At 39.4% G+C, this 52,356-nt stretch overlaps 1 protein-coding gene across 2 annotated transcripts; it reads left to right on the plus strand.

Annotated features, from left to right (window-relative positions):
* Window positions 1-3,896: 3,896 nt before the first annotated feature.
* CLTRN (collectrin, amino acid transport regulator) lies at window positions 3,897-29,897 on the plus strand. Of its 2 annotated transcripts, none has more exons than XM_087813548.1 (6): window positions 3,897-4,196; window positions 5,031-5,089; window positions 9,471-9,556; window positions 18,860-18,973; window positions 23,716-23,910; window positions 29,100-29,897. In XM_087813548.1, exons 1-6 carry the CDS (start codon window positions 4,133-4,135, stop codon window positions 29,254-29,256), a joined length of 675 nt encoding a protein of 224 aa, XP_087669674.1. In that variant the 5' UTR covers window positions 3,897-4,132; the 3' UTR covers window positions 29,257-29,897. The 2 variants fall into 2 exon arrangements, with proteins under 2 accessions (XP_087669674.1, XP_016058454.1); XM_016202968.2 differs by lacking the exon at window positions 3,897-4,196 and adding an exon at window positions 4,648-4,726.
* Window positions 29,898-52,356: the final 22,459 nt, after the last annotated feature.

Here is a 52,356-nt window from a genome sequence, read left to right on the forward strand (position 1 = left end):
TGATTTTACACACACACATTTGGTTCCCCTTTATCTCCTGTTCTTCCTTTGTGAGTTATTTCCATTAACTCAAATACAAGAAGAAAAAAGTTACCATATAAAGGCCTAAATGATGTTTCTAAAGTTTGTAGGATATTTGGCATCTAATCACTAGATGCCAGTAGCACCTCTCCCCCATTTGTGACAACCAAAAATGTCTCCAGACATTCCCAAAATGTCTTTTGTAAGAAAAGAAAAAAAAAATTCAATGCCCCGCCCCCATTGACAACCACTGAGTTAAATAAAATATAGTATTTTTCACAGTAGACAAAATACTTTATCTTCCCATGCATCTTAACACTGAAAATTTGAAGAGAGTAAAATAATTTTTTACCTCCCAATCATACTGAAAATTTTAGACTAATTACTAGAATTATCTTGATATTGTTTATTTTATAGTATATCAATTTCATTTCAGTTTAAGTGATGAAGAATTACATTTATTCAACATTCTACAACTTCTGGAAAATGAATGAGTGGAGCCATTAGTTTAAAAAGTACAAGGTTTTTATCTTATAAAAAATTACATGTTCAGCTATTAAAGGCTTGAATTCTTTTAGTGTGTCCCAGCTAGATACATTTCTCAAAACTCAATAAAAATGTACAAAGTAAAATTATATTTGAAATGGTTTCACAGTTTCATAGTTTTAGGTGTTATGGGTTTATGAATACCTGTACTGTATGTGATGATGAAACAATAATGAGGGTGAAAATTTAAAAACAACATTGGTTCTTCCTACCTCTTCTTTTATTGAAAGTAAATGGAGCATGCATATCCCCACATGCTTTTACAGCTCTGATGATCTTTAAAAGGCATCTAACATGAATGAAAGAACAACCCACATGTTTTCACATGATCTCATATTTAATTTACCCTCCAGAGCAGTAGATTAATAATTATGTGCCAAGAAACTGCTTTTCAATACCATTGTGGAGTATGAAAAAAACATGGAAAAATCAATTTCTTTTTCCTATCTCAGGAGACTGGGTGTGTTTCCTATTTATTGCTCATAGCAACAGTAATCTCAGCCTTTTATTTATGTTCTCTAAACTTGAAACATTGGAAGTCAATAGCAACATATTCAGAATGATTGAAACTGCTTTATTTGTCATCATTACCACTGCTACTAATAAGTAGCAGTATTAGGCTCCAATATGTGGAATTGCTAAAGTGAGTATTGTATGAAGCAAGTTTGATATGAATTCTCTGGATGTTTAATACTTAAAATTGTGCATGAAAATAAAGACTAAATAGATACAAGATTTCGAAAAGTATAAGAAAGTAAGGACAGTATGTTAACAGGCAAGAACAACAGTATCTAGTTCTGTGTTCCACCTGTTTTATTGAGCTATCAAGCTCTTTATTAAATCATTTTTAGCATGTTCTATGTGATCCATACCTTCTAAGAGTCTTCGTATTTTAAGTCGATGTCTTTATAGTTTCTATTCCTTTTCTATTCACCTGACAGGACCTATAAAAGTTGATATTTTTAATCTTTTCATTTTGGGCTGCTGTTTTTATTGCAATTGTCAAATACTTTTCTAAGCAAATACTGGAATATAGAAAAATTAAAACTGTAATTATAGACTTTTTAGAATAGAAGGATGATCACTCTACATCTATACTTCTTACGTCATGTGCCAGGAAAATAACTCCAAGGAAAATTAATAGCCACAGATATTTTCATTATTAACTGAGAAAGATTAAAAAGAAATAAGCCTATTAACCAGCTCAAAAGTTATAAAAAGAACAAGAGAGCCAGTATAAGGACAACATGGGTAAGGACTTAATGAATGTAAACAAGATTGATAAATCACAAAGCAGAAAGAAAAGAACTGAAAATTAAATTCAAGATCTTGTTCTTTGATTAAACAACAACAAAACTGGATAAACTTGTGGCAAGATAATGGAAAAATGAGAAAAAATATATACACACCAGAAAAATAAAAGGGATATAAGTAATGAATGTAGATATTTTATGGAAAATGTTATGTAAAGTTCTTGAAAATGCTGGAAAATCTTAATGAAATGAATGATTTTCTTGGAAATTGTCACTGGCCAAAATAGACTCAGAAAGAAATATGAGACCTACAATAAATGGCAATACAGGAAATGAAACTTTTGAAAGAACTCTTCTTCCAAAATAGGTATGGTCCACATTCCTCAACTCTGAATTTTGTATTTTTTCTTCATTTTAAGTATTTGTAAACATAGACAATGTTAGAAATCTTTCTATAACATTTTCAAGATGGTAATATAAGAGCAGGGAAAAATAAACTTCAAGAATCAGCACTTAAAAAGGAACCTACATGATATTCTTCTATGAAAATAGGTTTAAAAATCCAAGGAAAAAATCAGCAATTAAGTCTAGAAGTATGTTAAAAATCACTAAAATGAGTATATCTAAGGTAACAAGGTAAATAAATTTATTAATATAATACACCAAATGGTAAAAACTCTAGGATCATATTAAGAGATGCTGAAAAGACAGTTAATAAAATTAAACATCAATTATTGATAAAAGAAAATTTTAGTAAACTAGAGAAATAAAAGAGGACTTTTATCTTATGACACATCAAATGTAATGTGATTCACCAGATCCTATGGAAAAGCAGCAATCCCATTCAAGTGAGGAAGATGGCAAGCTCCCTGTTATTCCCATTACATTACCCTGTTCTGTTTGTGCTGCTACAGTAAGACAAAAACAGCGACATCACACAAGAAGATCCAAGGCTAAGGAAGGCGTGTTTCAACTATTAAGATATATTAACATTGGTCATCCGTGCTAGTGGCATTATGGGTGTTTTGTACTTTTCTGTTTGGCATTTCTATATTTTCTGTACAGAACTTGTGTTGCTCTTTCTGTTTTTAAAATGAGACAACATTGAGACAAATCATAACTCAAAAGGGAAGAGATTTCCTTCTCCTTTCAAATGAATGGCTCAGACTACAATTTAGCATTTTACTGTCTTCAATCCTAGTCACATAGATGATTAAGTAAAAGCAAAAGAGAGTCATTTGATTCTTTTATGATGTTGAAGGCTAAAGGAAAGCTGAATCAGATATGCCCCTAAGGTGGCTTTGTTCCTTGATGCCAGTTATCAGCTTGTTACAGTCTCTATCTATTGCTTTACCTTCCCATTATGACTTTATCTTGTCTAATATTTACCAAGATAACTTCATCTAGTCTGACCTTTTTTGTAGGGGTTAGTTATGTGAGCTCCTCCTTTGAGGAAATTTCCATTTTACCGAATAGTGAATTTCTAGAATGACTGGGCTAACTTTTGGCTGCCTCTCCCTCTAGTACAACTTCTCCTGCGTCTCTGCCCTTGCAACCAAGGCGAAAGAGGGGTGAAAAGGCTTCCTCAGGTGGAGTTAGCGAACACAATGGCTCATTCATGATAAAATACCCCCTAACTAGGAGGGGAGATGATATGACTCTCAAAGTGTTGCCGACCGGTCGACTGGTCGTTGTTGACATTTTTCTCATTGTTGTTTTAAAAATGCAAATTCTCTAACGTCAGGGTCATCCAACCTAATTTTTCCATCATGGTTTTCAAGCAACAAGGTAGAATTTGGAACCAAATCTATGAAGAGGCAGCATGGTGGAGAGGAAAGCCCTGACACTAACCCATCGTGGGGCTTCTGTTGGCCTCTGTAGAGTGCCCACTAGGGAAGGATTCTTGTCCACTCTTTCTCTTACTCAGAGCACCTCTGAGGTTTTGCTACAATTTCAGTTACCAGTGATGACCCAAGATGCGGTGTGGTTCAGTGTGGTGGAGAGAGGGTTCAAATGATACCTACTCCACTCCTCCCATTGCCACCAATGCCTTGAACACCAGAGCCTTGATTTCCTCATTGTAAGAAAACATAACAGCACCGGTGAGGTGCTCATTGGAGGATTAGGGAAAGAGCCTAGCAGACCTAGTTCATGGTAGGTAACTCTTAATTACTGCTCTGTAGCTTCACTGACCAGTGTACTCATGAGCCACACGTGGCTACTTAAATTAATCAAAAATTATTTCACAGCAGCACCAGCCCCATTTCAAGTGCTCAACAGCCATCCATGTCTACTGGCTACCATATTGTACAATGCAGCCAGAGAATATTCCTGTCACCACAGAATGCTCCACTGGACAGCGCTGCTCTCTGTCAGGTAAGGCCATATTTGCAAGGCCTTTGTTCACCAGAGATAGAAAGGAGTGATATCAGCTTCCCAAACTAAGATAGCTTATCCGTCAACCAGATACTTTAGGCCTGAAAAGATGGAAAGTTTGTGCCAAGGGAAACCTCCAAAGACTCAATTCTTTCCACCCTGCACTTAACCAGACAACAAAGGGGCTGGGGAGGATTCTGAGTTTGAGTCAGCAAGGGAAACATTCTTTCAAGGTAGAGTTTGCAAAAGACAACTAAAACCTAAACAGGTTTTCGTAAATAACTGACAGGAGATGGACTGCTTCTATCAAAGTATTAATCCAAGTGATGGGGGTTAATCATTAAACCCTCTAGCTGGTGGCTTGTTTGTTTCTCTGATATTCTAATCCGGGTCACAGAATGGCTAAGGCAGCTTTAAGTGGAGGGTGGATTATTTTTCCCTTGGTTTGTCTTGTGTTTTCCTCTCTGAAAGAATGTTGTGGCTGCTCTTTTTTCTGGTGACTGCTATTCATGCTGAGCTCTGTCAACCAGGTATGTAGCCTTGAAACTTAAAAATAGATTAATCGTTTTTCAGTGTTTGATAAGTCTTTGACTGGAAGACCTTTATTTTTCAAAATCTATAAACGTGGTGTGGCTTGAAAGTTGAGCTGTGATTTGTTTTATGAAGGAACAATTTAAACCATTTAAGGTGATTACCATTAAACTTTAAGGAATTTGGGGGGCAGGTTAATTGCAGTTCCGTTTTCTGTTGATTTGATTTGCATGAAATATTAGGATTTATTAGGCTCAGTTTGTGCAGATTTTATCTTATGCTTCTCTTTTTTCTTTCTGGCAGATGCAGAAAATGCTTTTAAAGTGAGACTTAGTATCAGAACAGCTCTGGGAGATAAAGCAGTAAGTGGAGAACCTGCATGTTCATTTTAAATTTTGTTTGCGGAGAACATTGTGCTTTTTCTGATAATGAGCCTCTCTGCACAGTTATCTTAAAGTGGTATATATTGCTTCTAAAAACCTCAAATCTGATCCCTTCTTAAAGTCAAAATATTATAGTAAAATAGAAATTGTTAATAAAATGATTTTGCCTGAGATACTTTACAGTTTATGCTAGAAAATATGTGAAGTTTTGTATTACACAAAACAATTTTGCACCCTTTACATTTCAGCCCAGCATAGTGGCACAAAGGGGCCTGAGTCAGGCAGTTAGGTCTGGGTTGGGCTCTGTGCTTCACTATTGTGGTCATTTGAATTTTGTTAGCCTCAGTTTTGTAGTCATTGAAAAGAGGTCATATTACACCCACATAAGATCTTTCATAGCACATAATTTTCAAATTCTAACATGAAGTTTCTTTAATTCTTAAATATCAAAATAACATGAAATATATACTTATAAAATTGAAATTAAATGAATACCCATGGAGCTCATGTGGTTATAGGACTAGTAAAGAGTGTCAAATTAAAAGATAGTATTTTGTAATTCTAGTTCCAGTTTTCCAGCATGGTCTGTGAAAATTTCCCCCAATAGAAGGTGATATTAAGATGCCTTAGGCTAGAAAGAGTAAAGGAGCTCTAAAGAAACTCAGAGGTATTCTTTTGGGAGGCAACGTTTGATTTTATTCACTCAATGAGTAATAATTGTTACAGCAGCCAACATTTATTGAGAACCTAGTTTACTTTCTAGCTGGGCCCCTTCTAAGCACTTTGCTCACATCAGCTGTTTTAGCCCTCACAACAATCCTTTGAGGAAGGTAGCACAGGTATTCCTCTTCTCATCAGATAGATGAGAAGTGCAAAGAAATTAAGTGACCTGCTCAAGATCTCAAGTCAGCAAGTGGCAGAGGTAAAACTTGAACCCAGACAGTCTGGCTGCAGAATCCACTCTCTCTGCCAGTGTGTAGGGTTGGTTGGTTATCCCAGGATCCTTTGAGCACAGGCACCATACTGGATTCTGGGGATGCAGAGCAGCTAAAATCGGGCTTTTCCCTGCCCTTGTGGAGCTTATCGTAGTGGGAGAACTAGTTGTCCATTAAATAGTCAGTGAACCAAATGCAAATGTGCAGTCTGGACAAGTATTACAGGAAGGAGAAGTACAGGGGTCTTTGGCCTTGTCAGGGGCCTCAGTACCTGGCATTTGCTGTGAGGTCTGAAGCATGACTAGAAGTGAACTAAGGGATAACAGAAAAAGGGCAGATGGAACAGCATGTACAAAGGCTTATTACACAAAGGAACTTGGTGAGAGTGAGAGGCAGAAGGAAGACTGAGGTGTCTGGAACTGAGCAGTGAGGAGAAGCGTGACACGTGATGAGCTTAGAGAGAAAGGAGGGATCAGGCCAAGGAATATGTGAACCGTGTTAGGGAGTTTTGATACTATCTTTAAAGCAAATGGGGGTTTTATGGAAGAGATGTCATGACAGAATTGGTGTTTGAATGTTTAACCACAGTGTGGAAGACAGATTGGAGGGGACTACAGTAGAAAGGTGGCACCAGTTAGGAGGTGATTGGAATAGCATAGGTGAAAGGTGATGTTTGCCTGAAATACAGTGTGTTGCCCTGGCCGGTTTTGCTCAGTGGTTAGAGCATCGGCCTGCAGACTGAAGGGTCCTGGGTTCAGTTGCAGCCAAGGGCACGTATCTTGGTTGCAGGCTCAATTCCCAGCCCTGGTCGGGGCTTGTGTGCGAGGTTACCAATCGATGTGTCTCTCTCACGTTGAAGTTTCTCTCTCTCTCCCTCTCCCTCCCTCCCTTTCTCTCTCTTTCCCCTTTCTCCCTCCCTCCCTCCCTTTCTCTCTCTCTCCCTTTCTCTCTCCCTTTCTCCCTCTCTCCTCCCTCTCCTCCCTCTCTCTCTTTCTCTCTCTCTCTCTCCCCCCCCTCCCCTTTTCTCTCTCTCTCTCCCCTCCTTCCACTTTCCCTGAAAAGCAGTGGAAAAAATGTCCTCAGGTAAAGATTAAAAACAAACAAACAAACAAAAAAGAAATACAGCGTGTTGGCAGAGAGAGTAGTGAAGGGATTTGAGAGTCACGGGGGTGGTATGACAAGGAAGGGAGAAGGAGTCAAGCATGAAGTTCTTGTTTCTAATTATGCAGGTGGATGAGTTATCTGGATGAGTGATGTCCTGTTTATGAGTCAGGCAACCAGGTAAAGACAAGAACAGGCTTTAATTTTGGACCTGTTGCATTTGCGCTATTGACAAATAGGCAAGGTCAGAGCTGGCTTGAGATATACATTCCTGAGTCATTTGCTCTAAGGTGATAATGGAAAGCTGGAGTAAATGACAGTGTAGAGGGGAAAAGTACAGAGTGCCAAGAGAAGAGAGAGCTTTGAGTTTCTCTAAAACTTGAAGCCCTTGTAGAAGACGGTGACACTGCAAAGGGGGCAGGGGGCAGCAGGAAAACCAGGAAACTTGTATTCCAATAGGGAAGAGACTGCTTCAAGATGAAGGGAGTTTTCAAGAGCGGCAAATGCTGTTGAGAGGCCAAACAAGGTGAGACCAAGCAATGTGGAGGTCACCGGTAACTTCAGAGAGAGCTGTATTTTTAGAGTGGTGGAACTGGAGGGCAGATAATGAAGGGGATTAAGAAGAAGTGGGTGGTGAACATATAATGACAGAAGTATGGACAACGCCTTCGAGAATTTTGACTGTGAAGGACCAGAGAGAGACAGAAGTAGGTGGAAGAAGGAAGATGGAGTAAAGTGATATGATTTTGCTATTGTTTTCATGGGAAAGACTTGAGTGTGGTTAAAAGTCAGTGGACAGGCTCAAGTCAGCATTGAACAACAGGAGGGGAGAAACTGGTATTGTTTAGATCCTTAGAAGGGTAGAAGGGAAATATTCCTAATAGAGGTGGGTGGAACAGCCATTGACAGTAGAAATACCACATCTGGCCTTTCAGGAAGGGATGTGGATAGGATGTGTGTCTATGGAGGAAGTTTTGTGGTTGGTGACAGGAGGATGGGGGAGTTTAAATTGATGACTTGAGATGTATCTATAAATTATGAAACAAGAGCAAGAGATCTTGAAAGCACTGAGATTTGTGAGGACTGAAGAGGGCTTGGAATAGTCATTGTGAACCATGAGAGAGAGAAAACTGATGGAGAAAATTGATGGAGAAACCCAAGGCAATTTGGGAGTAGGTCACCATGAATTTAGAGTAACCAACACACCCTGTTTTGTGACTTTCTCCAGTAATACTTGATTACTCACCTATAGTGTGAGGTCGGCCAAATTAGTTTACTAGTGCTGCTGTAACAAAGGACCACAGACTGGGTCACTTAAATAATAGCAGTTTCTCACTTCTGGAAGCTAGAAATCCAAGACAGGGTGTCATCAGGGTTGGTTCCTTCTGAGTTCCATCAAAGAAGGATTTGTTCCAGGCCTCTCTCCTTGACTTATAGATGGTTGTCTTCTCCTTGTATCTTCACATGTCTTCCTTCAGTGTGTGTCTGTATCCAAATTTCCTCTTCTTGTAAGTACACTAGTCGTATTGAATTAGGGCCCACCTTATTGATCTCATTTTAACCTAATCGCCTTCATAAAGACACTGTCTCCAAATATGATTACATTCTGAGGTACAGTGGTACCTTGGTTTTCAAACTTCTCTGTTAACGAACATTTCATTTTATGAACGCCGTAAACCAAGAAGGAAATGCTTCATTTTTTGAACATGCCCCGAAAGTTGAACATGCCACACTGCTTTCACTGAGGGCAACATCCTGAGGCCTAGCTGTAGGCTGTTGATTCCTTGGTTTTCGAATGTTTCAGAACTTGAACAGTCTTCTGGAATGGATTCCATTAGGAAACCGAGGTACCACTGTACTGGGATAGGACTTAAAAAATTAATTTTTTTTTTGTGGGAGCCCAATTCAGCCCATAACATGCACATACACTCAAGTTTCCAGCTAAGAAAATAAAAATAAAATTTGTACTGATGTTAATAAAGGAAAGGAAGCTGAGGAGGAATCAGGTTCCGAGGGGAGGGAGGAAAGGAACTGAATGCATTCATCCAGGATGAAATGTCCAAATGTCCTATTTATTGACCAGCTACTAACACTGCAGATTCTGAAGAAGATAATGCAATGGGAAACATACCACACTTGGAATGATAGACTGTCCATGAAACTCTATCTTGAACATTATGGTGACATGATCTATCATAATTTCCAATCTTCAGGGTGATAGAGGAGAGAGAGAGAGACCCCACTGTGGCCACAATGAGAACCCAATGCAGCATTTTTTACCCCATGCCTCTTCACTTTTCAATTTCTGTTTTACTTCTCTTCAGTATGCCTGGGATACAAATGAAGAATATCTCTTCAAAGCAATGGTCGCTTTCTCCATGAGAAAAGTTCCCAACAGAGAAACAACAGAGTAAGTAAACAGTGAAAAATCTTAACTGATAACTCACAGTATTATTTGAGATAGTGCAATAGTTCAAAGCTTGATCTCAAAAATAATTTATTAATATCATTTAAAGGGATCCACATTTTTGCTTAACATTTAAAAAAACTTGTAATCTAGCTCAGCTTACAGTTTATGACATGTTTTAATAATGCTTTTCATTCAATGGGCACTATGAAGACAAATATTAAAACATCATAGTCATATGTCATAAGCTTTCTAGATTTCTATTGTATACATATTTCTCTTGCTGATGAATAGATAGATAGGATAGATAAGAACTCTCACTGTATTAGTCAGGTCGGGCTGCTGTAACAAAATACCACAGACTGGGTGGCTTTAACAACAGAAGTTTATCACTCACAGTTCTGAAGGCTGGAAAGTCCAAATTCAAGGTGCTACCAAGGTAGGTTTCATTCTGAGGGCTCTTTTTTTGCCTTACAGGTGCCACCATGTCATTGTGTGCTCATGTGACCTCTTTATCATTAAGGGGGAAGTGGAAGGGGAAAGAGTGAGCTCTCTGATATCTCTTCTTATGAGGACACTAATCCTATATTAGCAGGACTCCACCTTATCACCTAATTTAGCCATAATTACCTCCTATAGGCCCTGTCTCCAAATACAGTCACATTTGGGGTTAGTGCTTCAAGATATGAATTTGGAGGGAGGGGACCAAATAAGTCCGTAGTGCTCATTTTGAAAATAACTTAAATATGTATAGGTTTGTTCCACTGTTGGTATCTATCATAGCACCTTGTTTATTTTCTTAAAAGCTTTAGTAGAATTTTAATAGTTTTACATTTTTATCTGTTCTTCCAGAGGAATTTTCTCTAGTTATGATATTTCCTACCATCTCTGTGATTAAGGTAACACTCCTGGTTTCTCTCTATTCTGTCCCTCATTCTTCCCCTTGAGAAATAAAATGACTGATCTGATTGGTGAGCTGGAAGGAGAAATTGGGCATGGGTTCCCTTCTCTTTCAGAGCCTTCCTGCCCTCAGACTGCAGTCATTTTTCTGTGCTGCTCCCTACACCAAGTACAGAATCTGCCCTGCATGGGCAGGTACATACACCTGGAACTCTGTGTGTGCTGGTTACAGTTGAGGACTGTTTAGATTGGGAGGTGTTCAGTATCTTGCATACTACCCCAGTGTGTGGCGATACCTGCCTCAGTTCAGTTCTACATGGGACACTGTAGAGGAATTGCTCTCATTTCAGGATTTTTTTTAATTAGGAAGGAAATCTATCTGCTGATTAAAGTCATGTCCTCCAACCAGCCTTTTATTTTGGTCTCCTACCTGCTTCATTCTTTTGTCTTAAATTTTTAATGCTTCAGAAGCTGGCAAAGAGGATTGCTATTTATTGGTCTCCCTCAAACCCACACAATATATGATGCATGGGCTATGAACATAAGACTGTGAATATAAGGAATAAAGCAGAAGAGTGGACTTTGGGGGAGCAAAATAAATATATGATCTATATACTTGTGTGTATATACACACATATATATGCACATATATTTAAAAATAGGTAATATATTCACATGATTCAAAAAATTAAAAGAACGAGGTCTATAGTAAAACAAAATTATACCCTAAGTGAATTCTACTCCTATTTTATAGATTTTTAGAAAAAATATATTTGTTTTTATCTTATGCCTTTAAATTTTAGCATTCTTTCCACAACTATTTATAATAACTTTTTTCAATAAAAATTAGGTAATAGCGTTACAAAAAATTCAAAAGAAAAAAAGCTACTGGTCTTCTCACATGGTAACCCCTGAGCTTATCTCTTTATCTTCTAGTCCTTTTCGGTAGGCTTTAGATGTTGCTGTGCTCATTTTACTATTATTTCCTCGAAGGGCCTACATTTCACCTTGTAAATGACTATGTTAGATGAGATGTTTCCATTTCTTAGGAAAAGTTCATATAAACATTTCAGATTAATTTTGAGGAATTCGCCTTTGAAAAAACTTTTTTTTCAGAACCTGGGGCATTATAAGAGTATGGGAATATCTGACCTGGTTTAATTGCAAAAACATTTTCCTTGGAATTGGGTGTACAACATATATAAAGGGGTTTGTTGTCAAAATCAGTTGAAAAAAAATTAAAAAATGCAAAACTAGATCAGAGGTTAACCAACTTTTTTCTGCAAAGGTTCAGGCAGTATGAGTCCCAGCAGTACTGCTGTTGGGGCTGAATGAGGAGTCTGCCTAGTGAATCGGGATGTGTTTAAAATGCAGTTCACAGTGCTGGGTAGATTTCTACACGCGCTGGTACAAAGGAGGCTTCATCTTTACACAACAGGCTTCCTCTATGTGCAAGGGCCCTACGGAATGCTGGATGGGGTTGAAGACAGCTTTGCAGACAGGCAGCCATACCCAGTGCAGAGGGCGGTGGAAGCACCCTTGGCAACTGGGTCAGGTTTGAAATCTTTCAGAAATCTTTTGGTGCCAATGTGGGGGCAGAATAAATGCTGGAGGGTAGCTGCTATGGGATGAATTGTGTCCCCTCAAAATTCGTAAATTGAAATCCTAGCCCCCAGTATCTCGGATTGTGATTGTATTTAGAAATATGGCCAGAGTGCCACACACATGTCAGGAGAAGATGCACTGCAGAGGTGCCCGGACAGATGGGTCCCCAAAGGCCCCACAAGCACACTCTGAATGGAGAACATGAGGGCAACACCCACCAAGACAGAGGACAGTAACAGTGAGAAAGCCACAGAGAGCCTTGGCTAAGGAAAAAGAACTCTGCCTTTACTTTCTCTGACTCCCACCTCTCCCATTTCCCTTTTCCGTCCCTAAGTGAGCAACAATGGGGTGGGGATGAGGGGCCATATACAGGAGGACATGGAGCATTGAGAGTAAAAGAATGGAGCAGACCCTCAGGGCAGCACCACTGGAAGGAGAAGCTGTGTGTCAGAGGCAGGAAGACAGTTTTGATCTGAGTTTTGATCAGACTGCCCTGAACTCTTTAATCTCTAGAAGTGACAGGAAAGCTGCACACCTGCTCCAAAGGCCGTCAAGGAGTGGGGAATCCAGAGCTGACAGAGCACCGCAAGGCAATGGTGTGAGGAAAATGGACCTCTTTCTTTGTTGTGGTCTATTGAGGCCAGCCTATTGAACTGCATTGCTCTAGTTGGATCCACAGAACTAAATTAAGAATTGATAGTGTACTGTGCGTAGGCACTGATATTTGAATGATGGGTACAACCAGGTTCCACACAGCACAGGCCCGCTTACCCAAGAAGCTGCACCTGGCAGAAATTATAGGAGGATGGGCTACATATGATTCTTTTGGAATCGTTACTTACAAATCTTTATATCAAGTGATTTTCTTGCTATTTTTGTATCTTATTAAAAGCAGAATGGAAGATGGATAGAAAAATTTAAATGATAGAAAGTTCTGGTTTCATTATTATCAGGTCACTTGAAGTTTTGTTGGGACTTCGATTGAAGATGACAGCCAGATGTTTTCAAGATTTTCCAAGATTTAGGCCAGATTTACTAAAATAGCTTCACAGGACTTAGAAATGTTGAAAGTTACTTCTACGGAAAATATAATCTAAGTTTAAAATTTAGTCCATTTCCCGGATAAACTGGGAAATTTATCTGCCTAGTTTACTCAAATATTGGCTTTTAAGATAATCTATCATTTTTAGCAAGAGAAGTAGAACTCTAACTCAGGCATGACATTTTTCTCTCTGAGTTAAATGGTTTGGGGGACAAAATGGATATCCTCCTTTGCCTAGTTATTCAAGGATAAGTCTTATGATCTGAAAAACGAACAATGTGCTGTTGTATCCACAGTAAAGGGATTAACAACCTTGTACTTGTAAGAGAGCAGCCTGGCTCCTATTTAGTCCTTTTGATTTCCAGAAAAAAGAGCCCGATTCTTACCATCCCTTGGATGCAGTTGGCCCTGTCTGGTGCCAAGAATGAGAAATGACAGTGGAGCCAATTCTTAGAGAATCACCTGCCATCCTGGGCTCCCCACATTTGAGAAGGCAGTGGACACCTATACCTTTTGAGTGATTTGCTGAAACAAGCCACTTGTGTCTGGGTTAAAGTCATTTCTTGGTAAAAAGTATTGGTCAAAATGATTATTGAAGTAAATTTAAAGAATTCCATCAGACTCATCTATGTTTGTAATCTGAAAACATAGATTTTCTAATTAGCTGTGCTAACGGCATTTCAGTTTATTACATTAAAACAAACTTTAAGAAAACTTATTTAGCTCACTAAGTGCCGGTTGGTTATTAATTTTTCAGTGTGTGCAAACCTTAGAGGAACTTCAGTATGGTCCCATTTGGAAGAATGACCAGGGAAGAAGTCACCCTAGCTGTACACAATCTATAAGTGGAAGGAATTTGTGTCCTTTGGTTGCTAAGTTAACCACTAAAGTCTATAGTCAGTCTCCTGTTACTTCCATTTTTGCACCCACTTTCCTCACATTTACACTTCCTCTTGGCTACCCCTACCTACACTACCTTCAGGACTCTTCGTATACTAGAGTTACCTGTGTTACTATGTTGTCTGAATGTTCTGAGTGGGTAAATAAAGTTTTGTGGAAGTGTGATCTCCTTCCTTTCCTTTTCCGCTTTTAAATTTTTGCAGTCCTGATCCAATTTACGTTCTGTTTGTCCCTCCTAGAATAATGTACACACAGTGAGTAGAAACGAGAGTTCTCCATTCTATAATTCATTCATCCACCCATTCATTTCACAGTCACTGAGTGCCCACATGTCAGGAATACAGGACTCACAGTGCAGGGCAGATTTGGGCCTTGTCCTAGGGCCCAGGGCCCAGAGAAGTCCTGTGTGGCAGATGATAACATCTTTGATAGTCTCCTTGATTTCCCTCAGCTGATTGATTTTAAAGGGATGTTCTTTGCTTGGAGACAATGAAGTTCAAATCTGGGCAGGGATCAGAGACCCTCTGACAAAGACCGTGGACAAGACATAAGAAATTCAGAAGCCCTCTGCCCTCTCCACTGTCCTGGGTCTATTCTCGGACAGGGCGTGGAGTCCTGTGTGAAGATTCTGGCATCTCAGGACTTACTGGCTTCCACTTTGGCTTCTAATCTTCTGGTGGTCTCAGCACATTGTGACCTTGGTCTTCAAGCATCTTAGTACCTGCATCTGGCACTTAAGGGCAAGGTCATGGAATCTAAATGCCTTCGCAGTAGGAGCTCTTTTCCTAACCATCTCTAACAATATTGGCTCCTCAATGTTAGTTTTCAGTAAACATTTTAAGTAAATGAAGCATGCCTAACATCCAGGCTCTTAAACCAGAGGCCTGTCAATTGGGGCACGGCAGACACAGTCTTGGGTGAATGATGGAAATGCTACTTCTTAAGACAATAGTACAGTGGGATATGTCCTAATAAATACTTGATGCAATTGAATACACAACAGAACAAATTTTTAAAATTTTTATTCATGTATTCAGACCACCCTAATGCTGATGGGTGCCAGTGTCTTGCGTTTGTATGTAGCTCTTTTATATTTTCTCAGTAAATAGTGTATCTGCTATGTAGTTATCAGTGATGAAAATGAGAATTCTTAATTGATCGATTGTTTCCTTTTATGTCATATCTATAGTTGGTTATATAGTGCCCAGACAACTTTTTCAATTACTCCTTAGCTCTTACTAAAATATATCCATATATTAATTTATATGTATACCTATGTTTTAATTTGAAATGATTTTAAGAAAGAGCTGTACAGATACAGAGAGTTCCTGTCTAATGATGGTCTCAACCTGGGACAATTCTGTGTCTCCTCCTCATCCTAGGACATTTGGAAGTGTAAAAGGACACAGTTGGTTTTAAAACTGGAGTGGGAAAGGGGCTATGGAGAAAGAGAGATGGTATTGTAATGTAGTTGGTAGAGGCCAGGCATGATCAAGACTTCCTACAATGCCCAGGACAGCCCCAGCTCAAGGACTGGCCCCAAATGTCAGCGTGCTATGGCTGGGAAACCCTGCTCTAGACTCTTCACCCAGCTTCCCCGAATGTTATCATCTTACCTAACCAATGCGGTCATCAAAACTAAGAAATTAATGTTGGATCAATACTATTAACTCCAGACTTCACAATTTGATATTGTCTGATGGTTTCTCATGATTTACCAGAGCATAAGGATTTTTAGAGAAGAGAATCACAGAGGTAAAGTAGCTTTTTCCACATCTGGGGTACACCACGTCCACATCACATCACTGGTGATGTTGAACTTCATGCTTTGGATCAGGTGGCATCTGCCAAGTTGCCCTTTTCAACCTGTATATACTAGAAGCAAGTCTCTAAGCCCACTGAGTTGTGTCCCAATGGAAACATTAAATACAATTAAAGAACTTGAATTCAGAGTAAGGGAGAGTGTAGTTCCATGGTGAGGGGGGACAGAGGGATGCATTTGTGGCCACTGTTGTGCCACATGCATGGAGTGCATGCATTTCTCTTCCTGTTTTATTTTTCTTTTTGGCACTTCTTCCCACCTGGCAGTGTGCACATTTATTTACTTGGTTATCATCTGTCTCCACCCATTTAGAAAACAAGCTCCAAGGAAGAAGGGACTTTTTTTCTGGGTTACAGCATGTTCTCTGACTCTAAAGAAAAATTACCACAAAATTTATGTTTGAGCAGTATTTAAAGAGCCTTTAGATGGAAAGAAAAACACAGGCAAGGGTTCAAATGACCTCCTGCCTGGATCGTGGCCTCCTCTCTTATGCCAGCAGTATTTCTTTGTATTTGTTTAATTTATATAAATGGCATGTGCTACACATAACATTACACCTCCCACCTTTTCCATTCAAGTCTATTTTTGAGATTTATCCTATTATAAAAATAAATGTAGGGCTCTAGTTCAATAGCTTCCCACTGGTGGGTGATTTTGTCCTTCAGGGGATATTTGTCAATGCCTGGAGACATTCTTGGTTGTCACTACTGGAGGTGGCCTAATGACAGCTACTTGATAGAGGCCAGGGTTGCTGCTAAACATCCTGCAATGCACAGCACAGCTGCCCAACACAGAATTATCTGGCTCAATAGCCCAGTAGTTGAGAATCCCTGGGCTCTTTTTTTCCTTGAACCTGTGGACTAGTGTTCGCTTGATAGCACATACCAGATTTGCTTAATCTATTTCCCTACTGGTGGCCATCGGAGTTGTTCCAATTCTCAGCTCTGACAGAGTTCAGCAAACATCTTCCCTGATATCTCTTTCTCCCCCCCCCCCCCGCCTCTCCTTCCCACCATCTCCCTGCCCCCCCTCCAAGAAAATTGCTGGTAGCTGCACTCTATTCTAGGAAACACTTCCTGAATGGCTGGTCCCACAGACACCCACAGCACTGCCTGGGATTCCAGTTCTCTGCATCTTTACCAGTATTTGTTGCTATTTTTCTTTTTAATTTTTGCCAACCTGAAGAGCTTAAATGATTAGCTCATTAAAAAAACACACTTTACACTGTCTGATGATTAATAAGGGCAAAACCATGAATAATTCTTATGCTACAGCAGACTACAAAATTGGGGGAAATATTTTTGCCAAGGACACACCACTTCATTTTCATCTTTAAATCTTTGATGTGTGTTTTAAAATTGCACATTTTGGGAGACCAAGCTTGATTGTTTCTGCCGCTAGAGGTCACTGTCCCTCAGTGGTTCTCCACCAGTGTGAATTTTCTCTACACACACACACACACACACACACGCGCGCGCGCGCGCGCGCGCGCGCGCGCGCGCGCCTACCCCCAGGCCTCCACCCCCCCTGGAATATTTGCAATGACATGCCCACAATGTGGGTATGGTGCTGGCGCCTAGATGTTAGAGACCATAGACCGGGGATTCTGCTACAACCCTGCAGTGCAGAGGAGAGCACCCAACAAACAGCAAAGAATTATCTGACCCCAAATGATAACAGTGCTAAGGTGGAGAAACTGTGGTGTGCAAGATATCCTATTATATGAATCTTTGAAAGAAAGATTATGACAATCTCCATAACAATAATGATGCCTATAATTAACATTTAAGATAAGAACAAACTTTTAAGTATACAAACTGGGCAAAGAGTGGAGAAAGACACCTTCCTGATAAGTGTGTTCCTGGGAAAAGGCAGGAGGAGTGAGTGGGTGGGTGGAAGGCAAATATTTTATTGTAGCAGTGGTTCTACATGTGGGTGCTACCAGCTAAGGAAAGGGTGTCTGGGGCTTGGTAGACCTGACAGCTGGCATAGTGGGAGGTGACCTGATGGTGTCTATGAGTCATGCTAGGGAAGAGTAGGGCCCACCAGGGTAGAAGAACTGTGGGTTTGAGCCTTAGGAGTTGGTGGTGGCAGGGTCTTGACTAATGGGACACAAGGGTGACCACAGGCTTCCAGTTCTCCAGCTGAGGCTGTGACTGTGACTGTGTGGCCTGGGCTGGTGGTGTCCTTGCATGAATGAGGGTGGGTGACAGACAATAAGGGCTTAGGGGAGGTGGTGATGGTGTCCTCCTTTCAACCCTGTTGCACCGGGAGCAGAGTCCCAATTCTGGGTACAAGGGAAAGGATAACTCTGTTTCTCCATACGGGCTTGAAGGCAGATGGCCTATCTTCTAGGCTCGGCCTCCTCTTGGTATCCAGGGTCTCAAACCAGAGTGGTCCATCAAACTTACTTTTTCTTTCTTGCATTGGCTTAGAGGCCTCAGTACGGTCTCCTTGGCACAGAGTTGAGGGTGCTCTTGGGTGGGTGGATACATATATATGAGTAGAAGGAGGCACATTTCCAATTTACGGTTGGAAAGCAGGTAACTGCAAAACAGTTCAAAGGTTTATGGTAAACTGGTCGTAGTGCTTCAGTTTGGAGGTCTGTTACAGATCTAGTCCCAATACTGGAGTGGGAGAGGGACAGAAATAGTGGCCATCAGAGCAACTATTGGATCAAAAGTGGCAATGGATGTATCTGGATCTGAGAAGCTTCTGTGGTTCAGAGAGGCCAAGTGTTTAGGAGGCAGGAGTGCTGTCAGCTAACAGGTGATGGAGAATGAAGTGTTCCTAAAGCTCTCTACTAAGTAATTCTTCTTGATTTTATTTTTTTGGTAGATTCCTTATTTAAGGAATGGTCCTCAAGTATAATATTTTGAAACAAAAGAAATTTCCTATATAGTTTTATTCTTGCAAATGACTTTTCATTTATAGCTAAGATATCTCTTAAGATGGCAATAACACCAGAGTGGATGGTCTAATGAAATTTGGTATAATTTGCTTACAATGTTTTTCTTTTTCTTCCCATCATTTGCAGAATTTCCCATGTCCTACTTTGCAATGTAACCCAGCGGGTGTCATTCTGGTTTGTGGTTACAGATCCTACAAAAAACCACACACTTCCTGCTGATGAGATACAGTCAGCCATAAGGTAATCACTGCAAAATATGCCTTCTACCATTGCTGATTGTTGATTAATTCAACTCTTTTCATACATAGTAAAGAATTTTCTGTCTGCTTCACAATATTTATTTATTAATATGTCAAAGATTTTATGTTGTTAGTTTGTATTAGAGATTGTAGATCAGTGGTTCTCATCCGGGGTAATTTTGCCTCCAAGGACACATTTGGCAATGTTTCCAAACAGTTTTGCTTTCACAGTTGGGGTCAGGGGGAAAGTTGCCACCAGATAGGATTTGGGGATGATGCTAAAAAACAAACTGTGCCCAGGACAGCACCTCACAACAAAGAATTATTCGACCCCAAATATCAATCATGCTGTGGTTGAGAGACCTTGGTTTAAATATTAGCTGAGAATGTTTAGTACCGTCTTATTTTAGCCAGAACACCTTGTACAGCACTATTGTGTGATGGTTCATCACATGAATTCTGGAGGCCAAATGCTTAGGTTATTAATTCTGGTTTTACCTCTTGCTAATTTTTTGAATATAGACAAATTACTTTTCCTATTTTGCTTTCCTCTTATCATTTATAAAATGAGGATAATGATAGTACCCCTCTTTCAGAGTTGTCGATAAGATTAAATGTAATGTGTATTGAGGGACAAGTCATACCTCCGACTTTCATTTAAAAACCATAAAAATATTGAGATTTCTTGGGTCTCTAAAAACTTACCCTCCTTAGTCAGTGTACAGTCTTTACCTTTAAAAGATACATTTTAATGTTATTTTTAATTTTTCAATTACAGTTTACATTCAATATTATTTTGTATTTGTTTCAAGTGTGCAGCATTTCAGGTTAGACAATCATATAGTTTACAAAGGGTTCCCCCCTGTGTTTCCAGTACCCACCTAGCACCATACATAGTTATTACAGTATTATTGACTGTATTCCCTGTGATATACTTTACATCCCCATGATTATTCTGTAATTACCGATTTGTAAAAGATACCTTTTTTTAAAAAAAGGTTAAATTATGATTCATACAAATAAAAAATAAATGCTATCAAAGATTTTATCATTTCATTAATTAATGAACTAGTAAAATGTTAAAACTAGTTCAAAAGAGACTTCAAGAAAGCATGCATACATAGGAATCAAGGAATGGTGATGCTCATGTACAAGAAGATGCACTAGTCTATTTATCAGGTCATCAGTCATGTTCCACCAGACACAATTCACTTGATTTTCTGTGGACAGGAATAATTTACATTGTGTTAGTTTCATATACAATTTACAGATGTGCAAAATAACTCAAAGACAATAAAAGGTAGAAATTGTCCAGAAAGGTGTTCTTGCCAGATACTCAGTGATATTTCAAGATTTACAGCTTTTCCTGACAGTTCCCCACCTCCTGTCCTTGTGATCATAACAAACTTTCAAAAGTAAAATATAGTCTCTGCTTCAGAGAAGCAGAAGGATGCAATTTGTTTTTATTTCAGTTACTGTGCACTTTATGTGTCAAAACTTCAAATCCCACACATGATTGACGTTGGGCAAAGGTGTATTGAAAAAACAAACTATTTCCGGAAAAAGAATGAAAAAAGCAACACTCTTTAGAAAGGGTTTATAAATTACTGAAATGCATGTTATTCTCTTTACCAAGGCGAAATATCTAGTGAAAGAACTCATTTGCTTTCTGTAAAATATTAACATTTAAGATAATGAGCATATAATCAAATGCCAAAGGTTTTGTATGAACAATCATCTATTTCACTTCCTGAAGCAAAGTCATTGATAATCTATACCAATGGGAAATGACTGAATCTGCTTGAACAAGAAGGTTTGAACTAAATTGTTCCTGCGCTTTTGCTACTAAGAATACTGTTCAGACCCACCACTTAGGTGGTAAGAATTAGGAATGTTGTACTTTGTGCAAAAAGGGATTTTATTCAAGCCCTGTGATTTGGAAGGGCTGCAAGGAAAACAAAGGCACTGTGGTTAAACCAGGCTTCAGTTCATGTGAGGAGGAAGAGTGAATGTTTTGGGTGAAGGTCAAGGATGTAGATAAATATGTTCCCAACAAAATGTCTGTTTCAAATAGCAGGAGAAGGTATTAAGGGGGTGAGGATGGCTAATAGGATGGGAGTTCATGTCAGGGAATGGATAGGGCTCATCAGGATTGTATGAAAATAAAGGAAACAATACCAAGAGGGAAGGATAGAGTAAAAGGGAGGTGGCAGTACTTAGAGTGCAGGAAAGAAATGTCAAGGCTGAAGAATCTACATGGTGTGCAAAATAATACTAGTTCCATCTAATATTTGCATAACACTTTCCGATTCACAGGCGTGTTCTTGGCATCTGTGGCATTTAATACCAGAGCCAGTCATTTTGGAGTCATTATTATTATTCCTTGTTTATAAATGAGGAAATTAAGGCTCAGGGAGATTAATTGATTTGCTAAGGCCACCATACTAGGAAAATCAACAGCGAGGACTTGAACCCAGGCATGCTGCCACCATGTCCAGTGATTTTTTTTCCTGTCTCTATTAGAGTGTTTACACCTAAGGAATTAGGTGAGGGAATGACTGACCAGTTCTAAGATGTCTGTTTTAGCTGTGTTGTGAGGGCCTACCCTTATTCAAGGCCAGTCTTGGCTGAAAGACATTCTTGTTGATTCATACCTATTGGGGATTTCACTGGTGGACTGAGGTTTACTCTGTACTGAACCAGAACTTCTAATGAGCTTGAGAGGTGAAAGAATAGCAAAATGTTAATCAACCAGGCAGATAGAATGAGAATGCAGAGCAATTTTTCATTTTACTCTGAGTTAGGCCTTAGTAGTGGGGTTCATTCTTTTGTGGGAAGGTTTGTGTTCCCAGATTATCAATATTAGGTTGTAAAAGAAAGAAAACATTCTACAGTTTGGTAAAAATTACATTGAAATGATCCCCTGCTGTAGATGATTTGGTTGGGATTTTTCTTTATATTCATAAACACTCATGCCTCAACATAGGTTTTTATTTGCTAAAGGAGGTCTTTCCTGATAGCTTCGTGCAATCTGCAGAGATTCTCAAGCCATTACTGTCAAGTTCAATACCCGCGCTGTTCAGTACAGTAGTTACCATATGTGGCTATTGAGCACTTGAAATGTAGCCATTCCAAGATTAGATATACTATAAGTGTAAAGAACACACTGAATTTCAAATACTTCGTACAAAATAAAACGTGAACCAAGTCAATATTGATTGTATGTTGAAATTATATTTTCTTAGACATATTGGGCAAGATATATTATTAAAATTAATTTCACTTGTTTGTTTTTACTTTTTTTTAAAAAATGCAGCTCCTAGAAAATTTTAAGTCACACATGAGACACATTATATTTCTATTTTTCAGGGCTAGTCTAGAGGTAAATGAAGTCAGCTTGTTTAGTGTGAATTCAGTAAAGGCCATACACTATCTCCAAGAAATTGTCTCATCTAGCTTTCAAATTCCAGATAGAAATTAACTCTTTTTGAGTTCAGTCAAATAAGTCTTTGCCCTGATTGCTACCACCACTCAAAATGCAGATTTTCCCCAGGAAAAGTAGCACATTTACCTTTATGTTTTCTAGGCTTGGACTCCTAAAGCACCATTTACTTTAGTCATATGGAACTATTTGCAGTTTACTGAGAAAATCATACTATACCCCGTCTTCATTCCTGTGCTCACTACACACTGTTCTGAAGAACTCCTACTTGTTTTTCACAACACAGCTCAAAAGTTGCCTTCTCAGGAAAACAGCCCTGACTTCTCACTATGATGTACGTAGCCCTCTGCTGTGCTCCCCCACTATGCCCATATTTGCCTCTTTCATAGAACATTTTGCATTGCACTGTGATTGTAGAGGGGCTGATCTGTCATCCTTCTAGACTGTAAGGTCCTTAGTATTTTTATTTCATTTTATTTCTGCAGCACCTAGTACAATAGCTGGTACTTAGTTAGTTTTCCATAAATGTATATTGAATTAATAGGGGGGAAAAGATCAAACTGATAGATTTGCAGCTGCTCCTGGGTTCATGTTTTCTTTTCTCTTTCTGGTTTTCTTCTCATGTTCATCACCCACTTTTTAACATATAATTTTATATTTTGAGGCTGTTGGTATTTATGTTAATCACCTGAGAGTCCTGTCATTTAAACTTTTTTAAAATTTATTTTATTGTTGAGAGTATTATAGATGTCCCCATTTCCCTCCTGCCCCCCCCATCTCCCACCCCTCCTCAGGCCCCCACCTGTCCATTGTCTCTGTCCATGGGCTGTTCATATATGCTTATAAATTCTTTGGTTAATCTCTTCGCGTCCTCCTTCTCTCTGAGATCTGTTTCATGCTTCCATGTCTGTGGTCCTATCTTGTTTGTCAGTTTTTTCCCCCCTTAGATTCCACATATAAGTGAGTCCTGTCATTTTAATCTAGATGCTAACTCTCAGGAAATAAAACAAGGTGGGCAGAGCTCAAAGTTCAGGACTTCTGGTTACTTCTAGGACCTTTGCAACAATGGAGGGCAGTAGTGCATAGAAGAGCACCTCTTTTGGCAGTGAGCACAGCAACTTATGAAAAGAATCCCACAGCATGAGTGCCCTCGTCAAACTGTCTAGTCAACCTGAAGTCTCTTTTACGGGGATGCTCTGTTTATAGAGTTATATAGTCTTGGAGAGGTAGGTCGGTATCTTCTGTTCCTAATGTGTTTTTTCTGTCTTGTTTTGTTTGTATTTATTGTCATTGTATTTTAGAATGAATAGGAACCGGATCAACAACGCCTTCTCTTTGAATGACCAGACTCTGGAATTTTTAAAAATCCCTTCCACTCTTGCACCACCCACTGAGCCATCTGTGCCCGTGTGGATTATTATATTTGGTGTGGTATTTTGTGTCGTCATAGTTGCAATTACACTATTGGTTTTATCAGGAATCCGGCAACGTAGAAGGTAAGATATTGAAAGGGAATGATTTAAAGAGTGTTTTTGTATTTGCTTATGACTTGGAAACATAAGGAGAAGATTTACCCTGAGCTGAAGATAATGCCTTCTATCTGAAACTGAAAAAATTGGCGATTTTCAAAATATCACTTATGCTTTTGTTTTTAGAGGCTTTTTGGAGTCCAGTGTCCCTTACTTAATTATGGCACCCAGAGCAGTCTGGGTAACTGATCCTTGGTCTAGCTCCAGAGTCATAAGGAAAGCCCTAAGGCAAGGCTGAGCTGGCTCAGCCAGCTGGAACAGTCCCCAAGGCTGAGACCATGCCTTGGGGACAGCATTCTGCAGTCATGCTCTCTGTGCACAGTGTTTGTTATGTTTTGGGGTTTTTTAAAGAATAATAAGAAATATTCTCTTGTAATATTTGAATACCTACATTTAATATTTTAAAGTTTTGTTTTAATCCTAAAATGCTATAATTCTATGATTTCTATTGATTGTAACCTTTGTGAATGGACTTCATCTCCTTGTTTCCCAATTTTCTCACTAGTATAGGAGTTAGAAAAATGGACTTTGGAAATAAATTACTTAGATTCCAAGTATTTATCACCTAATACTCTTATATATAATCCATTAACTGTATGGATATCAGGAAGCACAGGCAATGAGTCAGGGAAATCAAACTCAGGAGAATCTGGCTTGTGGCACTGGAGTCAAGTTGGTTAATTTTTTTCTCTCTGTGTGTAGGTAACTTCGCTAAAGCGACAGCCAGCGAGATAGACTGGAAATAATTAACTTGATGGGATAAAAAGAGTTAATACAGTAAAGTGCTTAAAGTGGTGCCTGGCATACAGTGAGCGCTCAATAAGTGTTAGCTGTTACTATTATTTTATTATCCGGCCATTTGCTGGCCTTTCAGCAAGTTTGTGCTGGGATCAGCTATCTCTTGCCTTCTGAGCAGATTCTACAGTAATATAATAATTGGGTGTGTAGCATCATAATCTGTTGCCTGGGAGAAGTGAGGCTGTTGTCACAGTTTTGCCTTCACAAATTCATTTCATGTTCAAACTAGGAAAACAGATGGACAAGTCTCTTGGTAAACCTGGAGAGCATCAATAATTAGCAAATATAGTCAGGACAATTATGACAGTGTTCTGAAGATAAATTGATTTGTTGTGTTTTAAGTTTGATACAATCTACGGTGGGTTTCTCTTGTGCAAAGTATTACTTCAAAGTGAGGAGAGGGTGCAGTTTGAAGTGGGGAGAGCCCTGATAATTGTGATGAAAGCCCTCTCCAATCATGGAAAGGATATGACTTGCCCCCAAAGCCTTTAGTTGGGGGAGACAAGATGAACTGTGTATACTTCACAATGATATCTGTAGTAGATCTGTGTCTAGTCCTCTTGCCAGCCTTATGATGATGGTGATGATGGCGATGGTAATGGTAGATGATGAGGTTGACAATGATGGTTATAACAGTGAGGGGGATGTGATAATGGTAATAGTGATGATGTTAATGATTTGATATGTGTTTTAGTAGAAAGAACACTGGATCAATACTCTTTGTTTTGGGTTCCAGTGTCAGGCTCTGCCATTTATTAGCTGAGTGACCTTGCGTAGGTCACATATGGAAAGTGAGAATATTTTTCACCTAGCTCCCTAATTGTTACAGAAATTTTAGAGCAAATAATTGTTTATTTCTTTGCTGTTCTTAAATGTACATACTCAGTAGGAATCAAATACATGTTTTTAGTGAAGCCTAAGAGACTAAATAGAGTACTAGGTCCACTCCTTTCACCAGTCTTGTCCCATTCTGAAAGAGAATTTACTCTACATATTTGAACCTGAGCTCCTTCATCTGAAAAACAGGGATACTAATACAGTCTTCATAATATTGCAGTGGGAATTAAATGAGATGATGTATGCAAAGCACTGGTTTCTGCCATGTAATAGATACCAATTATTATTATTCTTGCTATCACATGGCAGATATAAAGCAACCTGCCTACAGTCATATAGTTAGAAAGTACTGGTACCATTCTTTAAAACCAGATGGGCTTGATCCCAAAGCCCACCAATCTCACTGAAATTGTTCCAGCAATTCTATGCCCACTGAAATTGTTCCAGCAACACGATTTTCTCCAGGAATCATCCATATTGATTTGATGACAGTCCCAATTCTCCAATAATTGATTCTGTGTTTAAAAATCACACCTGTCTTCCTTTATTGTTTTTCTGGCTATTCTGCGGCCTTGGCTTTTCAGCCCTATCTTGTTGAAGGAAGACTCAAGCACTCTTTCTGCTTTTAGCCACCACTACTTTATCTTGAGCAAACAGTATTCATTAACACCCCCTAGTTCTGAGGGCCACTCGAGACTTCTTTTGCCCCTCTTCTCTCTGGACACTACTCACTCTCAAGGCTCCCAGGAACTAGTTTCAGGTATTTTAGTCACTTTTTTAACCCTCTTTCTGAACTACCTGACGTTGCAGGAACAGCAGAAGTCATTAACACTCTATTTTTTAGGAAAAATAATTCATGTTTTTGGCAGGACATCAAATCAGAATGATTCAGAAAGATGGTTAAGTTTTATTATTCTTAGTAAGCAATGCACAGGCAGTGAATCAGTTTATTGCAGGGCACACTGTGAAACGTGACAAAGTGCTATATTACTACTGTAAGATCACCTTTGAGCTGCTTATCATGTCCACCAGCCAACATGTTAGTGACACTGCAATTTTTGAAGCCCAGAAATGCCAAGACTCTGTACAACTGACTCTAAGGTTACAAAAGAACATGTACCTAATTTAACTTGTCACTGACACAGCTCAGTTTGCTAAATTTTCATAGCAATTTCACTCAATCTTTTTTTGGTTGAGAAATCCTTCTAAAGACGAGAAACGTCCTCTTCTGTTTGCATCATTCATTTGTGATGCCTGATGGATTATTTTTCCTTTGTGGTTGAGGAGGGGGAGGCAAGATTCCTTGCAGTGATCTGCCTGGGTTCAGCTCTCTGTAATTTTTCTTCTAACTCCATAAAAACATTTTTCTTAAGTGAAGAAACTGGTAAATAAACCCATTAACCATTATTTCCAAGACTGTTGCATTGCCACCTACTTCAGACTGCTCCATCCACTAAGATTTTTGTAATATGGCTTTCATACTTAACATACAGAAATTTTAGGGTAAGATTGGACTGTTACTGTAAAAAAGAAAGATCTCTTATCCTTTGGGACAGCATGGAGGGAACTGGAGAGTATTATGCTAAGCGAAATAAGCCAGTCAGAGAAAGACAAGTACCACATGATCTCACTCATATGTGGAATCTAATGAACAAAATAAACCGATGAACAAAATAGATCCAGAGACATAGAAACATGGAACAGACTGAGGGATCTCAGAGGGAAGGTGGGGAGAAATTAACCAAAGAACTTATATATTTATAAGCATAACCCATGGACACAGACATTTGTATGGGGAAGGCCTGGGAGTGGGCTGGATGCAGGGTGGAGGAGATCAATGAGAGAAAAAAGGAGACATCTGTAATACTTTCAGCAATAAAGATAAATTAAAAAAAAAAAAATTGGACTGTTAAAAATCTATCTATTGTTATGGACATTATTATTCACTCCAAGCCCAATGAGGAGTGATTTGGGGGGAAATTGTGTGAGTCAGGCATTTTTATGATAATTTATAAATATACGTTTGTTACCAGGGCTTCACCCCTGCTGAAACATCACTCTCTTTTATAATCCATAAAACATGGAGGGAGAGAGCATGAGTGAAATCTGGAGTTTCTACCTTTTATTGAACCCTTTTCACTTTAGGACGTGGACTGTGTCTCTTCCAACACATAGTAGGCACTCGAAACATAGTTATTGAAACAGTGTTGGATACTATGAATGGAATGATGTGATTGATGGTTATAGAATGTCAATTGCTTTTGCTTTCTGGAAACGTGGAAATTGACAATACTCCTGTTAACAGGAGGAGGGGCCAAAGTATTCTAATCCTCTAGTAGGTGACTTCATGTGGCTGGAGGACCTTCTCATCACATGAAACTCTGTGCCCATCCCAACCTGCACTGATGCTGATTGCTGGAGCTTGGAATAGCCAGTGCAGTGTCTTCACTCTGAGAATGGAAAAACACAGCAGCCAATCCTTTCCTAGGTCTCTGGGACTATAACCCTCAACTTTCAACTGGAGCACTGGGACCGTAGTGACACATTTGACAGTGGCACATACAGTGACACAATACTTCCAAGTGATGACAGTGGGGTCTGCAGTATTGGATGCTACTTTACCTTTCATTATGAACTCCAGCTATTTGAAATTATCTAATAAACCATCAGCGAAGCCTGGCAAAATCTATACTAACTCCTAATTCCTAAGGTAGGATAATGAATACTTTCCTCCATCCATTTGAAGAAACAACAATACAAGAGATACAACAAATATCACATGTGTATGTGCCCTTCCTTCCTCCCTCCATTCCATCCCTTCCATCCCTCCCTCCCTTTCTTCCTTCCATCTTCCTCCCTCCCTTCCTCTCTCCCTCCCTTCTTCCCTTCCATCTTCCTTCCTCCCTCCCTTCCTCCTTCCCTCCCTCCTTTCCTCCCTTCCATCTTTCTCCCTTCTTCCCTCCCTTCCTCCCCCCTCTCTTTCTCTACCTCTCTCCCTCTCTCTCCCTCCTTCCTTCCTTCCCTTCCCTTCCTTCCCTTCCTCCCCTCCCCTCCCCTCCCCTCCCCTCCCCTCCCCTTCCCTCTTTTCTCTTTTCATGGATCTCATTCAAGACCTACTTTGGGCTCCTATCTCCTAGAGCCAAATGTTTAACTTGCCAATTTACCATACTTTTTCCTCATATTCCTTCACACAGTTTGTATGTGTTAATGTTTATGTGTATATACAAACATTCATTCATATAAGTATACTTAAACATTCATTCACATACATGTTCATATATGTTTATTTTAGTATTCCAGGTAAGCACTCATTTTGATCAATACGAATATATCATCCATGCAAACTTACCTTGATAGCATCTTTGCACTGCATCAGTTCTTTATGATCTTTGAAACTTACTTGAAAATTCACAGGCATCAATTGCTCATCATTCTAAGTTTCCTCTTTCCTGCTCTCCCCGTTTGTGCAAAAGAATGCTTTCTCCTCCAAGATCCCAATCATTCTTTTTCTGTGCATTTAGGAAGAACAAAGAACCATCTGAAGTGGATGACACTGAAGATAAGTGTGAAAACACCATCACAGTTGAAAATGGCATCCCCTGTGACCCCCTGGACACAAAGGGGTGGCACATTAATGACACCTTCATGACAGAGGATGAGCGGCTCACGCCTCTCTGAAGGGCTGCTGTTTTGCTTCCCCAGAAACTCAACACAGATTTCTCTGCAACTGTTTGAGCACCACAAATTATCAATGGCTGATTACACATTTTGTTTCACCATTCTTCTTTTGCAAGAAATTTTGGATGTTCATGAAAGTGAAGGACAATCAGTTATACCTGTGAGGACCATTGGAATCATACACTGTTGACTACTACAAATATTCTAAAATATTTCCCTGACAACACAGTGTTTAAGTGTAGTCATATGGTGTTTGTAATTATTGATTTAAAAATCCATCAGTATTTAAGCATCCCCAGAAAAAAGGCCAGACCACTAAATATATTTTACACTCTGAAGACCTAAGGAAAAATACTTTTCCAGTGGAGTATACCTATAATATGGTGTGGAAATAATTATGAATATTGTTTATATCACTCTGTGTATGACTAAGTAAGTAAGAAGTAATTATTGTAAATGGGATGGATAAAAATGGGAGTATTGGTAAACGACGTGGAATTTGATCCTCTTATCATACCAACAGTTGCTTATGTATTTTCTATCAGTCTCAGCGCAGCTCTATTTGTTGACTATTTCTCCAATTTGTAAAAATACAATCTATGCTAATTTAATAAAGTGATAATTATCTCTTTTTGATTATGCGACCGATTGTGGTCTGAGGTTTATTTTCACACTGTGAAATGTAGTAAGCGTAATTTTTATTAGTTATATTTAATCTGACTTAGAAATGAATTATTTTTGTTGTACGTATCCTTGCTTGAAGACACCTTATAATTTTTAGGATTGGTTTTCCTTTCAGATAGGCCATGTGTCACTCTAAATTATAATAATAATTATTATACATTTATTAATACAAAGAAAGTTTGCTGCTCAGTCTCCCACTGCTATCACCCATAGTTGATGTTATAGCAACAGTCTCTAGCTCGCTTCCCTGCCTCCAGTATTGCTGTCAGGATATCAACTCTAAGATGGATAGTTGCATGCAGGAGGTTTATTGAGGCCTGCTCTCAGGAAATATACCTGTAAGGAGTGAGGAAGGCAAGCATGGCGGATAGACTGAGGTATCTGCCACCTCCTGATGTTTACACCTTCCCGCAATCTACACTCCTTGAGTGAGGATCGGACCTGTGACTTGCTTCTTATGAACAGAATACAGCAAAGGTGATGAGCCATCGCTCCTGCAATTACTTTATATTATGTCTGAGTCTGTATTGCTAGCAGACTTGTTCTAGAGACTCTCCTTGATGGCTTAAGTAAGTGGCCATGTTGGGAAAGCCCATATGAAAGAAACTGTGAGCAGCCTCTAGGAATGGCTGGTGGCCTGTTGGCATTGAAGGTGCCTCCGATCAACAGCCAGCAAGAAGCTGGCGTCCTCAGTCCTACAGATACAAGGAAATGGATTCTGCCAACAACTGGAATCAAGTCTCCAAATAAGAATGCAGTCTGGCCAACACTTTGCTTGCAGCCTCAGCAGAGGACCCAGTTAAGCTGTGCCCAGACTCCTGACCCATGAGCATTGTGAGATGATAAATGTGTGTTTTTTAAGCCACCAAGTTTGTGGTAATGTGTTGTGCAGCAATAGGAACTAATAAAATAGGGCTTAGGCAGAGGAAGAAGTAACCAGCAACATGGTTACAACAGAGGCCTCAGCCACTCCTTCAGGGAACTTAGGAGCTGAGGTTGTCCCTGATTGAGATGACATGGTTGGACCTTTGTATCTCATTAGCCGGCTGTGGCCATGGGTGCTATCTGGGAGAGGGTCTGCTCTTGGGAAAGATAGTTCCCTGTGCCTGGGGGCAATTCCCATTGAAGGACTCAGGTGTGAGCCTTCAAAAACCAACATTTCCAGAAACTGGGGATGGGTACATGGGCCCTGAAGAAAGGGGCTGTGGATCCCCAGAATAGCCACCACACCCTTTCCAGTCCAGTGGCTACAGTATAGCTTGAATGAATATCCAAAATGCAAACCTAATCCTGTTGGTTCCTATCATAGAAGCCTTTATGTTTATTTATTTTTAAAATTATATTTATTGGAGGCAACATTGGTTGATAATGACATCATATAATTTTCAGTTGTACATCTTTAGAATTTGACATCTGTATATTGTATTGTACCCTCACTAAATGGCTTCTTATTGTCTTTAGGTAAAGCCAGACTTCTTAATACAGGGTTAACTGTGGTTTGACCTTCACTTTCCTCTCAACTTTATCTCTCACCCTTTCTCCCCATTCTGTTTCTTTGTCTTTCTTTCACCAATCATAATAGTTCCCTCACTTCTAGGCCTTTGAACAAGTTGTTCCCTCTATCTAAAACAGTCTTCCCTATCTCTCTGCCACTCTTCCAGCTTATCTTTAGGGTCTCCCTCATTTAAACATCTTGCCTTCCTGGAGGTCTTTGCTGGACCTTCTAGAATGCTCAGATAATTATGCGCATCTTGTTGTACTATAATTATATTTAAATATGTTTCATGGAAGAAGGAGACCACAAACCAAGCATGCCCTAGGGTGCGCAGAAGTCCTAATATAGCCTTGTCTCTCTAAACATTTTCATAACCCACTTCAGTTTGCTCCCACCTCTCATCAGATGGAATTAATCACTGTTTTGTAACCTCACCATATCTATACAACTTTTTAATTATAATGATTATATCTCATTCATTTGTTTACATATCTGTCTTAAATATAATATTCTTAGAGGCAGTCTTCAAGTCAGTTAGCATACTGCCTTATCTTCGTCCCTTCCTTTTTTTTTTATTCTACAATGGTGAGCAAAATCGACCATAATCCCTGCGCTCATAAAGCTAAAAGTCTGCAAAGTCAGAGCTCAATAAATATGTGCTAATAGACAAGATGTGAAATGGTGGCTATTGCAAGCTCATAGTCTTAGTCCTTCTGAGAGCAAAGTCTGCCCCTCTTTCTGTATGTGGAGGAGTTTGAATTTGTGAGTGCAAGATTTTTGACATGGACATCATTTTTACTTGGGAACCATATGCTCTTTAATATTATTAGAGCTTCCTTATTTTTAGGAGAGGAATGAGATTTCATCTCTTGGTTGACAATATATCATTTACTAAAGAATCATCTTCTACCCTATATCCTCTTGAGTTGTATACTCCTGAATAGTGTAGCTTTGCACATAGAACTGACAAAACATCATCTGAATTCAATCAGTGTGTACTAGCAAGCATGATCCAAGACATGTATTGTCAAGAGGATGGAAATTTTCTTGGTGGAGAGAAAAAAGTTTAGATGTTATAATGGTTTATAGTCCTCTAAAGGGCCACAGAACATAAACAGCTACAAAGTATATCTATGGTATGAAAATGTCATGGGTGAGCTATTAGGAAAATATGTATAAAAAGTCTCAATAATGGGAAAAATGCTTGAGAAACACTGATTCTAGATAGGCGTCTTATTTTTAAGGCATAAATAAACCAATTTGATCACTAGGTCATTTTCTTCACTGTCTGTTTATTCTGATGCCAAGGGAGATTTATTCCAGCTGCAAAGGCCTGTTCCACTAAATATACTTGCCGGGGAAGTCTTCTGTGCTAGCAGAGATGTGCTGTAAACCCGACAGTCAGGATAACAGCAAAATGGAGTTTATGTGTCCTGCCTCCTGCCTTTGACAAACACTCTGGGTAATTAGAGAGCAGCAATCAGCGACTATACCTTCCATTTTTAATTTAATGATCCTGTTATGTGCCACAAGGGAACACATTGTGAGGTGATATGTACTGGAAATAAAATGTTGTAAAGCAATTGGAAATACAACTGTCATTCAAGTCCCCAAGTCCTTAGCAAAAACTACAATGAAAACAGAAACACGGAAGTGTCTGAAAATCAAGTCACTACAGAAAAATTAGCTGGGATGGTGATATCTGTACTTGTTTCACAGAAGTATTGTAAATGTAAAACTTTTTTTGGGGGGGGGTGTAGTTTTCTCTTCCATGTTTTTCATAAGGACTAACCAATACAAAATCTCACTATATAAAAGAATGCTGTGAGTTCTTGAATTTATAATGATACATGATCAGATTTCAAATGTGAATATCACCAAATGAAATATGCACATTTATCATTACTGGACAAGGAGAGAACACAGGTTAAGAACCAAAAATAGTAAAAAATTCCTTAGGGTCCAAATCCCCAGTCCTTGATTCAAATTCATGGAGCTCCTTAATATAGTATGTTATTTCCCATTTTACATCTTGTTTTCCTTCATAAAAATGTCACATACCTAGTTATCTCAATTACATAAGCAAATGTATGGAAGTTTTCTTTCCTTCTTTCCTACTATCCTTCCTTTGCTCTTTCCTTCCTTCCTGCCTCAGAATTTTTTTAATGTCCACTCTATGTAAGATATCATGTAAGGATTCAGGAAACATAAGCAGATAAAGATGTCCTAGAAGAGACCCATTCATCATTTATGACAAAATTAAATTTATTACTAAGAATACCAGTCTCGATTTGGAATTTTGGCTTAAATGAATGAGTGAATAGTTTCTAGTTGTTACTTACTGAGTTATTTTGCTCTTTATTTTGCTCTCATATTTTCATTGTTTAAAAGAATTTTTAAAATCAGATATGGGGTACAGAATAAAGAGTCAATTTATAAAGCACAGTATTAGTTTCCTCTTTATTCTAACGGTGGTGGTAGTAGTAGGGTGCAAATAGTTGGTGTAAGTCTCTACGGGCAGTAGGGGTGTTTCACCAGTAAAGAAATGACAACTGTGTCCCTATATGTCATTTTTCCATAATTATTCCTTGATAGTGCTTATATTTTTTGAAGATTAGTGAACAAATAACAATAATATGGATGTAGGGTATTGGATGAAGGGATGCATTTAATCAGACCCAGAGAGAGTGATACTAGTTTTTTTTAAGTGTCTAATGTCTTTTGTCCCAATCTGTAAGTAGGTTCCCAGAACAATAGGGAAAGGTCAGATCCAAGCCTATTGGAAAGGGTAGAACAAGAGCTCCTGGGAATGGCATAGAACAAAGGTGAACACTGGCCATTGGTGGTAGGCAAGCCTGGAAAGTGCCATTGTCAGGTACCTTGCTACAGTGAACAAATGGTTCTTACTTGCAAAATTTAGCAAAAGTTAAGACCCAGTTGCTCTTGGACTCCATTGGCCATCCTAAACCATTGTTTCACAACCCACCATAATTAGTGACCAGTGAAGTATTGTGGCTATATCCAGTTTTTATCAACATTGCATTTGAAAACTTACAGGGTTGAACCATATGAAATTGCTGTTATGCAAGCACTTTTGACCTAGAAAGATGCCAAGCAATTAGTTTGTCAGTTCTTTGAAATTTTGGAAAGATGCTCCTAAAGATGTTTCATATAAATATGTCATGTAAAACAGCCTTCAGGCCAGCCCACAGGAGCATAGTAACCCATGATATAGTCAAAATATTATATATTTATGATGTAAAATATTAGAAGACAATCTGTTGTAATGTCAGCAATTCAATGCAAACGAAAAATATAATTTAATAAGTACCAGATTTGGTTGTATTGTGATTGTCAGTGCTTGTGGAAAAGCAGGTTTTAATGAAACTCTAAGAAAGTACATGGAACTTTCAACAAAAAAGATAAAATTTTTTAAAAAAAGAAAGAAAGAAGAAAGTACATGGTGTTAGGCTTGCTGAGGAGGGACACACAAGGCCAGATGAGAAGGTAAAGGCAATTTTATTAGGGCTTCTGAATGCAGACGGTTAAAGCATCTGAGCACACGTGGGCTGAGCTCCAAGAGGCATCAGCCCCAGTGGCTGGGGGGCAAGTCTCTTTACAGGGTGTCGGGAGGGAACTTCTTGGCACGCGTGCGGTTTTCCTGAGCGGGAGTAGAAAGCTGTGGAATGTAAGGAGCACACTGTTGCTTGAGATTCTTTCTGCAGGGAGGGAAAGTTGCGAAGCATAGTGAACAAAATGTGGCTAGCGAAATGAGTTACCTAAAGGTTACATCCTCATGCAGGGGGAGGAGCGAGCCCTCAGGAACATTAAGCTTTTATCCAAACCTAGCACACGGAACTAGCAAAAGGAACTTACAGACATTCTGAAGACCTTTAAAGGACACTGATTCTGGCTAATGAAAAATTAGGTTTCTGTTCACTGTCTTGGCTTCACCATCATCCACTTGCTCCCCAACTCTTGCATTCTGGCTTCCATTCCCATAACCCCGAGGAAACTGTTCCCTCAGAGGTCACTAATGAGCCCGGCCGGGGTGGCTCAGTGGTTGAGCGTTGACCTAGGATCCAGGAGATCAAGGTCAGATTCCCAGTCGGGGCCCATGCCCGGGTTGCGGGCTCCATCCTCAGTGTGGGGCGTGCAGGAGGCAGCCGGTCAGTGATGACTCATCATTGATGTTTCAACTCTCTCCCTCTCCCTTCCTCTTTCTGAAATCAGTAAAGATATATTTTTTAAAACGGAGATACAATTCTTATTTAAAAAAATAGGTCACTAGTGAATTTCTGGTTGTCGAGGTCACAGCTTCCTAGCCTTCACCCTGCTGAAACTCTTTGACCCGTTTTACAGTGTAGGGGCACCCTGTAACCCTCCCTTTGATACACTCTCCCTTCTTGAATTTTCTGTGATATGGAGAAGCTGAAAGAGAAAGAAGTAAAAAGGTGAAAAATTGAGTGATTTTGTGTCAAAATGTAGTCTAGTTCTCAGTAGTGAAAGAAAGAATTGCATCTTGTGCGTAATGAAGGCGATGGCGAAAATACTTGGGCTTAATTATTCTCTCATCACCATCAATAGGTTTCTATCCAGAGAAGCCTTGGAGTAAGAGAGAAAATGTTGTGCAAGTAGTCATTGTTTATTAAATGATTAATTGCTTCACATAGTGCTAGAGAGCACCGGGGCTAGAGGAATGCATATCCACAATCCCTTATCTGCAACTCTAAGATCCAGAAACCTCTGAAAACCATTTGGCAGCAACGCCTGACCTGAACAGATATAATGTTCCATATGATCTTTATTTATTGTACTTAATATTATTGAATACAGAAATATTTAAGTTGTTTGGCAATAGGATTCTACTGGGAGTAGATTAATATTTGTATTATGCACAATACCACCTGTACTGCCTGAGATCTAATTCTAACACCATTTACTAATTTGGGTGGCCCCAGGTGAGCAGGAATTCATAAAAGTGGAGAGAAGGCAATGCAGTGAAATAGCATGCCTCCATTTGATGTAAATAGATTAGCTTTAAAAAAGGAAGTAATACTTGCCCAAAGTGTTACTGTGAGAATAGAATGAAATAATAAAAAAGCAAATTTTAAAAAAATGTGCTCTGTGAATAAATTTTTTTTTAAGTTTTAATATACAACTTTTAAAAAACTTTTGTTTAAATTATTACAGATGTCCCTTTTTCTCCCCAATGACCCACTGCACCCCATCCCACCCCCCTCCCTAGTCCTTCTCCCCACCATTGTCCGTGTCCTTGGGTTGTGCACATATGCATATAAATTCTTCGGTTAATCTCTCCCCCTCCACCCACCCACCCTCCTCCATCCCTCTGACATTTGTCAGTCTGATCCATGCGTCCATGTCATGAATCTATTCTGTTCATCAGTTTATTAAGTTCTTTAGATTCCACATATAAGCCAGATCATGTGATGTTTGTCTTTCTCTGCCTGGCTTTGAATAAAATTTTTACTTATTAAAATTGAAATTAATACTGCTCAACTTGAGGCCATAAAGAGGAATAAAAGGGTTCATTTAAGGGAATTATTTTACTATATAAATATATATTTTCATCTTCAATGGCTGAACCTCAGAAGTAGATAACCTACCCATCTAGAAAGACACAGCCACATGTAGATCTAGTAGGGAGACAGTGGTTAGGCATTTTCAAAACAAGAAAGAAAAAAAAAACCCACAAAAACTCTGCTAAGAAAAATCTTTCAAGGACACATCACTTCTAACCCCAATAATACCATAATTTCACCCCAGAGATCATCCTATATAATCCTTAAAGAGAAAGCACAGAAACTTGTGGTAACACAGCTAATTATCCCAGTATTAACTTTAACTCAATTAGATAATGATGATCATGTTTTTAAATGATTACTCTCTTTTGACTTTATGACTATCATTGAATCAGTTGACATTTATTGAATCAACTAGCCTACCAATCAATTTAGTTAAAAAATTCTATCTGACTGGATGGACAAGTTGTTTTCGTTGAATTAACTAGTCAATATGGTAAAACATTGTGTATGCAGTGAAATTCTAATGATATTTAGACTCTGTGACTTTGAGAATTGGAGCCTGTGACTTATCTGCCAGGTACGTGGGAATGAGTCACCTATCCTGTTTTTACATTCCCTGGAGCTCTTACAAGCAGATTCAAAGGTCCCTGGGGGGACGGGGCCACAGCCAGCAGTGAAACAGTTCATTTAAATGAAAGTCTTTGGCTTTTATTTAGTACAATTCCATGGACAATCTAACATGTTCTTTGAAGAACTAAAGAAAAGTTAAACTAATGAGTATAAGAACTAAAATCTGCTTGCTCCAAAGTGACAGAGGCTTGCCAACGTTAATATCTTTGCCACCATTCCAAGGGTAATTGAGACTCCTGTTAAATTCCCATCACATGTTATAGCATTTGCTTGCTAGATTATCATCTGCTTAGCCATAAAGGGAAATACCAAAGTTCATGTTAATTGTACAGTGACTGCAGAAAACCTTAGGTTTATTGTTTCAAACATCATGCTCTGGAACAGCACATTCCAATACATCAGCAAATAAAATGTCATTTACAAAACCTCCCTGAGTATTATACTAGAGTCCTTTGAGGGGAATTGAGGGTGTTGTGGGGGTTAAAAATCAGTGTACTTGGCAGTTTTCCTCATAGTTTTGTCGTTCTTTTTTTCTTTGTATTGGGAATGCAAATAGGTGCCTTACATATATCAATGTACTCCCTTTCACCATTTCCCTGCCAGTTCTATGTTTCTTTTCAGAGAGATAGGTTATCTTACTTCTAAGATTTAGTTATTGTGGATATGAATGTTTATCCAAATAGTAAAATATTTTCTCTAGATAAATCTTTTTTCTTTGTGGACTCATTTCAATATTACTTTTTATAAAGAATATAAAAGTTTTATTCACAGTGCTCGTTTTATTCACTATTTTTACTGATTGTCATTATTTATTTCATTAAATATCAAGTGACCAAGCTAATTTAAATGTCTTGCCCAAATTATACAGTCTTTAAAAATGTTCATACATTGTGTTAAAGGATTCACAGTGACCGATTCTTTCAGTTTCCATGTTTTAATTATTACTGTTCTATTTTTAGCTTGTTTCCATTTAAAAAGTACTTTGTCATCAACTCCTCTTCCTGGAATAACTTGCACATGTCAGCTGTGCCATGCCAGGTGTGTACTCAGCGGAGGACAAGAATTGGGATTGGGATGCCTGAAATTCCACCAGTGAGTAATGTGCAGGGTGATTGCTAAGATTATTCTTGGTCTAATCCGGGCAGTGGCATGGGGAGAAATCAGAATCTTAAATAGACTCGATATATTTCACAACTGGAAATTTAAAAAAATGAGGACCATATTTTTGCTTCACTATTTAAAGAGCACTTTCAGTTTTGTTGGTCATTCCTGTGCTATACTTCACTTAGGTCATTTGCTATCTATGCTTTGCTTGTGAGTAATGCAGGGCACATTTTAGAGGCTACAGTAACACTGCAACCAGAACTGCAACTTTCCTTTAAAAAAATTAATTTATTTCAAATTATAATTGACATATAGCATTATATGTTTCAGGTGTACAACATAGTGATTCAACATACCTTACAAAGTGATCACCACAAGTCTAGTAACCATTGTCACCACAGTTATTATAATGTTATTGACTCTATTTCCTCTGCTTTACATTGCATCCCCAGTATGTAATGAGACCAGTGCATATACACACATACAGGGTGTCCCCAAAAATGTATACACACTTTAACAGCTGATAGATTTTACATTTTGAAAATGAAATGTATTCTAATAAACACTGACTTTATAATTATTCAAAAATTGTGTGTATATTTTTTGGGACACCCTGTATACATGTCTAAACAGGATTGGATACTTTGTGTTCCAGTGCCTTGGCAGCTTTGCTATTGGGAGTAGGTAGTTTACTATTCTGCTTGGCCCTGCTTGAGATGTGGAGAGATGGAATCATGTACACATGTTAGTTCTTGAAAGCACTATGCTTATAGCACTATCAAGATCAGGGCCCCTTAACCTCAGCACTTGACATTTGAGATCAAATAATTCTTATTTGAGGGGAACTGCCTGGTGCATTGTGCAATGTTTAGCAGCATCCCTAGATGTAGCAGCATCCTCCCCCAAGTTGTGACAACCAAAAATATTTCCACACATTGCCAATTGTCCTCTGGGAAGCAAAATCACCCTGGTTGAGAACCACTGCTCTATACCACTGATATGGATTTGCTTTGAAGAGAACAAAATTCCTGCCATGCCATATGAAGTTGTCATCTGTGAATCTATGATCTCTAATTACTATCTATTCCTGAACATTCTCACCTTACTGAGAAAAACATAGCTTTTTACTAAGATAAGGTAGAGCGCCAGTGATATCCTGTCAGGGCAAATCATGATAAGTGCAGTATAAGAAATGCAAGGAGAAACTGTGTTCATAACTAATGAAAGTTTGATGTCATCCTGGGACCATTTATTGAGCTGTACAACCACCCCTTTTATGCTTCTTTATGCCTTGAATGTCCCTCTCTTCCATGCCTGCAATAAGAATTGTTCCCAAAATCCCTTTCTAACCACAAAGAGTGTGGGCTTGAAGCCAGACTGCTGAGGTTTGAATCCTAGTTCATTGCTTTCCAGCTTTGTGATCTTGATTCCGTGCCTCAGTTTCTTTGCTTAGAAATGAGGATGGTGCTATTGCTTATCGCATAGGATTGTGGGGATTAAGTGAGAGAGCACATGTAAAGCAGTTAAACTCTGCCTGGCACATAGTAAACACTCAACAAAGCTTCAATATTATTATTGTTACTGTTAGTAGTAGTATTAGCCTTTATGATTCAGAGTCTCATTTCCTTCAGAAAGCCTACCTGACTCCTTGGGCCTATGCTGACCTCCTAATTCTCTGAAATTGTTAAAAGTTTTGTAATCTTACAAATTAGAGTTTATTCACATCATCTTTTATCTGTGTCATCTGAGTAAATTTTCCAACAACACAGGCTGTATGTACCAGAGATGATGTGTTCCACATGATTTGAATTCTCTCACCCATCTCGTGTACTGGGTAAGTGGTTAACACTGTTTGCCCACCCTTGTCTGGTTATATGGCATGGAGTCAGCGGGTAGAGGCATCAGCATGATACTGATACTAGGATGTCACTCCCCCAGACCAAGGTGTAATTTGGGAAGATCTTGCATGTTCTGTCTTCTGTGCCTGAAATTCATAAGGACCCAAACTCATGGTTGGAATAAAATTTCTACAGAAAATATCCCCAGAAATAACCCCTTCTACAGTGGGTGGAAAAAAGCATTACTTATATTACCTAAATGAAAGACATCCCTTTCTATTTCCTTAAGGCAGAGCCGTTTAATTGGATGCCTATCAACATAAATCAGACGTAAATCTTTATTAGTCTAATCCATTTATCTAAGTCCCCTGGGAAAGCTTCCCTTGTTATTAAAAAAATTCATTAAAAAACAGGGAGAAACAGTTCCTCTTTTTCCACATTGTCATTTTTAGATGTGATGCTTGAAATGAATGTAGCCATCTTTGACTTACCATGAGAGAAGCTTTAATCAGAGTAGGGGTCAACATGCTGAGGGTGACATAGTGGAAAGATGGAAGAAACCTAGGTCTTTGATGATATCATTAGGCCACTAAATTAATTAATTCTGGATTTAACCTATCATGGCCTTTTATGTGTAAGTTAATATGTTTTCCTTATTTTTTTAAAAAATATGTCTTTATTGATTTCAGAAAGAGGAAGGGAGAGGGAGAGAGAGAGATAGAAACATCAGTGATGAGAGAGTCATTGATCGGCTCCCTCCTACACACCCCCTGCTGGGGATCGAGCCCGCAACCCGGGCCTGTGCCCTGATGGAGAATCAAACAGATCTCCTGGATCCTAGGTCAAGGCTCAACTGCTGAGCCACGGCAGCCGGCCTCCTTATTGTTTAAGCAATTGAGTAAGAGAGTCTTCTTACTTGCAGCCCAAAAGCATCCTGACTGAATATATAATTTGGAAAGACCTTGGTGAAGTTATTAAGAGAATGTACCAGTTAGCTTTTGCTACATTAAAAGCCACCCCAAAACTCCATGGCTTGAAACAACAGCCATTTATTTAGTTCATGATTCTATGAGTTGACAATTTTGTCTATGCTCACCTGGGAAGTTCTGGTCTCTGCTGCTCTCACTCAGGCATCTGAACTCAGTTGCCAGGGAAGCTGGGGGCTGACTGGTCTAGAATGGCCTCAGTTTGATTGTCTCATTTCTGCTCCAGTGGTCTTACTCTCCAGGAGTTTAGCTCAGGGTTGTTTTGCGGTCTACTACAGATAACTTAGAGTAAATATTTACAAAGCCTTCTCCCTAATTAGTTGAGCATTATGATGAATCAGTGGGTTAAAATGTGGGCACCTCCACTTTTTAATTAGAATTTGACTCTTTAGTTAACTTAAGTCTTAATTTTTACTATTATTAAATGGAAATTATAATAGTTCCTTACTCATAGGGTGACAGTGAGGATTCAAGAAGATAATGCTTGTAAGTTGCTTACCACAGTTCATGGCATATCAGTATCAACCATTATTTGCAATCTATAAAGACAGATCTGTACTCTCTAGTTAATGCCCTAGAATTCTCTTTCTTTCACTCTTTCTCCTTTTCTCCTCCTCTCTTTGTTAAACAAAACTTAAGTAATTTTTTATCCCCTCTGCCTCTACCCATCACCCTATTACTATTCTAGTTGGTAGCTTCACCACAGTATCTCCATACCTGTCAGAAGTTCTGTGCCCCCATTGGAGCTCTTTATGGTACTGGATCGCCAATGCCTAATGCTCACTGATGGGTGTCTTGGGTCTGGCCTAATGCTTTGCCTTGTCCTGGGCCTTATAACCTCTGATTTTTTATTACCAGTAGCTTTCTCCTTAGAAGAGTGCCAGGGTTGAAATCCCAACTGGGTAATAGATGGAGATTTTTGCCCTCCCCTGATGTTTCTCCAGTTTACCATGGAGAGTGTTACTTTTAGGCATAGATCCAGACTACCAAAAGTGTCTCTAGAGTGCCCTGTGCTCTCTAGCATCATAGGTTTTCCAGTATCTTATGGAAGTGTTGGAGCTATCCCTGAATTTCAGGTTCATATGGAGTTTGTATAGAACTTGGGCTTAAGGGCTTCTTGACCAAATAAATTCAGAGGGGATGCTGAATTATATCCCAGATATTATCAAGCTACCCAGTGAGCTGTAACTGACTCCTGCTCCCAGCTAATTTTAGGGAAATTCCAGTGTTACAATAGGAGAGGGAGGGAAAAAAAGCTTTCGGTAACACCAATCACAAAATCCAGTGAAAAGGCTGAGCAGAAAGAGACACTCATTATGAGAGCTCCTCCAAGTGTTTTCTTAAATTTTCAATTTTCTCAATTGCTTAGTAACACCACCCTTGCAGAGGTTGCTGAGGCTTTGCCTAATCTTAAGTAAACCAATGTTAAAACATTTGGATCATTGAGATACAAAAATAACATAGCCCAATGACATTATCCAAATTCCAAGGCCATAAGGCCTTGATTCCTTTCTGGGCAGAATCCAAATTAATATTCTCAGTATCTGCTACATTCTGACTGTCCCCAGGAAAGACTCATGCTGCCCTGGGATTTATGTTGTATAGTTTCTAGGCACTGAACATATTTATCAGCCAAAGAAGATTCCTGATGAGACTGAAGACAGGGGGGCAAATATTAGGAGGGTCTTTAATGATAAAGAATGGAGTAATCATAAGGCTGTTACCCACCTTAGCTTCTAGTTTTCACATATTCGTGGTGATATTACATGTTCTATATCATCAAAAGCGAATAGATTTTGATTTAAAATATGGTAGGTTCTGAAGCCTCAGGAAAGTTCTTATAATTTCAATTGCATGTATCCATGTGGACATGGGATTAAAGCTTTTACCCTTCAATTATTGACTTCCAGACTGATCCTCCTTAAAGCTCAGATGTTAGGCACTCAGGGATTTATGATGTGATTTATCCATTCCTCATCTCTCTGATTTGGAGAACTGGAGTCATTATACTTTCCTCTACATCTCCCACTTGCTCGGGTTCCAGAGAGCGAGAGCGAGAGCGAGAGCGAGAGAGCGAGAGCGAGAGAGAGAGAGAGAGAGAGAGAGAACAAAGGAGTGCTACTCAAATAAACTTTAGCATCTTTGGGCACAGTCTTACAGGATAACCTAGAAGAAAACTTCACAGCCTCAAGTAAGCTCTCTTGTCCTGTAGCCCAGACAAGTAAGCTTACTTCTGGTCCTTCCAGCTCTTCAGAGCTCTGATGGCTCCAAAGAATGCTTCCCAGTCTTGAAGCTTACAATCCTTCCAGCACCACAGGTGTTAATAAGCTCTAATCTAGGACATTGTGTGTCAGCGAAGGGAACAAATGGAAAAGAGAATTCTGTACATTGTAGAATCGTTCTCATACACTCCGGCATGCCATTCTGCCTTTGCGATAACCATTTTTCTCTATCTGGACTTTTGGAATGTTAGTTTTGTAATGTACTAAACTATGACATAGTCAAGTACTGTATGTTGACTTTATTTCTGAATTCTGACCATCACATTAATCATATATTCTATTTTGAATTGGCAACTTGGCTATCACTTATGAATCAAATATATAGGAATTTGGGGTGACATTATCATCCTATGGGGAATGGGAATGGAGCCTCAAAGGGTCGGAACAGTTCTGGGGCATACTTGCCAGAGAATCCTAAACGTCTGGTGATGCAGAGTTACCTTACTTTTCTACAATCGATGTTGCCTAATTTATTCTGAAATAAGCACACCTATTCAGTACCAAACTTCCTGTTCACAGGTTTGGCACCTCTGAGAACTCCCAATCATAGTGATCTCCTCCTCATTCTCTTGACACGTTGTCGCTGTTTGAGCAAATGCATCCAACAGGCTGTCAGAGTAGTGCATAGGGAAGTTGGGGGTGAGCCAGTAACTTGCCTTGGCCAAGCCCCGCTGATGGTCCAGACCAGACAGATCCCTTAGAACAGTGATTTTCAACCAGTGTACCGCAAGAATTTTTAAAACATGCAATACCTGACTATTTAGTCAAGAACACTGACCTCTTTGCCCTTAGAGTGTCAAATTAAAACATGACAACAGCCAACACAATAGCTGTCCAATGTGAATGCCCTATTATATGACCATAAATATGTAGGTCATATAATAAAGTTGCATCTTATTGGTCACGTTGCCTAATAAGGCTGCATCTGATTGGTTCATTCTTGGTATCAGAAATCTTTATCTACAATTATACACACCTGATTTTTTAATAAGTCACTTTGGAACAAAATGGGTAGGTAATTACTATTATTATTATTATTATTTGTAAATCAATCAAAATTATACCTATTTTAAAAATCAGATCAGCAAAAAATATCTTTTTTGGTGTGCCACAGAATTTTATTAATTAATTTATGTGTACCATAAGATGAAAAATGTTGAAAATCACTGCCTTAGAAGATGAGAAGGGGAGGTTACAATGTCTTCAAGAGAGCCTGCTAGACCTTAAGAAGACAAGTACTGTTGGCATTTCTAGTTGGATCAGAAAACATGGCCCTTTTACTCAATCTGAGGTCTGAGGTAGAGGCCAATAGGGATGCAGGCTTATTCTAAGATATTTAGAGCCACTTGGGAAGTATTAACCAAAGCGTAAAAGTCTTCAGTTACCATCAGATTCTAGCTGGAAGGCAGAAGCTGGCTTCAAAAGGAGTTTGCTCCTTTGAAAGCTGATTTGGCCTTGACCTGAACTGGTTCTAAGCCACCTGACTTTGACCATCTCTCACTTGAACTGCCTTCTCTGAATCTGTACCTTCCTCCAACGCAAACTTCCTGTCCTTCTGAGATGTGTCTACTTTGCTATAAACCAATGAAGAAATGTAACCCTCTTGCCAAGTTCATGAACCTCCCTGTTTAGTCCACAGATCGCTCCTTGGGGATGGGGGTTGTTTCAAGTAACTTTTTTCCAAATTCTCCCGAGATCTGGACTAAGTAATACTTTTCAGCACATTGAGATTCTGAAGAAGTAAGATTGTTTCCTCTTGGTCTTAACTGAAAAGACATACTTGGCTAACCATCTCTAGCTAACAACTCTCAAAATTTTATCTCCATCCCTGACCTCTCTGCCAAACTGCAGATTTGTTTATTTAATTGCCTCCTCAACACCCTCACTTTGATCTCTAACATGTCACAAACTTTACTGAACTCCTAGTCTTCCCTCCTTGACTCTTTCTTTCACAGCCAACACCCGATTCACCAGGAAATCTTGTTGGTTTTGCTGTCAAAATATATTCAAGATCCAGCCACCTCTCACGAATTTCACTGCTACCACCAGGCCACCATCATATCTCACCTGGATTATTTCAATAGCCTCCTTACTGGTCTCTTTGCCTATAGTCTTGCCTCTACATAGTCTGTTCTCCATACAGTAGCCAGAGTGATTCTTTTCAAAGGTGAGATCATGTCACTCCTCTGTTCAAACTCTACCATGGATTCTAATTTTACTTAGGATAAAGGCTCAAGTTTTGCTCCTAAGATTCTAGAGGTAAATTTACGCTAGTGGCTCTAGTGTTACCTGATATTTTGTACAGTCTGGGTATGAAAATAAATTAGGGCTACATGGCAAGCACTGCATTATCATAAATTCAGACCAGTAATAATCAGTACAGACTCCCTGGAATCCAGTTTGTCCTCACAAATTTGAACTTTGTTGGAAATATTTGTCAGTCTGGTTAATGAAGATTATTGTTGCTCTATCTGTAGGAAAAAATGACCGCCATACAACTAGAAATGGAAACAGGAAAGAGCTTTAGCTTTTCCTTTGGACTAAAAAGTCAACTCCTTATTTATTTTCTGTAAAGTACATATAAATTCACTTTGTATAATAAATATGTGGTCAAAACAAATTGTACTAAATGCAAATAATTCTTGTCCATGTAAATTTTATTTTTTTAATTTAAATTCTCTATACTTTATATATTGCTTGCCTTGTTTGATGCTTGTATTTATATTACACTAATAATAGTGGTTTTTTTTAATCCTCACCCGAGGATATTTTTTCCATTGCTTTTCAGAGAGAGTGGAAGAGAGAGAGAGAGAGAGAAACACCGATGTGAGAGAAACACATCCATTGGTTGTCTCCCAACCGGGGCCGGGGATCGAGCCTGCAATTGAGGTACGTGCTGTGCCCTTGGCCGAAATCGAACCCAGGACTCTTCAATCCACCGGCCAATGCTCTAGCCACTGAGCCAAACTGGCTAGAGCCTTGATAGCCTTTCTTATTCCTGTCAGAAGCATTACTCTATCAATTTTAAGGTAAGAAATTGCCCAAAAACATCCTTTTTTTCTCTGAAGTATACCAAAGTTATACTCACAACTTGGGGAACTAGAAGTTTTTGCTATAGCTATTTGGCAATCTCACCATTTATGACTGTTGGAAGTATGTAAAAAGTTGAGCAATAAGGAAAATATGGATGTCAAAGTCTATGCACTTTGCTCCAGCAGAGTAGAGACCCACCCTCAGGTCTGAGCCTATGAAGATGGAGCTTTCTGATTGAACTCCATGCTTATCTAGTTCCCATTTAGGTTTTAGCAGGTAGCATATCAGAAACAGGGAGGGGATTTAGGGCGGGCAGGGCTACTAGAAGTGGATTCTTCAAGAAGTGACAGCGAATTCAGAGCCTACATAGACAGCAGAGTTAAGAGCAATAAAGCTGTTTGGAGCCATTTAAGGTAAAGCCTTGAAGACAGTGTTACATTATATCCTAGTCTGTAAGCAATGTTCAAGTTGATGACAGTGAGTCATTGTAAAAATTTTAAAAGACACACAAAATAACGTACAGGCAACATAGTGATTAGGATGGAATGTATTTTAGAAACATTTTTGCCTTAAATGGTTTAAAAATGCAAGACTGGTGTAACCCATGCAGTACATTTTAGTTTTGTTTATGTGAACTTGCTTATTCTTGGACTATAACAGCTTCCTACAGAACTAGTATGGACAATTCTCCCATTTCCCTTACTTCTCAAAGTTTTCTAATTATGATATGGCTCCTCTCATTTCGAGTGGCTTTTATTATTATTAGGCTCACAGCATTCTTCTCTGTGTTTTCAAGTATTAATTCATATAATACTTATACTGTCCCTGTGGGATGGGTATTATATTGTTATCAGCTTTGAAATAAGGAAATTAGGTGTGGGGAATATTACCTGCCCAAAGTCACACAACTAATTAGTGGCAGAGTAAATGTTATGACTGTCCCATGATGGAGAACTGTCTGTTGTAGGCGGCGGGAAAGGCACTGGGTATTAGTCTGGTGGGGTCAGACAGGACCTGGGCTCAGCAACCTCAGTACTTGGGTTCTGGCTAGGAAAGAATTCAGAGCCCAGACCCAAACTATAAGAGAACATATATTTGGTAAATCACAGAGGTAGAAGAAGTAATTTCTAGAAGAAATGGGCTTAGGAAACAAGTTATAGAGGCAAAGGAAGGGCCGGCGGAGCTTGTGATTGAGGAAGCTAATATTAAGGAGCCTGGGAGGGGGAAGGGGGAGGGGGAGGGGGAGGGGGAGGGGGAGGGGGAGGGAAGGGAAGGGAAGGGAAGGGAAGGGAAGGGAAGGGAAGGGAAGGGAAGGGAAGGGAAGGGAAGGGAAGGGAAGGGAAGGGAAGGGAAGGGAAGGGAAGGGAAGGGAGGGGAGGGGAGGGGAGGGGAGGGGAGGGGAGGGGAGGGGAAGGGGAAGGGGAAGGGGAAGGGAAAGGTGAGGGTGTACTCCCAGGAGGGAGAGCCGAGGTCCGATAGATCCTAAGGGTTTTAAGGGAGGAGATTTTAGGGGCGGTCCCAAGGAAAGATCTCATTATAATGTCCAGCAGCTTTCCAGGTGTGTCCTTTCAGGGCTGTGGTTTCCACTGATTTATTGGTTGGCGTCAGGGCGGGACTATCATTCAATGCAGCTGGTCCTGAGGTCAGCTGTGGCTGATTTAGTTGCTTTTCTGGGCCTGGAGCTGAATTGCAACTGAGGCCTAGATATTATCTCTAGGGAGGAGAGGTCAGGGGTCCAAACAGCATGACCAACAGATATGCTACCAGATATGCTACCAACCTTACGCTCGGGGAGGAAAGGCCACCCTGGGGGCGAGGTCACACCCTACTATTGTCCGTTGCTAGGCATCCAGGGCTTTCCACCCTGGTGACCTTCTGTACCTGGCCCATTGTCCTTGCTCTGCTCTTGTCTAACTGCCTATCACACATCCACCCTAAGTCTTCTCTTTCTTGTCTGAACTGTGCTTCAAATGACATTATTTTAGACCCATTTGTGACAGGCACCTCTCACAGACCCCAGAGTCAGAGGGAGAGGGCTGTTCCCAACCTCGATTGAAGCTTGTCCTCTCATATAAATGATTTTATATGACAGATCTTGATTGTGTTGTGATAAAGTGAATTTATTAAAACATTAAAGCAAATGAATTAAAAAAATTAAAGCATACCCATTTATCAGTGAAGCAAAGCAAGCAAATCTATACCTCTGGCCCATGAAGAACAGATGGGCTCTCAGGTAATCTGAAGAGTGAGTGGGATGGGGGGTTTCTGTCTTATGTACCCTCTTGTCTATAAGTTTTTAAAAATTCCTCTGCCAGATATCCTGGTACATGTTAACTCTTTGTTATGGTTTTCCCACAATTTATGAGAAGTACCTAGTAACTTTATCTTGACAAACCCAAGACCTCTGACTTAACTGTTTAAACAATGGGCACTCTACTCTTTCCCTCCTCCCTGCTGTTTTAACAGCTTCAGGATGATTTGAACTCAATAGTCTCTCTGATTAGTTTAAATTAAGATTCCTCCTCTCTATATGCAGATATGCACAACCCAAGGACACGGACAATGGTGGGGAGAGGGACTGGGGAGGGGGATGGGATGGGGAGAAAAAGGGACATCTGTAATATTTTAAACAAAAACAAAATTAAAAAAAAAAAAAAAAGATTCCTCCTCTCCCCTTTCCCTTCCCCCTCCACTCCTGCATTCTTTGGTGAGAAGAAATGGATTTAACCCTTTGTTCTCAAGTTAAGGTCCTGCTACAAGCTGCCTGCAAAGCTTTTTGGCTTTAATTTTCCTGCCCCAGTTTCCCTATTCCTCCTGCCCTGAAACTTTCCTAGCCTCTTACTATTTTATAACACACTTATTTATTTTCCTCTGGATGCTCTCCTGTGTCTCTCTAAAATAGTGGTTATCAGTAATGAGCATGAAGCTCTAAATTATTTTGCATCTAATACTTGTGTTAACAAAGTCTAAGAGAGTCCAAGATGTATTTAGCTTTTATTGGGCAGCCAAGTTGGATTTACAGCTCATATTAAGCTTTTATTCAACCCACTTTACTGGGCTGCTGTAGTAGCTCTCTGGCTGGACTCCCTGCACCTACCCTTACCCCATAGTGTGTGCTTGCTAATGGGCAGTGAGAGTGATCTGGTTAAAACTTTTGCCAGATCACGTCTCTGCTTGAAGCCCTCCAATGTCTTCAGACCACATTACTCAGGGTAAAAGCCAAAGTCTGTAAGGCCCTCCTGGTGTGGCCTCCAGCCTGGGCTCTGCCACAAAGAAGTCTCATGTTCTTGAGAGCTGCCTACACTCTTTGCGCTTGCTGTTCCCTCTGCCTAAAACAGTCTTCCCCTAGATATCCACACAGATTTCATCCCTTCCTTCAGGCCTTTGTGCAAATGTTACCCCTCTCATCCCCACCCCATCATTTACTATCCTTTCTTTTTTAAAAAAAATTTTTTTGCTAAGATTTGGCGGGGGGGGCTATAAAGCCCTTATGTAAAGCCATTAAAAAAATGTTTGCTAAAGAAAAGATGCAGAAAAAGAATAACTTGCTTCAGATGTCCCAAAAAGAGAGAAAAAAAGGGGGATGGGGGAGACAAGGGCAACATGCTCAACAATAAAGAGAGATAAGATATTGAGTGTTAGAGTTTGGGTTAGTGAAGCAGGCTGTGAAAGATTTCACTACTAGAAGAAGAGACGCAAAGAGAAAGTTTATTTTACTTTCCCTGAGAAGGGAAAGGGCCGATGGATTGCAGATCAATATAAGGGCCTACCATCCTCCTTTCTTGCTTATTGCCAAGTCATAGCATTTATCATCAGCTATTTGTTTCTTCCCTCTATCCAACATTATATAATATAATTTCCACAGGAACTTTTCCTGTCTTACTTATTACTGTACAGGGTGAGGCAAAAGTAAGTTTACAGTTCATGTGGAAAATAATATAATAATTAATACAGGAATAAACTCTGTTTCATATACTCACAGCTGTAAACCTACTTTTGCCCCACCCTGTATATCCAACATCTAGAATAGTGCCTGGTATATAGTAGGTAGACAATAAATCATTGTTGAATCAAGATTCTTGTTGTTTTGGACATGATGTATTATTATTATTATTATTATTATTATCATTATTATTATTATTGTGTGTTTATTTTTGTTTAAAATATTACAGATGTCCCTCTTTCTCCCCAATGACCCACTCCACCCCATCCCACCCCCCTCCCCAGTCCCTCTTCCCACCATTGTCCGTGTCTTTGGGTTGTGCTTATATATGTATGAATTCTTTGGTTAATCTCTCCCCCTCCACCCACCCGCCCTCCTCCATCCCTCTGACATTCATCAGTCTCATCTATGCTTCCATGTCATTGAATCTATTCTGTTCATCAGTTTATTAAGTTCTTTAGATTCCACATATAAGCAAGATCATGTGATGTTTGTCTTTCTCTGCCTGGCTTATTTCACTTAGCATAATATTCTCCAGGTCCATCCATACTGTCCCAAAGGGTACGAGATCCTTCTTTACAGCTGCGTAGTATTCCATGGTGTGAATGTGCCACAGCTTTTTATCCACTCATCTCCTGATGGGCACTTGGGCTGTTTCCAGATCTTAGCTATTGTAAACTGTGCTGCTATGAACATAGGGGTGCATATATTTTTTTCTTATTAGTGTTTCAGGATTCTTAAGGTATATTCCTAGAAGTGGGATCACTGGGTCAAATGGCAGCTCCATTTTTAATTATTTGAGGAGCCTCCATACTGCTTTCCATAGTGGCTGCCCCAGTCTGCATTCCTACCAGCAGTGTACCAGGGCTCCCCTTTCTCCACACCCTCGTCAGAAACTGTCCTTTGTTGATGGAGCCATTCTGACAGGTGTGAAGGGATACTTCATTGTGGTTTTAACTTGCATCTCTCTGATGATTAGTGAAGTTGAACATTTTTCAGATGTCTTTTGGCCATCTGTAGGACATGATCTATTGTTGATCAGAGGACCACTTAATCCTTTAGTGTGTGGTTGTTTCTGGGACATTTAGATCTATCTGGTCATAGGACTTTACAGTTCGTTAAATCCCTTATTGAAATGGAAGATACACTGTGTCTTTGTTCCCTATTTTATTCATTTATCAGAAAGGAAATGAGGCAGGCAGCATTTGATTTGTTCCTAGTGAAACCCTAGGTATACAGTATATTTAGGGCCAGAGATATATATTTTCCAAGTGCAAACCACATCCTACAAGTTATATTTTATAGTTTTGTGAGATGCCACGACCAAGAGCTCTCTACCCTTTGTGAAATTCACCCTCCAGTCCTTTTGAGAAGTAGAACACGTTTCCTGCATTTCCAGTCTCCTAATGTTTTCTGGCTTCATTCTTTCTCAATGACTGTCGATTCCTTTAGGCTAGTAGTTTATATGGGTCCCATCCCCTGGGTCTTTAGTGGATTCTTTGCATTCTCAGAATGGGCTTGGAGAGAATTCTTCTGGGTAGGTATCAGAACAGCAACAT

The sequence above is a fragment of the Miniopterus natalensis genome, chromosome X (genome assembly GCF_054644295.1).
Source record: "Miniopterus natalensis isolate mMinNat1 chromosome X, mMinNat1.hap1, whole genome shotgun sequence".
NCBI classification, from domain to species: Eukaryota; Metazoa; Chordata; class Mammalia; order Chiroptera; family Miniopteridae; genus Miniopterus; species Miniopterus natalensis.

Excerpts from the sequence above, each read along its gene's own strand:
- CLTRN (XM_087813548.1), top strand. The coding sequence starts at position 4,133 with ATGCAGCCAGAGAATATTCCTGTCACCACAGAATGCTCCACTGGACAG. Across the intron at positions 9,557-18,859 it reads CCCAACAGAGAAACAACAGA|AATTTCCCATGTCCTACTTT; the intron begins GTAAGTAAACAG and ends CATCATTTGCAG. Across the intron at positions 18,974-23,715 it reads GAGATACAGTCAGCCATAAG|AATGAATAGGAACCGGATCA; the intron begins GTAATCACTGCA and ends ATTGTATTTTAG.